This window comes from Salminus brasiliensis, chromosome 3 (genome assembly GCF_030463535.1).
Source record: "Salminus brasiliensis chromosome 3, fSalBra1.hap2, whole genome shotgun sequence".
Taxonomy (NCBI): Eukaryota; Metazoa; Chordata; class Actinopteri; order Characiformes; family Bryconidae; genus Salminus; species Salminus brasiliensis.
The window spans coordinates 48,963,840-49,032,645 of NC_132880.1; the positions used below are offsets into that span (position 1 = coordinate 48,963,840).

Here is a 68,806-nt window from a genome sequence, read left to right on the forward strand (position 1 = left end):
TTCTTTACCACTGTTGGCTTTGGCTGCTCACTGCGGGTCTTAGTTTTTTTCAGTCTTCTTATGTTGTTAATTTCTTGTCTTTTTACTAATTATTGATTGTGTAAAGCTGCTTTGTGACAACACCACTTGTAAAGAGCAATACAAATAAATGTGATTTCATTTGATATTGATGCAGAAATGTGAGCTAAATAAGAATCCCATTAGTATTAATAAACCCTGCAGCATGTTCATCATCCTTAGAATCTTATTTTATTATTTATAATTCTTAATTTTTCAGATATAAACAAAGCTGAACCCTTTTTGAATCCACAGTTGATGAATGGCAGCTGAAATCAGATGAAGGACTGTAGCATTTCAGTAACAAAGACCATTCCTTCTCATCTCCATTTAACTCATCACAGGTGCTGTAATGACACCTAAAAGCACTAAATGTCCTAAAATTAGCTCACAAATATCCACATCTCCAAATTACAGATGATCATGAGTGGACTGTGTTGCATTGTGTTTACACATCAAGATAGTCAAAACAGCATTCAAATGGTTACAGATAGCAACAGTATATCATAGCTGTTTTACAAAAACTTTGTATCTTAAAAACAGCAATATTACAGAAGAAGGAAATACATTCTTAACTTTCAATATAAGTCAAAGTAAAAAGGTTTTACTCCATGTCATTTTGAATAATTTTTATTGGTTCATTCTATGTAAAATCTAAAAAAAAAAGAAAGAGCAACTGCTAGATTTACATTATGTCAAAAAGTAAAATGTGCAAAAATAGAGATACAAGCAATTTATGTGTGACAGTGACAGAATTGAAAAACATACAGCACAGCATTTCATTCTGTAGCCAGAACATTATTTTGTTTTTTAACTGAGGGCTGATATCTACTGCAGTTACATTCTTTAGATAAATCCGAAATTAGACAAAACCTACAGATTTTTTCCAAATCATCGTCTTAATCCTGTTATAAATTTCTTTCAGTTTCAATCCATAAACAATAGGATTGAGCAGAGGACAGATAACCAAATTTTCAACAGACATTATCATGACAACAATATGAGGTACATTTGCTTCTAATCTGTTATTGATAACTTCAAAACAGGAGGTAACAGAGAAACTGATGAAGATGATAAGATGTGGGGAGCAGGTCTGAAGAGCTTTTCTTCTGGACTCCTATGTGTTCTTCAAACAGACGGTGAGAATTCTAACATAGGAGAAGATTACAAAGATCAGTGGTGGAAACACAGCGATGCTAAAGGAAAACATTCCATAGGAGGTCTTTACAGACGTGTCTCCACAGCTTAATTTGACAATTGCAGCAGTATTGCAGTAGATTCTGTTTAACTTGAAGCTACATGGCTTAAGATGGTATTTCAGAATAATCCCTACACAAATTTCACAGGAAGGAACAAACCAACAGCAGAATAAGAGCTTTCTGACAATGGACATTTTAACAAGAGTTGCATATTGTAATGGCTTACATATGGACACATATCGGTCATAGGCCATAGCTGATAACAGTGTGAACTCTGAAGCAGCGTATATGTGAATAAAAGAGGACTGAAATGTACAGGCTTCAAAAGATATAATACGTGTTTCAGACAGTAAATCAATCAGCAGTTTGGGATAAAGAGCAGCCGTTCCACAAAGAGCATTACAGAGTAAAGCAGCAATGAATATGTACATTGGCTCATGAAGACGTTTGTTTACAAATATGACAGAAATGACAACAGCATTGCAACAAATGATCAGCAGATAGACGAGGAGAGTAACTGCAAAATAGACATATCTGTACTTCTCCAGCTCTACATGACCTTCCAGAGATAAATATGTCACATTTGTGAAAAAAGCCATAAATCTCACTAGTGAATGAAGTCTAATTGTGGTCACAAGTATGTCAGTCAGGTGTCTTCAAGATAAGTGAAGAAGGCTGTGAAGTCAGTCTGTGGTGTGGAAAACATCCTGTTCGGTCTCTGTTTATACATTTCCAACTGGTTACTCAATTCTTAGTGATTTACTGATTGACAGATTGCCAAGGCCAGCCCTCCTTTGCTGTGAGATAAAGTTAGCCAGCATGGAAAATTCTGTAATGATGTACAGCCTTATTGTGATCCTTAGAAAATGATTTTCTCATCACAATGTACCAACTGAAATCAAGCCCTTTATATAAACACACATATTTATGCCACTTATGAAGTTGAATTTTTCAGAGCTCAAATTACAGTAAGATAATGATGCACTGTACCTGCTGTCCAGTGTTCTTTAGAGGTCTAGTAAGGTCAGACGTTCAGTTGATGGAAGATATCTGTTCTTATCAAACATATTTTTAAGCTTTAAAGCAGGAGAATGACCCAAAACCCACACCTAAAGACAAGAGCAAAGAATAGACCTGATCTAAATCCTATTGAACATCTGTAAAATGAGCTGAAACATGCAGTCTGGAGAAGACACACTTCAAATTTGAGACAGCAGGTTAAGAGTTACAGAAACCCCTTGATTGCAGTAATTACCTCAAAAAGCTGCTCAACAAATAGTTAGTAAGTTAAGGGTACCATACTTTTTGTCCAGGCCAGTTTCAAATCAAGGATCAGTGGGAATTGTCCAGGCCAGTTTCAAATCAAGGATCAGTGGGAATTTCCCTACTGCAGGACTAATAAAGGACTATCTTATCTTATCTTATCATACACAGATTAGCAATACAAATTTGGCACTCAGTGTACAACAGTAAAGGTTGACAATATGTTGCAAAGGCACATACAAACTGAACAGGTATATATACAAACAGGTGAGATTGGAAACAGGCGAAGATGATCAGTACTCAGGCGAGGGGAAAAGGGAAAAAAGTTCATGATTGGTGTTTTGTGACTTTGTGACCAAGTCAAGTCAAGTCAAATTTATTTTTATAGCACGTTTTATAAATGTTGTTGCCACAAAGCAGCTTTACATAATTAGTAATTAGTAAAAGACAGAAAAAAAGAAATAACGTAAAAAGACATGAAGGATCAAAGAGCCCAGTGAGCAGCCAACGACAGCGACAGTGGCAAGGAAAAACTCCCTCAGAGCTGGAGGAAGAAACCTTGGGAGGAACCAAGACTCACAATGGGGACCCTTCCCATCCTCCTCTGATCAGAACTATTTATTAATTATTGATTATAAAAGTTACCAAACCATTTATACTGTTAAACTCCTCTGATCATAATCATTATATACTGATCATGGTGTATAATGATACCATAATGTAATGGAGATGTGTATTATAGGAGATGTAGTTGAAGGACTTGATGGAGGCAGAGGGAGAACCTAGAAATGTGACAGTACTCTTTCCAAGAGAAAGCCATGAGATGAGGGTGACCAGCCCCCCTCACAACCAGAAACATTGTGGAGCAAATTCCTAATGCTGCCGTGGTGCTACACAGGGTCCTTCTCGTGGGATGACCTTGGCAATGGCTTAAAAATAATCAGCATCCTGTCTCCACACCTAATCATTACAGCAGGGCTGTGGGCTATGGTTTTCTGTTCCCACCCTCTGAAGTCTGTAAACCGAATAGCATTAACCAAATATGCTTAGTGCCTCCTAATGGTGAGGAAAGGGGTGATGGAATGGAATTGCCCTCAATCCTAATTACCTTGTAAATGCTTAATAGAAGTAATTTGGTGAAGATGATGACCTACGGCTACAGGTACTAGGAGTATGGATAAAGATAAGAGTATGATTTGGTGATTTGATTTAATCCTCTATAATCTATACAGGATCTCAAGGCAGCTTTCTCCACTTCCTCAGGCCAATGCAACTTAATAAATAAAATGTAATAAAATAAAATAAAATGGCTTTCTGAAAAATGCCAGTATAACCTTTATTGGTGCACAGATGAGAGTGAATAAAAAAAGAACATTAATGACAAATCTCAAATATTTGAATTTTTTTAAAGAATGATGAAATACAGCACATTACACATTCAATATTAAATACTATTCTATTCTAATATTACTGTTGTAGGGTGTCATTTTCTATGCTTTTAAAAATGTTTTATGTTGCATTGCATACACAGGAAAAAAGTTAAGTCTGTCTAAAAAGATATGTGTGTCTTCTTTTTCCTAAATATCTTCTTAATGCTGTTCAGAATCTCCTGCAGTTTTATTCCATAAACAATAGGATTGAGTAGAGGAGGAATAACCATATTTTCAACTGACAATACCATAGCAACAATGTGGGGTATATGTGTGTCTAATCTGCCATATATAACTTCAAAACATGAGGTACAGGTGAAACTTGTGAAGATGAGAAGGTGTGGGAAGCAGGTCTGAAGAGCTTTTCTTCTGCATTCTGCTGAACTCTTCAAACAGACTACAAGTATTACCATGTATGAGTAGATTACAAACATCACTGGGGGAAATACAGCAATGCTAAAGATCAACATTCCATATGAGGTTTTTATAGACGTGTCTCCACAACTTAATTGAACAATCGCACCATTATTACAGTAGATTCTGTTAATTTTGAATTTACACAAAGTAAGCTGATACATCAGGATCATTCCTACACCAGTTTCACAGGAAGGCACAAACCAACAGCAGAATAAAAACTTTCTGATAGTGGACATTTTAACAAGAGTTGCATATTGTAATGGTTTACAAATGGACACATATCTGTCATATGCCATAGCTGATAATAGTGTGAACTCTGCAGCCCCGTAAGTGTAAATGAAAAAGGCCTGAAAAATACAAGCTTCACGAGATACAGTTTGTGATTCAGAGAGAAAATCATTGAGCAGTTTAGGATAAAGAGCAGCCGTTCCAAAGAGAGAATTACAGAGTAAAGCAGCAATAAATATGTACATGGGTTCATGGAGATGTTTGTTTTTGCTTATGACAAAAATAACAACAGAATTACAACAAATGATTAATAAGTAGACTGCAAGACAAACGATAAAGTAAACGTATCTGTACTTCTCCAGTTCGACATGACCTTCCAGAGACAAATACGTAACATTAGTAAAATAATCCATATTTGTCCCGAGTCCATAAATTTTCAAACACTCATTTGTGATAGGTTAAACCAACTATTTTAAAGTAGAAGTCCTGGCATCTTCAGAACAAATCACAACAGTAAAGATGTGCAGTGACCAAAGTCATTCTGTTGTGGGATGAACAGCCTTAAGTCTATTTATACATTTGCAACTGGAAATATTTTTATCAGTGGTTTGCTGACTACCTGACAGGAGTCCCTCCCTCCTTTGGAACACAATTAGCCAGCAATGACTACAAACTACAAATCTGAATGGCATTAGAATATCTACATCATATATACATACTACTTATGTTGAAATAATAAGTTTATAATTAATCTTATAATTTCTGCAATATGTACTAACTAATTTTCTTACTTGGGAATACAGGAACTGTCAATGACAAATGCATGAAAGTTATTTGCATGGCTTTTGGTCATTGTTCTCTAATGAATAATGATCAGTTCAAGTAAGCGATGTGCAATAACACAATTCAGGCCGTGCAAATAGTATAGAAGTCATGTTGGGTAAAATTGTTGATCATGATTGGTTTAGTCTATATAAATTCTAAAATATAAAAAACCTAGGTATTTAAAGTGTCCAAATAAATAAAAAGACCATATATATATATAAACTATACAAAAAGACACATTTGCATTTTGTCTCACTGTCTGACATGATTTAAAAGTAAACTTTTCTTGTTTTAGGTCAATTATTAATAATTATTATATATCAAAATTATTTGCTAAATGCCAGAATAATGAGTGAGGGATTTTTTTAAGGCAATTTTTATTACTTTCTTCAAAGTCAAAAGTTGTCATTAGTATTTGGTACCATTGCCCTTAAACTGTATGACTTGGGTCAAACATTTTGGATATCCTTTTACAAGCTTCTCACAATAGTTGGCAGGAATCTTGGCCCATTCCTCCTGACAGAACTGGTGTAACTAGGCAATGTTTAAAGGCCACCTTGCTCGCACAGGCCTTTTCAGCATTGCCTATAAATTTCTGGCTGCGATCAGGGCTTTGTGATGGCCACTCCAAAACATTGACTTTGTTCTCAAGTTACTTTGTAACCAGTTTGGCAGTTTGCTTCGGGTCTTTGTCCATTTGGGCCCAAGCTTCCTGGCTGATGTTTTGAGATGTTTCTTCAATATTTCCACATAATGTTCTTTCCCCATGATGCCGTCTATTTTGTGGAGTGCACCAATCCCTCCTGCAGCAAAACAACCCCACAACATGATGCTGCCACCCCGTGTTTCACAGTTGGGCTTGTGTTCTGAGGCTTGCAATCTTCCCCCTTTTTCCTCCAAATGTAACGATGATCATTATAGCCAAACAGTTTTGTCAGACCACAGGACATGTCTCAAAAAATTAAGGTCTTTTACGTTTGCAAACATTAATCTGACTTTTTTCTGTTTCTGTTGGAGTAATGGCTTCTTCCGGGCAGAGCGGCCTTTCAGCCCATGTGGATACAGTCCTCACTTCACTGTGGATAATAAACTCTTACCAGCTTCAGCCAGCATCTTCACCAGGTCTTTAGCTTTTGTTGTCTTACGTTGCCCAGACTGTGTTGTCAAGTTCAGTTTGTTGTTTTCGAGTTATGCCCTTTAGATTGCTGTACTTCTGATTAGGCTGTTCTTGTTACTTTGTTTCCCTGTGTTCTGTTTATCATTAAATTCTGGCATAGTCTAACCCTGCAAGTGTTTCCCTGTTTTCACTGCCACGCCTGACCCAGCATCACAGAATTCATGGCCAAAACCTCCAAAACAGTGGAGATGGACGCCCTGAACCAGACTGTACGAACCCAGCAGCAGCAAACGTGTGTCAGAGACTGTTGGCCACCTGCCACAGCAACAGGCAGGTCAGCAGCATCAGGTCGCCCAACTAATTGTTGGCATACAGGAGCTCACAAAGTACAGGCTTTGTTTGAGCCCCCTAGCATCCCTGTCCCTGTCACCACACCCCTAGGCATTTTCCATCACTTACAGACCCAGTTTCCGTAACACCAAGGCGGACACTCTGTCTCACGTCTACCAGGAGGGGGAGGGTGGAGATACATCACCCGAGCACATTCTGCCCTTGACCATGTCGGTCCATGCCATTAGCTGGGACATAGATGCTGAGATAGACCAAGCCCTAGCCCAGATCCCCGTGCTGGTGCCATGTCCCCCAAACTGTACATTTGTCCCTAAGTTCGTCCGTAAACGTCTTATTGCCTGGGTCTATTTCTCGTTATCTTTATCACAGACCTGCCCAAGTCTGAAGGGCAGACAGTGATAAAGACGATTGTGAATAGGTTCTCTAGGGGCATGCGCTTTCACCCGTTCCCGTCCTTACCCACAGTCATGCAAACCACACAAGCACTGGTTGACCATGTCCTCCGCAATTTCGATATCCCAGAGGACATAGTGTCTGACCAGGGAAGCCAGTTCACCTCAAAGGTCTGGGGGGCCTTCTGCAAGCATCTGGGGGTGAGTGTGAGTCTCACCTCCGGATACCACCCCTCAGACGAACGGCCAGTGTGAGCACACCAACCAGGAGCTGGGGAAGTTCCTCCGCTTGTACTGCAAGTACCCCACCCCTTCAAGTACCCCAGCTACTGTTCCGAGTATCTGGAACTTCCTGAGGTGCGCTACCACTGGTCTCACACCATACCAGGTCTATCTTGGATACCAACCTGCGCTGGCCCCCTGGACCGGGACGGAGACCTTGGTGACGGCCGTAGATGCCTGGATGTGCCGCAGTGAGGAGGTCTGGAGCAACACACATCAGCATATCCAGACCTTCCTACGGCGCAACAAGCAACAGGCAGACGGCGGAGAGGGGAGACCCCCACCTACCAGTCAGGGCACCGTGTGTAGCTTTCCTTTCACTGTCACTGCGTTGTCTGGCTCTCCCCCAGGGTGATCCCCAGACTCTGCCCCCAAGCCCAAATAAGGAACCAAGAATTCCGGGCCACCTTCTTTTTTACCCTTTTATTTAGGCCCTGTTTATTTGTCACTAACTCTAGCTCTCTTGTTTTGATCCGAAGTCTTGCTTCGTAGTTCTTAGTTCTTTGTTTTGTTTTTTGGTCCGAAGCCCTGCTTCGCAGTTTTGGTTCATGAGTTTTGTTTTCTTTGTACTGCCCCTTAGGTCATGGTTGTTCTGTTTATGTGTTCACTGTTCATCAGAGCCTGACAGTCCCAGATGTCTTACGTTGCAGACTGTGTTGTCAAGTTCAGTTTGTTGTTTTTGAGTTGAGCCCTTTAGATTGCTGCACTTCTGATTAGGCTGTTTTTTTTACTTTGTTTGCCTGTGTTCTGTTTATCATTAAATGTTTGCATCGTCCAACCCTGTAGGTGTTTTCACTGCCATGCCTGACCCAGCATGACAGCATGCAAACTTCTGGTTTCAACTGTATCTATTTATTTATTGTACATTCTGCACTTGTTGCTTATTGCAATTCTGGTCAGATGCTAAACTAGATTTTGTTGCTGTAAATCTAATCTCATCTAATTAATCTATTAACCACCACCACTTGAGTTCCAATCTGTGTACCACCATCAACTTAGAGAGCTGTAAGTCCAGATACCTACAGGTCATTTGTGTGTTGGCATTTTCCATGCAGTGGAGCCACTGGAGTGCACCAAACAGAGGCTGAAAGTGTGCTAGCAAGTAATAACAGGGAGTAAAGACTGCCCATTTTATAGCCACCTTGCTTAAATCATCCTTGAAGTTTAAACTAATGTACAGCCCTGGACAGGGGACAAAATGACATTCGGCCCCCTATCCAACATGAAGTAGTGGCTCTAGAGTGTATGGCACCCTGGAAAAAACCCCTCTTCAACAATGACCAAAAAAAGGGACACAGTAACAGAGTCACAGGCAGAACATTGGCAAAGGTAAATTTCACATGCAGTTAACACATAAGGCCAGAAAGCTCACCTTCTCTAGTTTAAGGCAGAATTTAAGGTTAGTCTATATTCCCTGTGGTTGTAAAACTTTTAATGTTTGAACACAATGGGCGGGTTTCTCAAAAACCAAAGCAATTGTTTAGCAAATTATGGAAAGATAGGCCTCAATTTCACCACTTTATCAAGTTATTCACATTTAACGTTAGCCATATTAACACCATTATAAACAGCGGGTCCACATCCAGTCCTGTTATCTACCCCAACACACCTGACTGCAGGGAACACAAAAGACTGCAGGGATTTGCTAACTTATTTTTCATAGCATTTAAATCCAACACTGAAGAAGTCTAATTGTGCATGCAAAATATATGTCTCTCTGTATGTTCTAAATAATATTAAATACATTTAAATGCTATAACACATTGAGGAGATTGCATAATTTCTCCAAAATCCAATTTCAATTAAAAATCTGGATTACATATTTTAAATAAATAAAATAAACGTTTTAAATAAATAAAAAAATGAATAAATTATTCTGTGTCATTTTAGGCACTTGGTTAGATAAAATAAGATAATCCTTTATTAGTCCCGCAGTGGGGGAATTCTCAGAAGGAGAAGCAGAAGATTTATTTTCGGTAGTTGTTCTTTTCTTTGCTGTCCCTGAACCCTGAATTATTATCAGTAATAGTATCAGTAATGGTATTTTGGAGCTTATTGTTATATTGTTTGTTGTAATAATATATGTGTCATATGTAAGTCATATCTGCATTTAGTTGCCAAGTTAAGTTAAATTATTTTAATGCCATTTCTCATTAGAACTTGTTTTCTCTACATTGGAATTAAATTCATTCAATCAGGCCCAACACACATCAGTAGCACATTAAACAGGTCTACATAAATTGGAAAGTGTGCACAAATATGCAAAAAACAAACAATGTGCAAAAAAAAAGTAATGTGATCATCTCAGCATGACATGTTCATTTTGGTTATGTTCCCATGTTTGGAGCATCTATCACACTATTACAACATTACACATGTCAACAATGTAGCATTTTACAAATCTTGTGAAGGGTGCTTTGATTCTGTTGAAGGGGTCTTAGGATGTTATCTATTTTTATTTATCTATTATAAGCAAAGTTACAGTGAATACATTTTTTTTCTTTTAATTCCACAAACTATGACAACAATTAGGAGAATTAAAAGCCTGCAGTAATACAGCAGAAAAAGCAGAAAGACTGCAACAGCATGTTCAACATTTTTTTCCCAAAACAACATGAAACAAATATTTAAACAAATATATAAACAGATATTAATGATCTAAAATACTGTATGATACTACATGCTAAAACCTATGCAAAAAACACTATGTTACTACTAATTTGTTGGAAAGTAACTAAAAAGTACAAGGAATACATTTAGTATGCAATAAAATTTGCATGATAAAATTATACAAATCTAAAATGGCATATGTATCCTCTTTTTCCAGATCATTCTTTTGAGCCTATTGAAAATCTCCTGCATTTTCAGTCCATAAATAACAGGATTGATCAGAGGAGGAATGACCAGATTTTCAACTGACATTATCATAGCAAATAGATGAGGAACATTTCCTTCTAATCTGCTGTTAATCACTTCAAAACAGGAGGTAACAGTGAAACTGATGAAGATGATAAGATGTGGTAAGCAGGTCTGTAGAGCTTTTCTCCTGAAGTCTTTTGAATTCTTTAAGCAGATGGTGAGAATTCTAACATAGGAGAAGGCTATAAAGATTGTAGGTGGAAAAACACAAATGACTAAAACAAACAGTCCATATGAATTTCTCACAGACGTTTCTCCACAACTTAACTTTAAAAGTGCATTATTATTACAGTAGATTCTATTTAATTTAAATTTGCACAGCCTAATCTGATATGTCATTATCATCCCTATACCAATTTCAAATGAAGGCAAAAACCAACAGCAGAATAAGATCTTTCTGACAGTGGACATTTTTATAAGGGTTGCGTATTGAAATGGTTTACATATGGACACATATCTGTCGTAGGCCATAGCTGATAACAGTGTGAACTCTGACGCAGCATAGTTATAAATAAAAAAGGACTGAAATGTACAGGCTTCAAAAGATATAATACGTGTTTCAGTCAGAAAATCAATCAGCAGTTTGGGATAAAGAGCAGCTGTTCCCCAAAGAGCATTACAGAGTAAAGCAGCGATGAATATGTACATCGGCTCATGAAGACGTTTGTTTGCAAATATGACAGAAATGACGACAGCATTGCAGCAAATAATCAGCAGATAGATGAGGAGAGTAACTGTAAAATAGACATATCTGTACTTCTCCAGCTCTACATGACCTTCTAGATATAAATATGTAATGTTAGAGAAAGTAGAATCATTCATGGTTTTCCAAGAAGTATTCCATCAAGTTTACAAGAGCAATAAGAAAGGTGATAAAGCACTGCAGCTGCACAATCCTGCAGTGGAGGGGAAAACAGCATGGTGCTCCTTTATACATTGCCAACATATTCCTTAGTGGTTCGCTGACGAACTGATGGCCCTCCTTATCCCCTTGTTCATCGAATGATTCTTACCAAGTAAAAATAACAGACTGGTGATATACAGAACTAATCCATGTTCAGCATTCTATGGAGGCTACTATTGTGAAATTAGACAAGATTTACAGAGAAATCTCATTCAACCATAATGTGAACTTGACATTCCATACCATATACAGTCTTGGAATATACAGTATACTGTACTTATGTGTGAGTGGACCTGTCACTCCACTGCTGCGTTCTCTTCCCTAGCTTCCTGTAGCTGCTGCCTGCATCAGATTCAAAGCCCTGACGCTGGCCTACAAAGCCAAGACTGGACCAGCCAGCTCCTCAGTACTTGATGGCGATGGTCAAAGGCAGATCCGAACCAAGAGCCCTTCCAGCTTCAAGTACGGCTCGACACGCCATCCTTTAAGATCCACGGAAGATGAGCGTCCATGCCTTTTTCTGTCCTGCACTGAAGTGGTGGAACGAACTTCCCCTGGGTGTCCGAAAAGCAGAGTCCAACGCTCGCTGTCTTCAAACCCAGACTGAAGACCCTCCTCTTCTGAGAGTACTTGGACGAATAGCAGAGTACTATGGTCTCCTTACTGATTTCTGTTTAGTAATGTCTAAAGCTTAAAGCTATCTTTGAACTATTAGTCTATTCAAACTAGCTGAGGTTTTTCTTGGGTAAATAGCAAAGCACTTTGTAAGTCGCTTTGGAGAAGAGCGTCAGCTTAATGCCGAAAATGTAAATGTAAAGGTAAATGTCTTGGTTGAGGGCCCCAGTAATAGCAAGGAGGTAAGTAAGTACATTTTATTTTTATAGAATTCCAACCCCAAGACTGGGAAAAAGCTCCTTCTCATTCTCAACATGCTGGCTTTCAAGATCGCAACAGAAATAAGAGTCCATTGGTGGAATGGCTGAGGTCCTTCCGTATCTTTCTGCCATTGGTCCAGCACTGCCTGCTGTAGATGGTCTGCAGATCTGGGAGCTTAGTCTGGAGGATGCGTACAGCTGATCTCACCACGCTCTGAAGAGACAACCTTTCTTAGCTTTGCGCTTATCCCAAACAGGCACAGGTGGTACACCTGGTACAGGTGTAGAAGTTTCACAAACATTGGAGGGCGGTTTGAAGTCCATGAGGCTTCTAATGTGGTATAGATACTGCCGGACCTTCTTCGCCTGGGTCTTGGTGGGCAAGACCATGACAAGGTATTGGTGAATTGCTATCCCTTTGCTGCAGTGACAATGAGGATTTCCCCACTGTGGGACTAATAAAGAATTATCTTATCTTATCTTATCTTATTTTATTCGATCGTATCTTAACTTTCTTTGAATTTGTTTACTTTGTTGCTCCTCTCCTACTTCTTGCTGCAGTCCACTGTCAGCTCACTATCATCTCAATAAGGAGGTTGTTATAGTGATACCAGTTTTTCTGGTGTTTATTCTTTTTGAAGGTAGGCCCTCTCATCATTTGTTGAAACAACAGCTGGAAGTGGCCCCATGGTCAAATATACAGCAGGGGGCTCGGGACCCAACCCTCAGGACCTAAGTCCCCAGTGCTGAGGGTAAAAGAAGGTGGGTGAGACCTAACCCTTACTGCTTGTGGTCCATCAGAAAGTTGGAGATCCAGTGATACAAGGATTGATAAAGTCCTAGATCTTCCTACTCTGTGGTGAGTTAGGAGGGGATAATAGTGTTAAAAAGAAAATGAACGAGCTGCCCTCTTAAAAACTTTTCATTTCAAAAAAAAAAAAAAACTCTAGCCAACACTGTGGTTAGACAAAACAAGTGCATATCACCCCATAGTGATGTCATCAGCCAATTGCAGGTATGTTTCATCATCCTCAAAAAGAGCATATGAATTCTCAAAAAGAGCATATGAATTCATATGGACTTCACTTTTACACAATAGACAAGAATAATAGAAAAATAGAAAATAAAGTCATAATGATACAATATAATTGAAACACATGAGTCTCATGAGCTGCTGTGGCAAAACCTCAATTGATGCTTGAAAATTTCATGCTTGAAAATCCTACAATGTGAAAATGAAAGATTCTGAATAGTAAAAAAGATACTCTGCAGTAATGTAAAAAAGTGGTAAATGTTATGTCAAAAGTTTGATTGTAGTTGTTACCGCTTTAGGGGGTTAACATTAGGAGGTTGTGCTGGTTTAGGGGGCAATTACTTTTTCCCCCTGCGTGATTTATGTCTTTATCTTCACTAAAATAAATGATCATTTAAAAGCTGCATTGTGTGTTTACTTGTGTTGATGATTTTTGCTACTTCTCATGTTGTTGAAGTGTGTCAGCAGTTCCTGCATGATGAAGGCATTGATACTATGGACTGGCCTGCCTGTTCCCAGACCTGAATCCAATAGAGAAAATCTGGGACATCATGTCTTGTTCCATCCACCAACGTTACAACATAGACTGTCCAGGAGTTGACTGATGCTTTTATCCAGGTCTGGAAGGAGATCCCTCAGGAGAATATCTTCCACCAGCATGCCCAGGCATTGTAGGAAGGTCATACAGGCACGTGGAGGTCACACACACTACTGAGCCTCACTTTAACTTCTCTTGAGGAATTTCCACTGAAGTTGAATCAGCCTGTAATTTGATTTTCCACTTTTATTTTGAGTATTATTCCAAATCCAGACCTACATTGATCATTTTTATGCAATTTTGTTCTCAACGTATTTTATTATGCAATGACTTACAACTGGAACATTTCATTAATTGAGATCTAGGAATGCATTAATTTCCCTAAGGTTTATATACACCCCACCAGTTTGTACATAAGTCCCTATAGTTACTGAATAATACACCTTAGTGTGTAAAAATCCTTTCTGCGTTAGGGGGTTAAGCAGCACCCACTGGTGGCATTGTAAAAATGCAATGACAAGCATTGCCAGAATAATGTAGCTTAGCTCACCATACCCAATGCTAAGCATGGTATAGAGGGGTATAATACTGCTGTCTGGAGTGATAAAAATTCATCCATTACCTTTTGGAAGAATTGTACTGCCACTAACTAACCTACAAACATTATACAAGTAAAAAAAAGTAACATAGAGAGTCTAGTCACTTCTATTTTAATTATATACCATATATTGCCCATGGATACAATTATGAGAAAACATGGCACGAGCTTCCACTGCTTTGCTGAAACCACACAACTGTAGGCATAACAATGAGATAATGATTTTGTAAAGAATTTTAGTTAGGTAGTTAGTTACTAAGTAACTAAGTTTACCTACAGTAATAATGCCATTTCTGCATTAAATTATTAGCAGTATACTAGATGCATGAGTCCTACAGCTCATACTCCATGCCTCTGAGCCTCAGTTTCAGATGCTTATTTTAATGAGCCACTCAGACCCTCAGCGTTTTAGTATCAGTTTTAGTCTTTTTCAAATTCCAATCATACTTCTTGAACATTATTTTTTTTCTGTGCCATGTCTCTTGTTTCATTAGGTATATTTCTGATGTTTTCAGTTTGGTTTCTTATTGTTTGTACAATTATATGATTTTTTTCCAGTAACATATTACGACAATGTAAGGCATATATTTTATTCATATTTTAACATATTAATTTTCCTCCTAAATGGAAAATATCCTAAATTTACATTTGACAAGGTGTCATTGTAACACGTTTTTTTTTTTTTTTTTTTTTTTTGGTGGGATGCAAATACAAATTTCTTCTTTTGGTAAGAAAATAAGGAACAGTATAAAGTAAGAACAGAAAGCTACTACAGGTTTTACAAGATTCTAATGAATAAAACACGCTAGTGAAGTTTTTTTACTCTGAGGGTTATATATTTAGGATACATTTCAGTAAAGCAATGTTCCATTCATAGGAAAGTGTGCATTTTAATACATAAATCATTACAGTTATGGCCTTTGAATCAATCATGGAGAATGATCATAACTAAATAACTAGTTTACAGCAACAATAACTGCCACCTAATATTGCATGCCTCTGATTTACCAGACAATAAATTATTAACAGCACTGGACATTATTATTGTATATAAAGGGACTGATCTAAAATGAAAGATTTCAATATTTTGAGAAGAGAAAAAAGGCATAGATATTGAGAGAACAGCTTGTAGACGATTTGAGAAAAAATACATCTAAAAAGCTGGACCTGTCTTCTGCCTGATCATTTTCTTGATTCTAGTGAAAATCTCCTGCAGCTTCAGTCCATATATAATAGGATTGATTAGAGGAGGAATAACCACATTTTCAACAGACACTATTACAGAAATGATGTGAGGTATATTTTCTTCAAATCTACCACTAATTACTTCGAAACATGCAGTGACAGTAAAAGTTATGAAGATGAAAAGATGTGGGAAGCAGGTCTGTAGAGCTTTCCTTCTGAATTCTTTTGAATTCTTTAAACAGACATAAAGTATTCTAACATAGGAGTAGATTATGAAAATCACTGGTGGAAATACAAGAACACATAACCCAGACAGTCCATAGATGTTGTTAACAGTTGTGTCTCCGCAATTTAATTTAACAATTGAGTAATTATTGCAAAATATTCTGTTTAAACTGAACTTACACAACTTAAGTTGGTATGTTAATATCACTCCCACTCCATTTTCAAGGGAAGGCACAAACCAACAAAAAAATAGCAGAATTTTAACAGTGGATTTTTTTACAACAGTCGTGTACTGCAATGGTTTACATATAGACACATATCTGTCATAGGCCATAGCTGATAACAGTGTAAACTCTGAAGCCCCGTAAGTGTAAATGAAAAAGGCTTGAAACAGACATGCTTCATAAGACGTAGCTGGTCTTTCAGACAGTAAATCACTCAGCAGTTTAGGATAAAGTGCAGTTGCTCCAACCAGAGCATTACAGAGTAAAGCAGCAATGAAGATGTACATGGGCTCATGGAGATATTTATGCACATATATGACAAAAATTACAGCAGTATTACAACAAATAATTAATAAATAAACAGTGAAAGTAATTACAAAATAGAAATATCTGTACTTCTGCAGTTCTACATGCCCCTCCAAAAACAAGTATGTAATGTTAAGGGAATGATCCATGAGCTATTGTTAACAAAAGAATACAATAAAATAAGAGGCCTGGTGCTGATCACAATCTTATTCAGTCAGGCATCCTCTAGTGGGATTTGTAGGTGGGCTGTACAATTCATAAGGGTTATGCAGTCATGCTATGGGGAGGGAACTGGCTTTGTCTGTATTTATATATTCTACTACTTAGAACTAATAGTTCACTGAGCAGTTGACAAATCGTAGTCCAGCCTCCTAGAGGATTCAGTGCAGGCTACCTAATCTGATCAGCCACATTGATACCACCTGCCTGTCATTGCCACCAGAAAGCTCTGCATTAACATAAACTCTACAAGAACTCTGAATGTGTTCTCTGGTATCTGGCATCAATATATCAGTCCTGTAGGTTGAGAGGTGAGGCCTCCACAAGCATCAATGAGTCTTGAGCTCCCATGGCCATTTCACCATTTGTCGATGTAGCACTGTACCAAAGCATACCCAAAATACCCCAACAGATTTTCCATTCAGATATGTTATGACCCAGTTGTTTAGCCATCACACATTTCCCATTAATGCAGAGATATTTTAATGCTAAGAATTATCAATTTGAAGAACTAACTTTATAATTAATGCCTGTATATTCCACCCTTTGACAGGTGCCATTGGAACTGTCAGGCTGAAAAAGCTGACAAAATATCAGAACCAAAAACATTGTCAGGAAAGCAAAAGTCAGAACTGAGGCTTGAGGTTTAATTTGAAGGCCCAATTTTGTTTATATTTTAGCTGTGATTTGTTCTAAGGCTACAATGAGTAACAGTTAAGGATAATGATTAAGGCTGTGATACCTTTTTGCAATGCCAGAAACCTCCATTATTGTTCATGACAAAGAAATCAAAACAGCAATAGTAGAAATTGATAGACATATGTCTCAGGCCTCTTGTATTATATGGTCAATACTTGTATTATATGGCAACACTATACATGCACAGACCTCCATGTAACTTGCAAAGTATGCCCACCGGTGACAGACAATATGAAATCAGTATTGAGCCAAAGGCCCCTGATGCTTTAATCCCTATACTAGTCCCAGATCCAGGCTCCCTGGAGTTTTTTCTAAGCCAACAGTTTCAGCTGCACAAGTCTCTCTCAACTTCAGCCACTCCTGCCATTTAGCCGACTGTCACTGTTCTCCAGTTACCTGCCCCAGTGGCTGCTGCACCTGTTATAAAACCCAGTGTTACAATAATAATAATTATTATAATAATAATCTCAGACCCTCCTAACTCTAAGCTTGTGGTCTTGGTCACGCCTACCCTTGAGACTCTGGGCCCTATGTAAGCAACTCTCACTACCTTAGTGCTTAATGTCTGGTCAGTCTGGTCCTCTATGCCATGGGTCCTATCAGAGTCCATGCCCTAGGTCCTAGCTGGGTCCACACTCTCTGCCATCACACTGGGTCCCTCCTAAGTCTGCACCCTGGGTCCTTTCTGTGCTAGTACCTAGGGTTCTCCTCATGCTTGCTTTGATGAAGACCTGAACTGGCTGCCCTGGCTGTGTACCTTGTCCCAGTTCAGACCTCCCAGTCACCTTCCTCAGTGGTGGCTGCTGGATTGTGAGAACTGTTTAAGGTTCTACTCCCTCCAGTTCAGTGATCAGACTTGTTCCTAATGGCATGCGAATACTTGCATAGTAAATAGAATGGATAAAGAGCTTCCACACATTGTTCCATGGCTTCTAGGGCTTTATTGTTTGCTTTTTACTATACTGTTATTATTACATTTTAGTTTCATGTCTATAGCTCACTACATGCACCGAAAGAAATAATAATAGCAGATATATAAAGGTAAAGCATGTGAGATGATTTACATACACTCATGCAAAAAGTCTTAACCTTAGGTGCACGTATTTGTCACTGTACAGTGTGGAAATGTGTCCTCCGCATTTAACCCATCTGGTAGTGATCACACACACACACACACACATGTGTGTTAGGGGCAGTGAGTACACACTCACACCCCCAGAGCGGTGGGCAGCCAACTCCAGCGCCCGGGGAGCAGTAAAGGGTAAAGGGCCTTGCTCAAGGGCCCAACAGTGGCAGCTTGCCAAGCCCGGGAATCGAACCCACAACCCTGTTATCAATATCCCGGCGCCCTAACCACTGCCCCCACTTAACTAACTTAACTTAAGTAACTTAACTAACTTAAACAATCTGTAATAAATGCACCTATTAAAATGAGGTGTTAATAAAAAAAAATATCAGAAGAAGATTGGGTTGTTCATTAAAGGTCTTTGGCACTGGAATAAGAATACATATTCTATAAGAAAGACAGAATGCCTCCGTGGTAATGTAATCTGTACTTTATTCCAAATCACAGTTTGGAATAAATAATAAAATAGTTCATAACAATATGTTTTTCAGTAAATTGTACAAACATTTCAGACAATTTAATTATTTGAGCTCATACAGCTCATATTGTAGGTATTTAAATTATGTAGGTCTTTAAATTAAGCTCACAAAAGGATGAATGAAATGTAAGACACATAGGAATCTGGTTTTTAGATCAGTTTTACAAGCTTCTCCTGCATTTTCAGTCCACATGTAATTGGACTGGCCTGAAGCATAGTTTAAACACAGTTTTAAGTGGCAATATTGTGCATATAATATGGGGTATGCCCCCTCGTGGTTTACCCCTGTTCAAAACTAAATATGCATGCATTGCAAGGCAGTGTATGCACTTTACAAAAGAAATAAAAGTAGTAATAAATAAATCTGAAATATTCAACTCCTTCAAGTTATTAAAAATAAACAACGGACAATTTACATAAAGTAATGTATACTTCACAGAATATTCAATCTGTTTTTTGTTCACACTTCAACATAGAGTGGCTAGAGTGATTTGTTTTACACATTTTACAGCACATAGCATACAAAAAATGTGAAATTAGAATGATATGTGTGTCCCCCTTCTCCCAATCATTCTCTTGATCCTGATCAAGATCTCCTGCAGTTTTAGTCCATACATAATAGGATTGATTATAGGAGGAATAACCAGATTTTCAACGGACATTATCATAGCAAATAGATGAGGAACATTTGATTCGAATCTGCTGCCGATAACTTCAAAACAGGTGGTTACAGTGAAACTGATGAAGATGATAAGATGTGGCGAGCAGGTCTGTAGAGCTTTTCTTCTGAAATCTTTGGAATTCTTTAAACAGACTGTGAGAATTCTAACATAGGAGAAGATTATAAAGATCAGTGGTGGAAACACCACCACAAATAAAACAAAAAAACCATACAAACTGTTTACAGATATGTTTCCGCAACTTAATTTAACAACCGAGTAATTATTACAGTAGATTCTATTCATTTTGTACTTGCATAGCTGAAGTTGATATGTTAGTAATACTCCAATACCATTTCCAGAAAGAGGAACAAACCAGGAGAAAAATAAGATCTTTCTGACAGTGGACATTTTTATAAGAGTTGCGTATTGAAATGGTTTGCAAATGGATACATATCTGTCATAGGCCATAGCTGATAACAGTGTGAACTCTGAAGACCCATAGGCATAAATTAAAAAGGCTTGAAATAAACAGGCCTGGAGAGAAGTAACCTGCATTTCAGACAGAAAATCAATCAGCAGTTTAGGATAAAGAGCAGCTGTTCCAAGAAGAGTATTGAAAAGCAAGGCAGCAATAAATATGTACATAGGCTCATGGAGCTGTTTGTTTGAATATATTATGAAAATAACAACAGAATTACAACAAATAATCATCAGATAGACTATGAGTGTAACTGCAAAATAAAGATATCTGTACTTTTCCAGCTCTACATGACCTTCCAGAAACAAAAATGTAACATTAGTAAAAAAATCCATCAGTAACAGTTTCATGAAATAGTACCTTATATGATGAATCCATATACATTTACACATGAATTAGTATTCAGTCTGACAGTGATCAGTTGAAATGATAAGGTTGTAGATGTTCTATGACTAAAGACACTGGCTATGATCAGAAAACAGCTCTGTGTATTTATATCTACCCAACTCTTTCCTTAGTGGTTCACTAACAGCCCTGCCCTTCTTCATCACTGCTGCAGAAGTTACACAAACATTTGCAGCCTCCCTGACTAAAAAGGACCCATATGTTTTAGTCATGTGACTGTATTGTATGACTATAATATTGTGCTGGCTGTGCTGACATCCTAATAGCACTCAATCACCTCAAATAAATAAATAAATAAAATAAATAAATAAAAATAAATAAAAAATGACACCCTTGTGGATGTTGGTAAGGACAACCATTACATCAAATGCTGCAGATCAAAATGTGTCAAAGCAAAAGTTCACTCTGTAGAAGAAGAGTCAAAGGAGTCCTTACAAGTGTGCAGTCAGAGTAAACAGGAATGGATTATTATTTCATTAGAAGTCAGTGGCTCAGTTGTGCCATTTAATCTCGGTAAAGAGGCACAAGCCAATCCCATCTCCTACTGTGATTACCAGACGTTCAATAAGAAAAGCAAAATTCTCCTGGTCAGATGCAACCATAGCTTCAGGAGTCCATGCATGTCTTTCTATGCAAGTGCCTTTTGCAGAGGAATTGACAGAGGAATTAACAACCTTAGGTGTACACATACAGGCCAATGTAGATATGGTTGTACTGTTGTACTCTTTCTCTTCAGCGAGATCAGAAAAGATCAGATTAAAAACAAATTCTCACACTATGAAAGCTCATGAAAGTCATAAGTATGGCAGACCCATAAGGCGGACAGTCCAGCTTAACTGAATGACTACTGGATGTGCAGAACTGATCTTATGGTGGTTGATGATATCATCTATAAGGGCAAGAAGTATGTCATACCTGATAGTCTCAGAAAGAAGATGCTCCTTAAAATACATGAAGGTCATCTGGGAGAGGAGAAATATAAACAGCGAGCACGAGTTGTAATGTACTGGCCGAGGATTAGGACATTTTACAGGTCAAGATGTGAATTGTGCTTAAAATACAAGTCAAAGCAGCATGTAGAACCATTGGTTCCACACCAAACCCCCAAACAGACCTTATTAGAAAGTAAGAGCTGTTCTGTTTGATATCCAAGGTAAAAGCCACATTGTAGTGACAGATTACTACTCGAATTACCCCCAAGTGGCCATTTTACAGATGAAGCAGTAGCAAAGCAGTCATAGCCTTCACAAAGTTCTTCAGTTCTCCAGCTTTGAGATCCAACAAGTCTAGTCACATTTACCCCAGATGCAGATACCCCAGGAATGGCTTAGCAGGATGCTCAGTTAAGATTGTAAAAAAAAAGCACCAGGTGTAAGCAGGCAGCCAGTTCCATCAGCCACCAGTAGGGAGCCTGGCCAGCACTGCAGGAAAGCTGGTGGAGCTTGAGCAAAGAATCCAAGCCCCAGCAGGACAGACAGGTCAAAAATCAAATCATAATTCTACCAAAAGCTGGTTGATGGTTTTCAGAAGCGGATGGTCATGTTACAACATTTCACTAAAAGAATCGGTCAGCCACTACCAGAATAACCTTGTTACCTCTGGAGATGGGAAGGTTGCCTGGGCAAGTCTAAGGATTATTTTTTAATAAGCAAACATAACCTGGAAGGAAAGCCGGAGAGTTGCTACTCAACAGCCAATGAGCATTGTCAGAGAAAACCCTGGGTCCTCATTCCCATACCACTCAGGTACAGGTAGATGAACTTAAGAGGGTAATGTCACATTGGCCAGGATTGTGAACAGTTCAACAAGTGCAACATGCTTTTTCAGAACTTGCAGAACCTGTTAATGTATGTGTGCAATCCCATCCAGTCTAGCCGTTATGTGCTGCAGCTCTGCTGGGTCCATGTTAATGGCTTAGTCTTGCTGTAAGGGACTAATGTCCCAGAGGCAGATTTAGACCCTATCTGTGGTGTGCCAGAGGTCTGAACTCTATGTACTCCATCCACAATCATCATATATGCTTTTCTTTTTGTGCTTTTGAAAAGTACTCGGGTCAACATTTACCATTTACATTATAATGTTTAATGAATAACTCCAAATTATACTGGGTGGACATGGCAAAATCCAGGGCGAAATGCTAATACTTAATCAATAAATTAATACATGAATAAATTATATCTACTTTGAGCACATCCATGTACATCCTCTTCCTCCATTTGATTTATTATTAGGCCAATATTTTAATTTCACTTTCATTTCATTTCCATTGATACCTAAATCTAAAGTATGTTATGATATGTTATTAATTGCATTGATTTTAAAGTATAAATGTTATTTTCAACATTTATTTAAAAAAAAAAATTAAAAACTTGGGGACAACACACCATACATTTCATTTGACAAACATGTGGACTCCAGCATTATAGTGTATCATTGCACTGCTGTGGGTGGTTCAAAATTGACCTCTGAGAAGTAAGCATTTAAGGGTTTACACCCAGCTATATATTATCAGTGATTGATATGTAAACAGCTTGTGTTTTTCTTTTAGAAGTTATGTTCCCGCTAAAATATGTCACACCCCATTGGAAATGCAGTTGTGGCAGGTAGAGCACTGGGTTATTGATGACAGAGTTGTGAGTTTGATACAAAGGCTTGGTACACTGCCCCATTAGGCCTTTGAGAAAGGACCTTAACCCTCTTTGCTTCCCGGGTGCAACAATGATAGCTGCCCACCACTCTGAGCACTAGTGTGTATGTGTGTGTTCACTGCACATATGGGTAAAAGGCCAAACTCCATCTGTCCAACACAAAAGGGGAATATGGTTGTCTTAAAACAAGGAAATAGAGGCTTAAATGGAAATATAACAATGGCCAGCAACAAACATGTCTGGGAACAGAGGACCCTCAATGTAAAAATATAATGTGCAATACACCCCGCCCCCACCCACCCACATATGCAATTAAGGGTCAATTTGCAATTATTTGTAAATAATCTGTAAATAATATTGCTGTGACACTGTGAATTTCCTCACTGTGGGACTAATAAATGATTATCTTATCTTATCTTATCTTTTTTTATCTTATTATGACTAAAGTAATTGCTGGATGTACTGCTGAGTGTCTGCAGCCTTTTTACAGAAAGCTCTGTTGATTACCACAAAGAAAAGGTGATATCTGAACATATAAAATAAATGACACAAAATAATGTATGTATAATTATATATAAATCAATTTATACTGCATATATAAATGGGGAAACATTACAAGTAAAAAAATGAATGTATCTGGAAAACCGGAAAGCTCAATCAGAAAAGATATGTGTTTTCCTTTTCCAGATCATTTTCTTGATTGTATTTAAAATCTCCTGCATTTTCAGGCCATACATAATAGGATTAATCAGAGGAGGAATGACCACATTTTCAATTGACAATATCATGGCAAAAATCTGAGGCATATTTGCTTCTAATCTGCTATTGATAACTTCAAAACAGGAGGTAACAGAGAAACTGATGAAGATAAAAAGGTGTGGGAAACAGGTCTGTAGAGCTTTTCTTCTAAATTCTTTTGAATTCTTTAAGCAGACATCAAGTATTCTAACATAGGAGTAGATTACGAAGAATACAGGAGGAAACACACAAACAATTAAAGTAAACAGCCCATATGAATTGTTAACAGTTGTGTCTCCACAGCTTAATTTAACAATTGCATAATTATTACAGTAGATTCTATTTAATTTGAATCTGCACAACTTCAGCTGATATGTTAGTATCATTGTAATACCGTTTTCACAGGCAGGCAAAACCCAACAGATAAATAACATCTTTTTGACAGCAGGCATGTTTACAAGTGTTGCGTATTGTAGTGGTTTACATATGGACAGATATCTGTCATAGGCCATAGCTGATAACAATGTAAACTCTGCAGAAGCATAAGTATAAAGCCAAAAGGCCTGAAATGTACAGGCTTCAAAAGAAATACATGGTTGTTCAGACAGTAAATCAATTAGTAGTTTAGGAAAAAAGGCAGTTGTTCCTGACAGAGCATTACAAAGTAAAGCAGCGATGAATATGTACATAGGCTCGTGGAGACGCTGGTTTGTGTATATGACAAAAATGACAACTACATTGCAACAAATAATCATCAGATAAACAATGAGAGAAAGCAGAAAGTAAACATATCTATATTTCTGCAGCTCTACATGTCCTTCTATAGCCAGAAATGGGTTATTAGTAGAATAATTCATGTTTATTCTAAAAATATTCCATAAAAGAGATCAAGATCTCATGGGTTTGTCAGACTTTACCAAGTAGAAATCATTAGAATGAGGATGTACTGTAAAAGTACAGTAATGCTGTGTTGAGGATTTGGCATGTGTGCATTTATACACTCCCTGAGACATTCCTTAGTGGTTCCCTGACTAATTGTCTAAGTATTTCTATTTCTGTCTGTTTCCCTTCTGGATAGACTTCAGTTAGACTCTCTCATTTGTGACTGGTCTGCTCCAGCTCAGGTTCCACCTGGACACGATCACACACAGCTAGTTCTGGACTGATACTAGTGTATAATAGTGTAATAGCTTTATTTTGTTCATTCTGATTGTTATAAAAGGGCTCAGAACAATTAGAAATCAGCCAATCCACTGTCCACGAAATCATTTACAAGTGCAACTGCCAACAAAGCCAAGTCAGGCTGTCCAAGCAAGTTCAGTCCAACGTCAGACCACCAGATGCATAAAATTTCATCACAGGATCTACAGGACTACAGACTCCAGGACATGGGAGATGCTTTGTGATTCAACAAACAACATTGATGAGTATGTAGACTCGTGCATTCATATGGAAGTGCATAGAGGATGAAGTTTGCATGGCTCTGAGCGTATGTAATGCTGCTTTCAGATCTGGGAATACAAAGGAGTATAAAATAGCCAAAAAAAGGGGAAGCACAGTTCAGCTCCAACAATGAGAAGAATGTGGCAGGGCTTAAACACAATCACAGACTTTAAGGGGAGCTCTTGCTCTGTGGTAAATCGTCGCTTTCAGACGAGCTAAACTGCTTTTATGCTCATTTCTAGGCAAACTTCGCTGTGACCACAGTTGTGGACTACAGTTCCGAATTCAACACCATCATTCCTCCAACATCACATCTTCCTCATTGACCCTCAACACCAGAGCCCCCCCTAAGGATGTGTGCTCAGCCCACTCCTGTACTCCCTTGTACACCCATGACTGCACAGCCAGACACAGCTCCAATGTTATTACTAAATTTGTTGACACAACAATCATGGGGCTGATCTCCAACAATGATGAGCACTGGCACTGGTGCTAGGAAAACAACCTTTCTCTAAACGTCAGCAAGACCAAGAAGCTGGTAGTGGACTTCAGAAAACAATAGAGAGTGCACACCCATATTTCCATCAATGGAAACACTGTGGAAAGGGTCAGCAGCTTCAAGGCCCTGGGTGTTTGTATCCCAGAGGAACTTACATGGACAGTACACTCCACACAGGTGGCAAAAAAGGCACAAGAGCGCCTCTTCTACCTCAGATGGCTGAGGAGGTTTGGTATGAACCTCCACATACTTAGGACGTTCTACACCTGCGCTGTTGTCAGGCTGTATGGGAACAAAGGGTGGTGTGCACAGTCAGGTGCATCATCGGGTTTCAGTTTCCAAACCTTCTAGGTTTCTTATACTAATAAGGCTTTTAGCAGACGCTCTTATCCAGAGCGACTTACAAAAGTGCTTTGCTATTTACCCAAGAAAAACCTCAGCTAGTTAGAATAGACTACAAATTCAAAGATCCTCTAATCTTAGACTCTACTAAACACAAGTCAGTAAGCTGACCACTCTACTCTTCACCCAAGTACTCTCAGAATCAGAATCAGAATCAGAATCTCTTTATTTCACCAAGTATGTTACCCATACAAGGAATTTGTCTTGGTGAGAGCAACACGTATGACAAGTAACAAAGAAACACAGAACACAGTCTTAAACTAAAGGAAAATTACACTAAACAATAAATAGGGTAGGGGATAAATTAAAAAAAAAGTAGAAAGTACTAAAGGTAATAAAGGTAATAAAGAGCTGAAAGATGTATTTACAGAAAAGAAAAGAAGAGGAGGGTCTTCAGTCTGGGTTTGGTGCAGGACAGAAAAAAGTCTGGACGCTCATCTTCCGTGGATCTGAAAGGATGGCGGGTCGAGCCGAGCCGCATTTGAAGCTCGAAGGGCTCTTGGTGCGGATCGCGCGCACCATTGCCATCAAAATATATACATAAGCGACTGTCTGAAGAAGTCAAACAGGATTATTTAGGACTCCACCCACCCAAGCTGCTGCCTATTCTTACAGCTGGCCAGCGGCAGGAGGTACAGAAGCTTGAAGACCAGAATGGTTCAGAGACAGCTTCTGTTTGCAGTGTTCCAGTCCACAGTCCACAAGCTCTCAAGATTGTATCATCACACCTCCACCCCAGACAAACACTCTACACCTGCACTTACTAAAGGAACATCTCTGCTCCAACACACAGCAACCACACAGACTTCTTCTCCCTACTTATACTACACCTAAATTCACACCCACCTAGTGTCTTTATGTAAATAATATAAACATTCAAATTATATAAAAGAAATGTACAATTTAATGTTTTATCATTGTTGCAGTGCCATCCACACATATTTACATCTCTGGTAAACATGAGCAAACGGGGATGTAAACCCTTTTTTTGTTGTTCATCTTTTTGACCATTCATTCAAAAGGCAGCCAAACTTGAGTACAATGCTGTGCCCTTGGACAAAGCACTATCCACCGCTGAGTCCCACCTACCCTAGTCAAAAGCACTAAAGTGGAAAAAGTTAAACAGGCTAATATTTTGCTTCAGCCAGCAAATCACAGACAAATCAAACTTTTAGAGGCTCGTCAACATCTGAAGAGAAACTGTCAGGATTGAGGAGTGTGAGGCAAACAAAATAGTCTTGGAAAGGATCAGTGTTGGCTCTAGCTTTACAAATCCTTCTTGTGTGAAGACACAAAACTGCAATTATGGTATAATCACTCCCTCTGGTGGTGATGTGGGATGTAACAGCTAATCAAATAACTTCTACATTATTCTAAATGTTTATTCCACAAGTTTTCCCTGGCTTTCTCATTTGGAACTTGTTGTAAAGCTGTGTTACGATGATGCTTGAGACCATATGAATGTTTAAGTTATATGATTTTTCACATACTAAAATGACCCACCATCTGAGCTATGTTCCATTGGTGAAACTAGTTTTTTTGTTCTTGTCACTGGTTCATGAAGTCTGAAATTGAATACAGTTCCAAATGAATGTGAAGTAGTACAGCAGTAAAACAGTATACAGTCTGTGGGCAGCTTTCTTGGGTGGATCCACTATGATCTCTGTAACAATAAAAGAGTTCTGTTCTGCACGTCCTGAATTTCCAGTTAATACCTGGCCTGAAAGAGAAATGTTGCTGCTCCCAGACATTCTATATCACATTCCCTCCTTATTGTCATATTTCTTGTCTTCACAGGCTGTAAGTAGTATGTGAGATGGGCCACACCGGTGAGACAAAAAGCAAGAATCTCTCCCCACTTTTTGTCCCAAACATCCAGCATTGTAGAATTTTCCAGCCTGGTATACTGATATATTGTTATGTATGTGATATGTAAGGGTATACTGACATATTGCTATGTATATAATATGTAAAGGTACACATTTGGACAAAAATGTTGGTACCCATCAGTTAATGAATAAAAAAAACCCACAATAGTCACAGAAATAGCTTGAATCTGACAAAAGTAATAATAAATAAATATTCTATGAAAATTAACAAATGAAAATCCAAACTTGATTTTGAACCATTGCTTCAACAGAATTATTTAAAAAAGTAAACTCATTAAATAGGCCTGGACAAAAATAATGGTACCCCTGAAAATAAGGTGACCAAAGGGACATGTTAAATCAAGCTGTGTCCACTAATTAGCATCACAGGTGTCTACAACCTTGTAATCAGTCAGTGGGCCTTTTTATAGGGCTAAAGGTAGTCACTGTGCTGTTTGGTGACATGGTGTGTACCACACTCAACATGGACCAGAGGAAGCGAAGGAAAGAGTTGTCTCAGGAGATTAGAAAGAAAATGATAGACAAGCATGTTAAAGGTAAAGGTTTAAGACCATTTCCAAGCAGTTCCTGTGACTACAGTTGCACATATTATTCAGATATTTAAGATCCATGGGACTGAATCCAACCTCCCTGGACGTGGCTGCAGGAAGAATATTGATGACAAATCAATGATACTGATAATACAAATATATATGTTTACATTATGATCACTTCACTGTCTACTTGTTGATAACTTTATCTAGATTGTTTCTTCTATTAAAACATTAGAGAGGACGTACTCCACATTGTTTGCATTGTTTGTCTGTTGAATATTTATTCATTCCTCTTCTGTCCAATCCTATTATATATAGTTTTAAACTGAAAGAGAAATGTTGTCAATTATACTGATATTTTCACAGATTGTAGTCCACACTGCATGTTGTGCAATTGCTGGCATTGCTGTCTCATTGAATTTCCTGCTATTAGACTATTACTATTATATTATAATATAATAACTTGTTCACTATGTTTATCTTGATCTCCAAAGTCTATATTGTCCAATCTCCAAAATCTTGATTTTTCCAGAAGAAAAAAGAACTTCTTAACTTTGACTGTGTTTATATAAAAGAGCATTTCTAATGGTGAGTTTTAGAACAGTTCTATTCATCCAGGGTTCAACTCAAAATTCTTCTTAACTCATTAATCAGAATTTACCACAACTCTTAGCCATCATGCTCATAGCTGAGGGTCTGTGTTTGTAAATTAACACTAAATGGTGTAAAAATGCAGCACTAATTTCCAGTAATGGCTTACTGCTGCTGGAGTTTACAATTGCCAAAGCCAGACACTTTTATTTACAAAGGGAGTTGACTATGGTTTACATAGCAGCAGTGTATGTAGGTCCTAGTGTTAATGCTAATGAAGATAGTGACGCGCCCCAACTATTCCAACAATGAACTCTACTTTGTTAAAGTCACAAAAGTGCTATCTGGGTTCTTAACTAGGACATTGTTAACGTCTACATGCACACAGCATGTACACATATATATATATAGTGTACATATTACTATATATATATATATATATATATATATATATATATATATATATATATATATATATATATATATATAGTGTACTATATAGTATAATGGCAATGTTATATTTGTATATTTATTTCCATGATTATATTTAAATACCACTACCCCTGTCTCTTTATATATTATTTATGTATTTGTTTATTTATATTTGTATTAATCTTGCCTTTTATCTTATCTGTCTGTGACCAGATAATATAAACCTTTAAATTATTTGACTGGGCAGTATTGTTACACACTACGCTATACCTACTTACAGTAATCACAGTAATCAAGGACATACACTGAGCACACCCACACTACTGTGTAATTCCCCCTTCTATTGTCTATACATTCAGTGGGGATTTGCAATTATCAGAGATTGTTTGTTTTTTAAACAAATGGGATGGGGATCTATCAGTCAGTCAGTGATGCAATATGCAGTGGGCAACTCCGACCACACTTAAAAGCACATAAAGGCGATTTCCTTCACTTACGGTTGCTACTGAATGCCTGATGCCTGACTGGATGTAACACTCAGTGCCTGTGGTCAGCAACAGATAAATCTAATCTATCTTCTCAGGCATTGATGGACTATCGCATAAGGCACTCATGAATTATACAGATGTTTCATACTTGCTTTTGGAAGGTCATGTGGAGCTGGAGAAGTACAGATATGTTTATTTTGTCATTTCTCTCATAGTGTATCTACTGATTATCTGTTGTAATGTTGTTGTCATTTTTATTGTGCTCACAGATAAACGTCTCCATGAGCCTATGTACATATTTATTGTGGCTTTACTTTTTAACTCTTTATTTGGAACCACTGTGATTTATCCTAAACTGCTGAGTGACATTCTGTCCAAGACATCAGTCATTTCTTATGAAGGATGTCTGTTTCAAGCATTTTGTGTGTACACATATGGAGTTTCAGAGTTCACACTGTTGTCAGCTATGGCCTATGACAGATATGTGTCCATATGTAAACCATTACAATATGCAACTCTTGTAAAAATTTCCACTGTCAGAAAAGTGTTATTTGTCTGCTGGTTTGTGCCTTCCTTTGAAATTGGTGTTCTAGTCATTTTAACATACAGACTGCAACTGTGTAAATTTAAGTTAGACAGAATCTACTGTAATAATTATGCAATTGTTAAATTAAGCTGTGGAGACACAACTGCTAATAATTTTTATGGGTTGTTTATTTTAATAATTGCTGTATTTCCACCTGTGATCTTTATCATCTTCTCCTATGCTCAAATCCTTACAGTCTGTTTAAGGAATTCAAAGGATTTCAGAAGAAAGGCTCTACAGACCTGCCTCCCACATCTTATCATTGTCACAAGTTTCTCTGTTACCTCCTGTTTTGAAGTGATCAATAGCAGACTAGAAGGAAATGTGCCTCATATTGTTGCTATGATCATGTCAATTGAAAATCTGGTTGTTCCTCCTCTAATCAATCCACTTATATATGGACTTAAAATGCAGGAGATTTTGAAAAGAATCAAGACACTGTTTTCATGGAAAACAAGGATATCGTTTTAGATTGTAAACAGTTCCTTCCTCTTCTACAAGCAATGTTTTTTTTTCATTCTTTAAACACTGTTCGACTGTAAATCATCAGCATTTAATTGACTGTTAATGGTTCATTTGATTGTAGTGAAGTAAATATAATGAGAAAGATTAAACGGGAATAATCATTCTGGTGTTAACTTTTAAATGAATGATAACTGCAATGTTTACATCACAACAGAAGTGTTTCAGTTTATTTTGAATGCAAATATTACAGCAGGGCTGACAGTCTCATGTCAGCCAATAAACCACTGTGTATCACAAACAGCTTGCTCAATAATCTGTTAGATGTTATAATTTTGCTAAAAAACAGAAACAAAGATGTGACAAAAAGATACAGTACTAATGACCTTATGAATTACAATACATCTTTATGTATAAAGCACAATCTGATGATGACCCAGAGTAGTGAAGAGGCTAAAACAAAAAGTTATGTTTTTGAAAGATTTAAAATCTATGTAAATGAAGAAATAATTTTACATAATGTTGGATATTGTGTTGAAATAAAATCACTGTTATCAGAATGTGTTAAAGTTACATTTGATCTTAAACTGCTCTGAGGCCCTCAGGCCAGCTATTCTATAGATTCCATAATTTGTGACCATCATATCACTAGCATATGAGAGTATAAGGAAGGTAAATCAAGTCATCAAAATGTTTGTATAGCACTCTTTATAGGGCAGGCCCCCAAAACTCCAAGTGAACTAAGAAACTGTTCCAAGACCTCAGATTCTGTTTGAATGTGTATGGAGTATGCCTGACATCAACACATCATGGGTTGGACTGTGATACCAAAGGCTGTAGGCTGTGGAACATGCTTATTTGACTGAATTTAATGAGAACTGTAGCTACTATGTAGAAAACCTCAAATGCAGGTTTGAGCCAGTGTGGTCCACATGTAAAATACCTAGTACCTAGTAAAAATTTATATTATATATATATTTGAAATCAGAGGGTTTGCAGTTAAATTATATATTGGATTACAAATTGTATAGGTAAGACAGTAATTAGGTAAATTCACTGATTTATTCATTGATTTATTAGTTCACTGTGTTTCTGAATAGGAATCTGGGCCTAGACCCCTAATGAGCAGGCCAAGGGCAATAGTGGCAATGGAGGAACCATTGCAAAGCTCAGTAGAGGAATAAAATAAAATAAATGGTATTTGTAAAGTGTTTTTTTTTTTTCACAACTAATGTTAACACTCATGTTTACACTCTCAATAAGGACCCATTCCACTCTGGTCAAAAGCATCTATGAATTATTCATAAAAACACGCTGAGCTGTCTGTATTGGCTCCTGAGCACTGTGCTGGTGAACCAGGAGGCTGTAGATGGTTTATCTACAAATATTATCTACTTCCTCACCAGTAGGGCATGCCTGGGCCACCACAGTGTGGGAGCATCTACCCCATGTGTGTACGCAATCAGCAGAAAGTAGATGGAACCTCAGTGCCCTAGTTTCTGCCTTCAACTATGGCCTCAGTGTAAAGCTTAAGAATGAGCTTACCTACCTTTTGCATCCCTTGATCAGCTCATTGAGTTGGCTCAATGGGTGGATTACCTCGAGGAAAGGCAAAGGGTGTGGAGTGCCAGAGCCTCCCAAATTCCTTGAGGCCCACCCACCTATCGCTTCTTCTTCGAGCCCTCAATGCCCACACTAACATCAGGGTTGTCTATCTACCTGTCTTTTTGGTGTCCAGAGCAGCCGGGACATTTTTGCATGCTGCTGGCCCCCTTGAAGGAGCCCATGCCCATAGTGGCTATAGAAGGCCTGGTGCGGGCATGGCGACGTGGACATGACAGTTTATAGCACAATCTGCATAAATAACCAAATACAAAGACCCAGAGCAGTGAAGAGGCTAAAGCAACTGTTGCAAGTTTTATAAATATAATGTAATATATAAGAGGGTGATAGGTGGAAAATGGCAGTTCCACCGTATTCCAGCGTTACATCAATGAGGTTCTCAGGGTCTTGGACAAGTGGGTGTTTGTCTATTTGAATGACAGCCTCATCTACGGAAGGTCCATACACTAACACCTCTGTGTAGAAGTGGGCGCATCTGAGGTCTGACCTGAAGCCGCACCCCTACGCAATGGATGAATGTGAATTGAAGCTCATGCTAGAGGAGAGGCAGCAAATCACCCTTTCCTGGTCTGGACAGACAAGAATTTAGTCTACATCCAGCAGGCCAAATGTCTTAATCCGCACCAGGCCAGGCCGAAATTCTTTTTTAATCAGTTTGACCTCTCGTCTGACCTCCACCCTCAGTCTAATGGCCATAAAGAGAGTGTCAGAGTGCACCCTCTGCTGTCTGGCTTCCCCTATCCATCTACATGGTCTGACCAACTCATTTGGGCAGAATACATAGTACCCTCTGCCACTCATCCCTAGAAATGTCACACTTTAAGTGACAGTACAGATACACTTCACCCGTGTTACTCAAACAGGAGACGGCAACAGGTTTGGCTTTCAAGCAAGGATCTGCCCTAAGGATTGGCTCCTCATTATGTCTGACCGTTGAAAATCCTCCATCAATCCTATTACCTACCACCATGTCCTTCCCCCTTCAATGCACATTAACCCCACATTTCATTCATTGTCCCGCCTCAAACGTATCTTGTGTTTGGATCTTTTGACTCAGTCTGAGCATTTGTGACATCCAGTATCTCGAGCTGAGGCTGAGTATGTCTCACTCTCTTACATTTATATGTTTTGCTTTGTTTTCCCACTTTCTAACCTCAAAGTTTTCCATCCTCTTTCTTTTGAGCTGTCTGTGTTTATGCTATGTTTGTGTGTGAGCACCCCATTACAATATGTTAGCTAGCCTTTGTCGCCGGAAAGTCATTAAAGCATTTTACTGTTAGTTGTACTGCGTATGACTATTTATGAGACAAATGAACTTTAAATTAAATTAATTAAATTAATTAAATTGAAATAGCCAGGGAGTCAAACCCTAGTCTGCCATAGGACACAGTAGTAATCACAGTAATCAAAGACATACAGTGAACAAACACACTGCAGTGTAATTCCCCCTTCTATTGTCTTCCCTTTATTCAGTGGGGATTTGCAATGAACAATACTTGCTTGTTTAACAAAGGAGGGATGGGCCAGGATCTATCAGTCATTCAGTGATGCAATATGCAGTGTGCAACTGTGATAACATTTAAATACATATAAATACATTTTCTTCACCATAGCATGTCTGTGCAGCCACAGTCCATAAACACTGTGGCATATTTCTACTAAATAAGGCCTAACTGGATGTAAGATACAGTGATTGTGGTCAGCAGCAGACAAATCAAAACTTTTTAGGCATTGATGGAATACTTCATTGGGCACTCATGAATTATACAGATGTTTCATACTTGCTTTTGGAAGGTCATGTAGAGCTGGAGAAGTACAGATATGTTTATTTTGTCATTTCTCTCACAGTCTATCTAATGATTATTTGTTGTAATGCAGTAGTCATTTTTATTGTGCTCACAGATAAACGTCTCCATGAGCCTATGTACATATTTATTGTGGCTTTACTTTTTAACTCTTTGTGTGGAAACACTGTGATTTATCCCAAACTGCTGAATGACTTTCTGTCTGAAACACCAGGCATTTCTTATGAAGCATGTCTGTTTCAAGCTTTTTGCATTTACACAAGTGCAATTTCAGAGTTTACACTGTTATCAGCTATGGCCTATGACAGATATGTGTCCATATGTAAACCATTACAGTACCCAACTCTTATAAACATGCAAACTGTAAAAAAGCTGTTATGTATCTGCTGGGCTGTGCCTTTCTTTGAAATTGGCATTTTAGTTATATTAACATACAGACTGCAACTGTGTAAATTTAAATTAGACAGAATCTACTGCAATAATTATGCAATTGTTAAATTAAGCTGTGGAGACACAACTGCTAATAATTCTTATGGGTTGTTTATTTCAATCATTGCTGTATTTCCACCTGTAATCTTTATCATCTTCTCGTATGTTAGAATTCTCACAGTCTGTTTAAGGAATTCAAAGGAATTCAGAAGAAAGGCTCTACAGACCTGCTTCCCACATCTTTTTATCTTTGTCAGTTTCTCTGTTACCTCCTGTTTTGAAGTTATCAATAGCAGACTAGAAAGAAATGTACCTCATATTGTTGCTATGATAATGTCAATTGAAAATCTGGTTATTCCTCCTCTGATCAATCCTGTTATATATGGGTTGAAAATGCAGGAGATATTAAAAAGGATCAAGACACTGTTTTCATGGAAATCAAGGATATCGTTTTAGATTATGGTCAGCCCCTTCTATGAGCAATGTTCTTTATCTTCATGTAATGGGCTGTTAATGGTTAATTTAATTGAAGTGAGAAACATAATTTCAAAGATTGAAGAATGACTGATGCTAACTGTGGTGAACATTCAAACTGTAATGGTTGCAGCACACCAGATGTGTTTCAGTTAATCAGAAAATAATTACAAATTTTAAATGCAGATGTTCCTGCAGGGCTGACTGTCTCATTTCAGCTATCAACCATTGTGTAACTCAAACTGATTTGTAAATGATCTGTTAGATGTTATAATAAATGTGTGAAAAAAATATGTGGCAAAGTGCTGATTATCTTAAAAGTATAAATTACAGTATGTCTTTATGTGTATATATTACATCTGCATTAAAAAAATAAAAATATAAGATTCACACCCAGAGTAGTGAAGAGGCTAAATGAACTGGTCCAGATTTTGGAAATATAAATATACATATATTACAATAAAGAAATAATTCAACATATTCTTTATATTGAATAATGTGTTGAAATATTACTAACATGCATTTTCTTGAGTAGATCAGTGCACTGTAAAATATGACTTGTATTCTTATTTAAAAATTTATGTACCTGGATACAATAGAACTATTGTGACCATGCCATCAGCATATGATAATATGGGAGGAGAATGTAAGCCAAGTTAAGTCAAGTTTGTTTGTATTGTACTTTTTACAACCTGAGGTCACAAAGCACCTTGTTATGGAAAATATGTAACCCCAGGTGACCACAGAAGACAAAAGAAGCCCATGGTGGCAAGAAAACTGTGAAGGAAAATCCAAGGATCCAAGACACACAAGGCCACTTCATGGCATAAAGTCACCACATAAGTCCTTTGTTATGCTTGGGTGAACAGATATTATCATTAGTATTCATATAAATATTAATTGTAATACAAAATCAAGAGTAAGAAAGGGGGAAAACTCTGAAGACCTGCAATAGAGTGGACGGAGGAAGGAAGGGAAGGGCAGAATGGAGGAAGGGGTTGAGATAATAGGATTTGGGATGAAATAGGGCGAAATGGGGAAAGGACCTAAAAACAGTGAGAATGGACAAAGGGAATGGGAAAATTGGTGAGGAATGGGGGGTAAAAATATGATTTGGGATAAGGGTTGGGTTAAAAGATTGTGTAATGGATGAAAGAAATGGAGAAGGATGAAAGTGAATGGGTTTGGGATGCAAGGGGTGTTTTGAATGACAAAAAAGAGAAGGGATTAACGGGATTGGGGAAGAATGAATATGGAGGGATCAGATAATAGGGATGGGATCATTATGAAATGCATGCTTACTATTTAAAGATAAAACAAAATTGCAGAAGAATGAAGAATGATGGATGTGACTGATTTGATAGATTTGAATATTTTGCCAAGCAAAAGCAAATGACCCTAGAAATGTTAGAACTATTGCTGTGATATGCAGCTAGCACATGGCATATTTAATTTCTCTCCTTATATCGATCACCTTATTGGAATCTTCCACTAGATGTCAGTAGAGCACCTTTTGCATAGTCTGTAAACTGTAACATAAGACACACTCTATTTCCTATTCTGCTTAGTTAAAAGGTAAAAGGTTACAAAATACAAATATGACTCAACCAGGTTTATTACAGTTACAGCTGAATAATTGCCATTGCATGCGTCATGGCTGGTTAGGCCAGACACAGAAGGACGAACACTCGCAGAGATGGATCCCATGTAAGTACTTTTATTAACAAAAAAGGGGTACAACACACAGGATAAACAAAGCAAACAATGCAGCAACTAAAGGGACTACATAGTAAAACAGTCATGAGTCAGCAGAGTGAACTGCAGTGGGCTGAGCACACAGCCTTGGGGGACATCAGTGCTCAGCAAGGTGGAGATGCTGCTAGCAATCTTGACTGATGGACTTTGGTCTCTCAGTCAGGAAATCCAGGACCTTGGTTCAGAGGGACATAAGGTGGTGCTGGTTAAGTACTTTATAATGATGTGTGCAAGTGCAATGGGACGGTAGTTGTTGAGACAGGACACTGGGGACTTCTTTGGCACAAGGATAATGGTGGTGGTCTTGAAGCATGTAGAGAGGACTGCAGTGCTCAGAGATATGTTGAAGATGTCAATGAGAACATCTATCAGCTGTTCTGTACATTCTTTTAACACTTTACTGGGTTTGCTATCTGATTCTGGATCTTTTTGTGGGTTGACTCTGTGTAGAGTTCTCTGCACTTCAGCTGTGGACCTGGTACCTGGTCATTTGGAAGACGAATGGTCTTCCTTGTCATCATGTTCTGTTTTTCAAACCATACATAGAAGTTGTTCCATGCATCTGGGAAGAAGGCATGGCTATCACAAGCAGGTGGAGGTGACTTGTAGTTGTTGATGGCCTGGATGCCCAGCCACATGCACCCTGCACCCTGTCAGCGGTGTCCATAGATGATCTTTGTGTATGCATGCATGCACACCTCATTCACCCATTGCTTTTGATTGGGGTGTATTGTGATGTGAGAAAGTAACATCATCAGTGCACTTGCTGATGTAGCCAGTTACTAATTCTGTATACTCTCCCAAGTTGACTGAGTCACCTGAAGTCATCGCCTCCCTGAACATGTCCCAGTAAGTGTTCTTAAAACAGTCCTAAAGAGCAGAGATAGCTCCTGGGGGCCAGGTTTTCACTTGATTCTTTGTCTCCCAATTGGTCGTGACACGTAAACACCAATTCAGCAGTCTTTGATCACACACTGGGTAGCTAGCTGGATTTGGAGATAGTCCAGTTTGTTCCCCTGGTGAGCAGACGTTTGAAAGCAGGATGGAGAGTTCTGCTGGACGACTGGCTTTCTGGCTTTTGGGGCTAAAAGCTTGCTTGCTGCACTTTATCTTTCTGAAGTACAACCTCAGCCACAGTAAATTCATGTTGTACGTTCACACTGCACTGTATCTAATTAGACAAGTGTCAAATTTGAAGCTGCTGAAAATTCATATTAAAGCACAAATGCAGGACTGTGTTGTAAAACTTCAAATTCTCTCAGACCTCATGTTACTTACTTTCAAAGACAGCTTTTCTACTCTGCAAACGAGTTTTAAAGATATGACGTAGACTGAGAAGATGCAGTGAAGAAAAACCTGACTAGTTGAACAAAATTCTTTACTTTCAATGAAACCTTTGTTTTTGTGCTTTAAACACACTAAAACACGTTTCTTCACAAGGAAACCGATATAAACTGCTTTAGTGTAGCGTTAAACTGCACACAGCTATTTTCTAATGACTTGAAGCCATTCCCCCATTCAGCAACATTTTAAACTTAAATAAATGCTTATAAATAAAATGTATTTGAAGAAAAAAGGAACCCTCTTTCTTTCATAATGCCAACATGTTGTTTAATGTAATTATTTAAGCTATTATCCAAGACACATAGCAATAAATATAACCTCTAAGATAATACAAAATATTAATGTATGACTAAAATTAGACCAAATATTTTAGTCATTTAACTGACTAAACTAGACTAAAACTAACAATAACTAAATTACTAAAATGTGAGTAAAATTAATATACATGATCTACTGATGCTCCAGTGTGTCTTAAACCTCCTCTTGAAGGATCTGCATGATCAGAAAGAAATCCATATCTAACCATGTGTGTTGCGTGCATTTACACTCATATTACCATCAGCCAACTGACCAGTGAGTCCAAAGTAAATGTAGAATTTATTTATTTCATGATGGTTAAATGCAACATTTAGACCCTTAACATTTTTTATCTTAACTCAGGAATAGGTAAACATGTAACGATCATTGAATATCACCCCTTTTTTGTATTTATGTGCAAACAAAATAAAAAATCTATACATTTTTGATTTGTTAGATCACAATATTAACTTTTTAAAGATAAAAAATAAACAGAAGAGTAATTTAAACATTTGAATGGGTAAAAACTGATGCAAAATGCAACACTGTACAATATTAAACATTGACTATATCACAGCTTCTTTCAGTGATAAATTGATTTAGAAGATAAATTAGACCCTTACATTTCCAGTTCCATGAATGTAGCCATGACATATCTGTGCATTTTATCATAATTTTCATTGAAATCATAATAACTATGGTTTATAGACCTGAATCTAAAGAAACTGTCAATTCATTAATTAATTCATTAATTAATTCATTCATTCATACTAATATTTACAGAGAACATTTCCAGTAACCAGTGAATGATCTGACCTATATATACCAAAAGTTATACTGGATTATTGTGTTAAGTACTTTAAGTCTGATACCTACTAAATGAACAGGAGTTACAGAGAATAGTAAGAACACACAGTATCTTTTAAAATAAAAGTTTTATCACAGTTTTAACTCCTAAACAAGTCAGTGTGTGCTGATGAAATGGTGAACATTTTAATACATTTATTTAGACAGCTCTGTTGTCTGATCTTGAGCCTAATTATACATTCAGTATTTTCCAAAAAGGATTGGGTTAAAATGAAATTACAAGCTAATGTGCAACATACAGTCAAACCTGTTTAACATAAACAAATTAAATTGGAAAGCTCTTATTACATATATTATAAAAAAGACTAAAACTTCAGTCTGTAAAGACGTGTGTCTTCGTTTTCTGAATCATTTTCTTAATTCTATTGAAAATCTCCTGCAGTTTCAGTCCATAAATAACAGGATTGATTAAAGGGGGAATAACCAGATTTTCAACAGACATAACCATAGCAGCAATATGAGGCACATTTCCTTCTAATCTACTATTGATAACTTCAAAACAGGAGGTAACAGTGAAACTGATGAAGATGATAAGATGTGGTAAGCAGGTATGCAGAGCTTTTCTACTGGAATCTTGTGAATTCTTTAAACAGACATCAAGAATTCTAACATATGAGTAGATTATGAAGATCACTGGTGGAAATACAAGAACAATTAAACTAAACAGTCCATAAAAATTATGTACAGTTGTGTCTCCACAACTTAATTTAACAATTGCATAATTATTACAGTAGATTCTCTTCATTTTAAATTTACACAGTTGAAGTCTGTATGTTAAAAATACTAAGATACCAACTTCACAGGAAGGCCAAAACCAGCAAATAAATAACAGCTTTCTGACAGTGGACATTTTTACAAGAGTTGAGTACTGTAATGGTTTACATATGGATACATATCTGTCATAAGCCATGGCTGATAATAATGTGAACTCTGACACAGCAAAAGTGTAAAGCCAAAAGGCCTGAAAAATGCAGGCTTCATGAGATATAACTGGTCTTTCAGACAGAAAATCAATCAGCAGTTTGGGATAAAAGGCAGTCGTTCCCAACAGATCACTGCCGAGTAAAGCAGCGATGAAAATGTACATAGGCTCATGGAGCTGTTTGTTTGTGTATATAATAGAAATGATAACAGTATTGCAACAAATTATCAACAGATAGACTGCAAAAGTAAATGTAAAATAAACATATCTGTACTTCTCCAGCTCTATATGACCTTCCAGAGTTAAATACGTAACATTAGTAGAATAATCCATGAAATTCCATGAAGTAATCCTTAAAAGTCTAAAAATGAATTATTCAGTGTAATTATTGAATGTATAATTAACCTGCTACTGTTCACACTACCTGTCACACTATTCATGCATCAGTAACTACATTCAAAACAGTAAAGATACCATATACAGTGATGGTACTCACTGTACAGTCAGACTGTGGTGAGGTTGGTGTGTTTTTATAAATTCTCTACTGGACAGATACATATTCCTTAGTGGTTAATTAATGGCTTTGGAAGACTAAGTGTCTTTTGCTGTTAAGAGTTAATCATGAACTATAAATATATATAAGAAAAGATGAAGAAATCAACAATAAATAACTGGTAAAATGTTTCTTTGAGGATTTAAACAAGAAACATTTGACCAGTTATTAATTATTGCACTCTTCTTATTTTCTTATATAGATTTTGTATATTATTGCTCCTGAGGGCATACTATGTACTGTAGATCTGTATATCCTCCTAATATTTATCCACCTTCAATGTAAACTGAAAGTCCTAATCCTGCCTAATGCTTGTGTAAGCAGTACCCTTTGTTTTAGTGAACAGCAGTTGATAAAGTTCACACATTTACTCCATATTTGTTAAGTTAACATATTGCAGGACAACTCTTTTCAGAGATGACCTGTGGAGGCTGCCCTTACCACATACAGTTGTAAGAACTTTGGTAAGTCGCGCTGGATAAAAGCACATGCTAAATGCCTTAAATGTAAATGTAAATTATCATGCTCTAAGAGGAAGTAATGACCAGTTTGCAGATTGCAAAGGTGAGATGGGGTAAAAAGTGGTAAAAAAGGAAATGACTTGGATCAGTTCCAGCACTACTAGAAGCAGGTGGATGGCTGAGAAGACCAAAATTCACAAATGGGCTGGTTTCAAAAGAGCTTCTTTAGAATTCTTTTAATCCCCTGCACACTGTATGACAGGTCAAATAACAACTTAAGGCCATGGTCCAAGAACAAGTCAAAAGCATCCAGGACTTTGCTTTTGACTACCAAGCCCTGTGCTTGAAGAACAATTTACCAGATGTGGAATCAGTCAGAAGAACTCTGAACAACCATTCAATCAGGCTGATGAAAAGGTTCACACACCTGAGGAGAAAGTTCTGTTCAGAACTGGTCATCAAAAAGTTCTGCTCAAAAAAGTTAAGAAGGAGCAATAAGATCAAGCAACACATTCTGGCCAATGGGGAATGACAGATGGGATAAAGGATTTCTTATGCAGGCATATCAGAACCCTTAGATTCCTCCTGGGCTTCTTCAGAATGAATGGTGCCCAAACCAGATGGAAGTTTCCCTGTGCATTATCGGCAGCTAAAGGCCAAGACTCTTGTGTACTCCACGCCCCTTGTGCATAACATCCTAGAGTCTTCACATGGAGTCATATCTTTTAGCACTTTATCTTAAATTATGGTATTTGTGAAAATGACTTCTTTTATCAGTTCTTGTGGTACCTTTCTGTTCGCATATTGGTATAAAAAATGTTAGGTGAGAATGCTGGAAGAATCAAGGGAATCCATGCTTTGTCTATAAAGACGATATCATTGTCTGCTCCCACACAACAATCTGAGAGGCTTGGAGACCATAAACGCAGCTAAACTTCTTACTTGTTACTGGAGAAGGAGTAATAGTAGACGTAATAGTGAAGTGGCTGCATATCCTGTGTGAGTAGACCCAGTGAAGTGGCCTTCCTATCCTCTATGATCTACCCTCCATAAACTGATTTTTCTGCCTTGTTGGTTTGTATCACAAATTCATCACACAGCTCCCCTGAACCTTATATATCTCATATATAATGGAGTTGCATAGGTGTGGACCAAAGCCTGTCAGCAAAGTATGGACAAACTGAAGACAGCTCTTCAACAAGCCCCAGTGCTGGGTACACCCAGTCTTCTTCATCTCTTTCAGATGCATACACATGCTAGCAAGGTGTGGCTCAGAGATATTCTGAAATAGGTGGTTGATGGAGAGGAACTGGTAATTGCATATGCCTGCACAAGCCTGAGAGGTGCTAAAAACAATTACTCCACCTCAAACAGAATGCCTCACCATTGTCTGGGTTGTGAAGAAATGCCTAGATGGATGTCCATTTGTTATCTACTGATCATGCCACGCTTTTCATTCCCTACATTCCACAACCAGGCTGACCAGGTGGACCTTAACACCTTAGTGCTTTTACTTCCAAGTCAAATACTAAAAGTAATGTATAAACCTGGTGTAGAATGCTCTATAGTGATCTGGTGGATTATGTACTTTTGGCTACCTCTGGGACCAAGGGTTCCCTGCCATGTTGCCAAGGACTCTTGCTAACACCATGTGACAGAGGAGGGGTCAAATATCACATAGTAGTGCCCAAGTTCCCTTTTTTCAAGTACTTCCATGATTATCCACAGGGAGCGCATCTGGGGAAGCTGAAGACACTTGCCCTGAATGCCCTGTCCATCAATATCTCTAATACCAAACTATCTGGGTACATTCAGAGCACTGAAATCAGAGAGTCAGGTTATTTGCTTGGTCAAAATCTTCCAAAAGACATTTCCTAAAAATGTAAGAAGGGAAATATATACTGAAATATATGGATTATTTCACTGAATGGATTGAATTATATCCCCTGCAAATCCTGTAAACTGGAATTTCCCAAGTATCGAGGAGCTGGATACAAAACAGATGCTGTTTCCCTCAAAGAAAAATAAACACAAGTTGTAGCTGCTATGTCCAAACAGGAAATGCTAGTGAGCCTTACATCTGTGCTGTCACATAGAGCCATGGACTGGTGGCTGAGAGGAAGAGCTTAAAATCCTTTAGTGCATTCAAGACTAACTAAGGACCATGCTAAAGGCAGCTTGCTAAGCCCAGTTATCAAACCCACAACTGTGTCATCATTAGCACATTGTGTTAACCACTGAGCCAGTGCTCACCACTTTAGTAGAGAGAGACTTGATGAAAGCAAATAGAGTCTTGCCCGTGAACTCTTATTGGTGCAGCACAGCATAGTCTCCCAGACCAGGAATCGAACCCCAGCCTCCCATTTGGTGTAGTAGCTCACTGGCAGGTAGTGGTGTTATCTGTTGTGCCACACCAACCACAGGACTATAAGACTATAAAACTATATCAGGATGGACTAAATATATTACCTTTAAAAAGGGCTGGGCCATTAGTTTGGAGTGAATTATCACAAGATGATTAAAAAAAAACTAATTGGAATGCATATCCCATTCTTCATGTACAAGAAAATCTAAAGTCGTTGCGTGGAGGTGCAATCTTCTGAACCATGGATTTTAAGGGTGGATACTGGCAAGCTTGTCAAGAACCCTGACCACATTGCTAAAACTGCTTTCACCACATACCAAGGACTATTTGAATATACATTTAGGCCATTTAAAAAGAAAATATAAGCTTTGTGTGAACACTAAACCTGAAGAAATGTAATGTTCTGCAAAGACCTTTTTTGGGCCATGTGATCTGTGGAGAAGCCCAATAAGGTGGAAGCAGTGCAAACCTCTCCTGAACCTCATTCAGTCAAGGACATACAGCAGTTTCATGGCAGGTGGGTATTACCATTTTATCCCATGCTGCTCTGAGAAGGCTCCATTGCCCTCACCAAACAACAGTCTTTAATAATAAAAGTCTTAAGGATGAGGCCATTAACTGAATCCTTGAGAAAACATAATCTACTTGTTTTTAAAAATGAAATGCTATTCAAAATTGTATCAAACCAGCTACAGTATACTAAGACGTCTTTCTGCAGTGTGCACTTGACAATACGTTAACTGGACATCTGGGGCAAATGAAGACTCACTTACCTTACACCTTCTAAATGCAGTATATTAGCCATCAGTCTGGAGTAACATATATGCTTACTGCAAAGAATGTAAGACCTGCCAGAAACACAAACCACACATCTCCAAGCTGTCAAGCCTGTTTCAGTCTACTCCTGTGGTAGAACTGTGGTAGCTTAATTAATGGTTATGTAAGACTGTAATTGTATTTTGCTGTTGTAACAGTTACTCACAAACTATACATTTTATGCTTGGGTTTTGGGGTGATCTGGAAAAATTGTGTTCATCACCTGCTGTTTCATTTTTATAGTAATTTCTTTACACACATTAGTAGAAAAACATGTTCAGATCTTTTATCCCTCAGGCTACTAATGTAAACTCTAGAGTGTGGGTCACTTAATGATCATGCAGCATTTTTAATCGGTTGTAACCTACTGATCACTCGCATAACCATTTACCATCTGCCTCCTCCAATCTTATCTGGCTACTGAGATCACTGACCCTGTGATTTAAAAGAGATCATGAGATCATTTCCAGTGCCATGAATGTTGCAATGACACCTTTCTGTATTTAATCATAATGTCAATTTAAATTATCGCCATATAAATACAGAATATAAAACATAGTTTATAATTTGAAGGCTATAATCAATCATTCTTATGTTTCAAAACAGTTGCAATGACCAATTACTGTGATTTAACAGAGATTTATACTAGATTATTTTAACTGATAACTTGAGGGTCTGATACTTACATAATAATACAATAGTAGAAACACACAGTATTTCATAAAATAAAACATGTTAATAAAATTAATATTTTAATTCAAATATTAAACTCATACAGACATCAATGTGTGCTGTTGAGAGCTGATGAATAGTGAACATTTTCTGTTAATGCTGAGCCTGATTATACATTAGGTATAGTATGAAAAATGTGTATATTTAACAAGCATGTGCAAATATTTGAAAATAAATTAAACAATGTGCTCAAAAAACATGACTAAAGTTTCATTCTGTAAAGACGTGTGTCTTCCTTTTCTGAATCATTTTCTTAATCCTATTGAAAATCTCCTGCATTTTCAGTCCATAAATAACAGGATTGATCAGAGGAGGAATGACCAGATTTTCAACAGACATTATCATAGCAAATAGATGAGGAACATTTCCTTCTAATCTGCTGTTAATCACTTCAAAACAGGAGGTAACAGTGAAACTGATGAAGATGATAAGATGTGGGAAGCAGGTCTGTAGAGCTTTTCTTCTGAAGTCTTTTGAATTCTTTAAGCAGACATCAAGTATTCTAACATATGAAAAGATCACGAAAATCACTGGTGGAAACACCATAACAGTTAAATTAAACAGTCCAAAAGAATTATTTATAGTTGTATCTCCACAACTTAATTTTACAATTGCGTAATTATTACAATAAATTCTCATTAATTTAAATTTACACAGTTGTAGTTGGTATGTCAATATTATTGTTATGCTATTTTGACAGGAAGGCCAAAACCAGCAGATAAATAAGATCTTTCTGACAGTGGACATTTTTACAAGAGTTGCGTACTGTAATGGTTTACATATGGATACATATCTGTCATAGGCCATAGCTGATAACAGTGTAAACTCTGAAGCTGCATATGTGTAAAGCCAAAAAGCCTGGAAAATACAGGCTGCATGGGAGATAGCTGGTATTTCAGACAGAAAATCAATCAGTAGTTTGGGATAAAAGGCAGTGGTTCCACAAAGAGCATTACAGAGTAAAGCAGCGATGAATATGTACATAGGCTCATGGAGCTGTTTGTTTGTGTATATGACAGAAATTACAACAGTGTTACAACCAATAATCAACAGATAGACTGTGAGAGTAATTATAAAATAAACATATCTGTACTTCCCCAGCTCTACATGACCTTCCAGAGTTAAATATGTAACATTAGTAGAATAATCCATGAAATTTCATTAAGAAATCCTCAAAGCTCTAAAATATATTTTTTAGCATAAATAATCAGTGTTCATACCAGCGGTATAAATAACTCAGCCAGGCATCATTAAAAACATTCATACATTCAATATTCATTGAGAAAATACAAAGCACATTAATAAGATACACTACTTAACTCACTGTTTAGTCAGACTGTGGTGAAGAAAGCAGCTTGGTGTGTATTTATAAATTCTCTACTGGACAGATACATATTCCTTAGTGGTTAATTAATGGTTTTGGAAGTCAGGTCTGTCTTTTGCTGTAACATAGCAAACTCTAAATTCCTTTTTCATATATATAGTTTTATCTAAGATTCTTGTGGACACATAGTATACTGTACATATAAAAGTGTGTCCTGTGAATTACTTTCCAATGACTGAAAACTGGCTTGCAGTAATGTTTGGGAGAAAGATTTATAATTTTGATTTGAATGAATCAGATGCAATTAAAGTACACCTTTCAGACTTTAATTTAAGCACATTTGCATACAGTTAAGTTTGACCACAATGTTTTGAACATTTGACATCACAAGTGTTTATAATTAAAAAAAAAATTATATATATATATATATATATATATATATATATATATATATATATATATATAATTAGCTGCTCAATTGCTTTAGTAGTGCATGATACTTAGGCTTGCTTCTAAGCTTTCAAATACCTTTGGAGTCTGTAGTCGTGATTGTTCTACATGAGGACAAGAACTTCACCAGTAAGAGGCTATTTTGAGGCCAAAAAACAAGAACAATACATTTTGATGACCAAAATCAACTGTGTGGAAATTAATCACAAAGGGACTGGTGGGCCAAGGAAGACACTACATTTTCTGACGGACCCTTTACATTTACATTTATGGCATTTAGCAGTAGCTCTTATCCAGAGCAACTTACATGGTTACTCGTATTACACAGGTGGGCCGATGTAGTATTAAGAGTCTGGGCCAAGCACTCTTATTGGTGTAGTGCAGCTCATATTACACAGGTGGACCAGTGTAGTGTTAGGAGTCTGGCCCAATGACTCTTATTGATATAGTGCAGCATAGTCACCCAGGTCAGGAATTGAACCCCAGTCTCCCACATGGTGTGGTAGCTCAGTGCCAGGCAGTTGTGTTATCTGTTGCACCACACCAACAAATAACAGATCAGAAACAGCCTTCAGAAGGACAACTTATTGCAAGACAACCCCTTTGAGATTTGACCTGTGAAAGACTGTTTACCCTGACCACATATAAAAACAAGGCTTGCAGGGGCCAACTTTAGCATGGCGTGATGTACATTTTACAAAGTTTTGTAAAGACTAGAGAAACATATCTACTGACACTCTTTCAAACTGGCATCTTCTGTGTGTCTTAAACCTCCTTCTGAAGTGATTAGACAGAAATGCACCTCTAACAGAATCTTGGTTCCACTGACCATCATTTACAGTGCCTATAAATAGGAAAGAATGTTGAATCCCCTTGAATGTTGTCCTCTATAATGTGGCTTTTTGACAAGAATTTACCAAAAAAACTCTTTAATATTAAAGTGAAAACAGATTTCTATAAAATAATGTCAAATAAATAAAAATATAGAATAAAAAGCTATAAGTCATTGCATAAATGTTCATCCCAATTCAACAGAGGTCAAGCAGGTAGTTGGTGTTTGTAGTCTGACAGTTGGTGAAATGGAGAATGTGTTTCAAGTTATTGTGGTATAAATCTGAAGCTCCTAAACACCTGAAGCTCCAGTTACTGGTTAATCAATATTTCTGGCTACAAGTACACCATGAAGACAAAAGAACACTCTACTCAACTTAAAGCTTTTAGAAAACTATAAGTTAGGATGGACACAAAAAATGCAAGTTTATTCTCTGGAGTTTGGCAGATAAATTTACTTAGAGCAGCAGCCGGCCTCACAAACTAAGAGAGCATACAAAAGGAAACACCTATTTATCCAAGAACCAGTTTTTGTTATTTATTATCATTTCTACCAGAAAGGTCTGAAGAAATGAGGCAGTAAATCATGAATTTATTCTTGACAATTAATGTGATGGAACAATTGTTAAGAAGTTAGAGCTGTTAATTTTTTTCATCAGCCCAGGCCTTGCACCATCGGGACTCTCACAGATCTTGCCGAACTTTGAGGCAGGGGGCAGAGCCTACCCCAAAGACAGAAGTGTAAAATAACAGTTACCCACCACTGAGGCCTTTTACCAGATTTGGATTCTCTAAGGAAGAAAGACAAAACTTTAATATATATAGTGCGTGACTAAAGTGACCATGATGACCCTATGAGTTCTTAAGTCGAATTGAGCATTAGTGTTTACAACATAGACCAGGAGTTTTGAGTATGCATGCATGACTTTCAGGGGAGCTCCCTTACTCACAGAGTAAAGTGAGCTAAGAATAGTCAGCTAAATCTGAGACTTATCTTCAGGATGCTTCAGCAATCACTCCGCAGTGATCCAGCTGAGATGATCCGGCAACCAATGCAACAATCAGTGTGTACTCACTCCCCTTAACACACAGGTGTGTGTATGTGTGTTTGTGTGTGTGTTCACTACCAGATGGGTTAAATGCGGAGGACACATTTCGCTGTACAGTGACAAATACGTGCACCTTTACCTTTACCCTTACCTTTACCAAAGACTTTCCCACCCGGTTTCACGGTTGCGGAAGGTGCAGGTCCAGAGGGCACCCCAGCACATCCGGAGTTGGAGGGCTACCCAGAGCTTTAGACGCCAGGAGCCACAGATTCTCGAGAAACCACCGGAACACCACAAGCAACTAAAAGCTACAAGATCTGATTCACCGTCCATGCAGACCAAGGCAGGGCCTGTGCAAGCAGACAAGAACCGCCAGCTGGACAGGGCATGAGAAGTGGGAGCAAAATCGTCACCAGAGTCAGAGAAAAAAACAAGCCGAGACATGACAACTGCGCACACAGAGAGATTTGATGTCACTTCTGAAAGCAATGAAAAAACTGTAATTAGAGGACTTAACACAGGTGGCGGCTGGTTATTGGCTGAAGAATGGTGATACTGCATTAGAGTCTCCTGGTAGAACTTTCGCTAGAGCTTTTATTAATTGTACAGCACTAACCAATCTGATAACTTGAACCTGGTTTTATAATATGAAAATAAGTTTTTTTGTTACTTCCCTGACACCAGGGAAGTCAAGGTCCTTTATCTATCCTTAATTACATATTTAGGTTGGTGGAAGGATTCAAGGTCAAAGTCAAATGAACTTTGACTGGCCCCTGGCACCTAAAACCCCCAGAAGCTCCCAGCAATTCCAACCTAACAGCCAATGTTGCAGACATGGCAAATGTAAAACTGGATGGAAAATATACAGGCAATGTGTTGTGAATTGGAATACTTATAACTGCCGTTACTTGTGTGACATCCGTGATATCAAAAGTACAAAAAAAGACAGACCAACCACACCTTTAGGTTGTCTTTAATTAACCAAGTGCTGGAACTCACAACAACACTGTTCTCTGGGCAGCTACCAGCTTCCACTGGTTTCTTCTTCTAAGACACTCACAGTAGCTCTACTCTAGTGCCCCCTACTGGTTCTCAAAAACATAACCATTTTACACATTCACATTACTACATATTTCCCTCCTCTTAAAGAGTTCACTTAATGAAAAAACGAACAAAAAAAACATTTATAATACTGTTTCACAAAATGAATCTTTCGTTTTCCGTTTGCATTCAGTACAAAGTAGGTAGTCTTTTTTTTTTTTTTTTTTTAAACAACTATCACCTAAATCAGTAAAGCAAACAAACAGCAATCTATTAACATTAACATAACAATTGCATTCTCTCTTGTTTTTTCATTTTCAGTTTTCTCTGTTTCTTTCTTTCTTTTTTTTTTTTTTTTCTGTTCGTAGTCCTGTAAGTGAGTAGGCTTCCTTACAGTCCTTTGTGAGCGACGCAATGTTGTTCCACAACTCTGAGAATTGTCAGTACTGACACTGACACTCACGGATTGTCCCTGCGGATTTGGAATCTCAGAGTCCTTGACAAAGTCCTTTGTCTGTTCCTTTTCTGAGATTTTGATGGTTTCAGCTATGTCTGTTTCTAGCAACAGTGGATTTGAAAGTCTGTCTGACACATTCATCTCTGAGATCTGACTGTTCTCAGCTCCAGCCAAAATCTGATCCACATGTCTTCGTACAATCTTGCCATCACCCAGTCTGACCTTGTAGGATACTGGACCCGTCACTTCTTCAATGAATCCCCGAATCCATTTAGGACCATGGCTGAAATTCCTTGTCATTACCACAACTCCTTGTTCAAATTCTCGACCCTGGCGTTGCTTGTCGTGACTCTTCTTCTGTTTGCCCTGTTTCTCAATCACCCTCCTCTTTAAGTCTGGATGCACCAGGTCTAAGGTTGACCTAAGTTTTCTACCTTGTAACATCTCTGCAGGTGACTTCCCTGTTGTAGACTGCGGTGTAATCCTGTAACTGAACAACACTCGAGCCACTTTTGTAGAGATGCTGCCTTCTCCAGCTTTTTTTATCATGGTCTTGAACGTCTGAACTGCTCTTTCCGCAAGACCATTTGAGGAGGCATGGAAGGGAGCAGAAGTCACGTGTGTAATTCCATTCTTTGTCATGAATTCTTTAAGCTCTGCACTCATAAAGCAAGCACCATTATCTGAAACTATCATTTCTGGTAGTCCTTGGATGCTAAAACTTTTGCGCAGACACTCAATGGTAACAGAAGAGGTAGCTGCATGTACAGGATAGACATCTAACCATTTGGAATGAGCATCAATGACTATGAGAAACATTTGTCCCACAAAATGGTCCTGCATAGTCGATGTGCAATCGTCTCCATGGTTTGTCCGGCCACTCCCATGGGTGAAGTGGGGCTACAGCTGGACATTTTTGCATTTCCTGACACTTTGAACATCTTTTCACTGTAGCTTCAATATCCTGGTCAAGCTTTGGCCACCAGAAATAACTTCTGGCTAGGGCCTTCATTCGGGTAACTCCAGGATGGCATTGGTGTAGTTGGTTCAGGAGATCTTGGCGTCCCCTATTTGGCACCACCACACGTGCACCCCACAAGATGCAACCATCTTGGACACTCAGTTCATCTTTTCTCACAGCAAATGGCATAAACTGAGGATCCATCACCTGCTCTGGCCAGCCTCTCATTATGTATTCTCTGACCCTGGACAAAACAGTATCTTTGGTTGTCCACTTGCGCACATCACCATCAGACACCAGTGCTATTTCCTCCATCATTAGCACTCTGTCTTCCTGTTCCTTTACCACTTCTGAACATGGAAGTGGCAATCTGCTTAGAGCGTCAGCATTGCCATGGTCTTTGCCTGGCTTGTAGATAATGACATACTCATAAGCTCGCAAGGCTACTGACCACCGTTGTACTCTTGGCGATACCATCTGAGGAACAGCTTTCATTTCATTGAAAAGGGACAGAAGGGGCTTGTGATCAGTGCAAATGGTAAACTTTCTACCATACAAGTACTTGTGAAAGCGTTGCACTCCAAACATCACAGCAAGTCCTTCCTTGTCCAATTGCGAATAATTGCGCTCCGCTGGTGTTAGTGTTCGCGACATGAAACTAATGGGCCTTTCTTCCCCATTGGACATTCAATGTGACAACACAGCCCCAACCCCGTAGGGTGATGCATCACATGAGAGAATGAGATCCTTCTGACTGTCATAATGCACTAACACGTCCGATGACTGCATGAGCTTTTTAGATTTCTCAAAAGCAGCTTCTTGCTCTTTTCCCCAGTGCCAGTTGGTATCTTTTCTCAGTAGCTGATGTAGAGGAGCTAACAAAGTTGACAGATTTGGTAGAAATCTGTTGTAATAGTTTAACAATCCCAGATACGCCTTGAGCTCTGTCACATTTGTTGGTGAAGGTGCTTCCTGAATGGCCCTGACCTTATTCTGCAGTGGGTGCAGTCCTGTAGAATCCACTTTATATCCCAGGAACTCTGCTTCTTTGCCCATGAACGAGCATTTGCTCCGTTTTAGCCGCAAGCCTGCTTCTTCTAACCTTGTTAGAACTTCACTTAGGGCTTTGAGGTGTTCCTGGTCATTCTTGCCCGTCAGTAGAATGTCATCAAGATACACTGCTACATTGGGGATTCCCTGCAGTAATCCCTCCATGATTCGTTGGAAGATTGCAGGACTGGAGGAAACTCCAAAAGGAAGTCGATTCACTGCAAACAGACCCTTGTGCATACTAATAGTGACATAAGGTTTGGATTCCTCATCTAGAGTCACTTGTTGATTGGCATGACTTAAGTCTAACTTGGTGAACTTCTCACCACCTGCCAACTTCTCAAAGAGATCCTCAACTCTTGGAATCGGATACTGCTCTAACTTGGATACTCGGTTGACCGTTAATTTGTAATCACCACAAATTCTCACTGACTTGTCCGGTTTTAAAACTGGAACAATAGGCGCTGCCCATTCTGAGAATTTCACAGGTTCTAGAATGTTTTCCTCTACTAGCCTATCTATCTCTGCCTCTACTTTCTGCTTCATTGCATAGGGAACGGGTCTTGGTTTGAAAAACCTTGGAACAGCTTCTTTGTCAACATGGATTTTTGCGGGAGGACCCTTCCATGTCCCCAATCCTTCCTTGAACACCATGTCATGCTGTGCCAGTACGTCCTGCACTGTCTGCGTAGTCGCAGTAAGTTGGTTTAAAGAACACCAGTCTACAGCCAGTTCTCTGATCCACCCACGCCCTAATAAATTTGGACCCTTACCTGCCACTACTACTACAGGTAGCTGTTTGACAATGTCCTTGTACACTACACTGACCTTTGCTACACCTAAGGTTTCTACTCTTTCTCCTGTGTACGTTTTGAGATTCACAGAACACTTGCCTAGTTCCGAAATGTTTTCCTTGCTTTCTAGTTTTGCATACTCTGCCTGCGTCAAAATTGTAACGCTACACCCAGTGTCTACTTCAAAGTTGACATTCAAGTCATTAACTTTGAGCTGAAGCTTGATTGGCTCTACTTTAGGAATGTTTGTCTCTTTTAAATTGTGCATTGTGAATATCTCTTCTGCTTCATTTTCTGAGTTGGAATTTTCACTGATGTGATTGGCTGACTGCTTGTTTTCCCTTTTTTCATACCTTTTCTTTCCTCCCCCTGTAGGCCTGGAGTGATCGACAGGTAACTTTGCTCTGCACATTTTTTTAATGTGTCCCACTTTTTTACATTTGTGGCATTTTTCTTTTGCAAACCGGCACTCTGGCGCCATGTGTTCACCTCCACATCGGTAGCAAACAGTACGTGAGCGATTTCCATCTCGTGCTTTTGGTCCTGCAAAGAACTTGCACACCATCTCCCGCTTGTCTGCCACGACACTGTGAAACTTACTCTGTCCTTGAAGATCCTGAATATCTTTAGAAGCAGTCTCTATTGCTTGAGCAAGCTTCAGGGCTTTGTCATATGTTAGCTCAGGCTCCGCTAACAATCTACGCTGCATGCGATCATCTTCAATACCGCAAACAAGCCTGTCCCTCAACATTTCTGTCAGCTTGTCTCCATAATTGCAGTGTTGAGCCAGTTCACGAAGTACAGCCACATATTCAGAAACACTCTCCTTTGGTTTCCTATTCCTTGAATTAAACTTGAAACGCTGTACTATCTCACTTGGCTTGGGGTTGTAATGCGCTTTCAGCAGTTCCACCAGCTCATCATAGGTTTTCTCCCCTGGTTTGGTAGGACTTAACAAGTTTCTCATGAGACTGTAGGTTTGACTTCCCACCGAGCTAAGAAGAATTGCACGTTTCTTAGCAGCATCTGTAATCTCATTTGCCTCGAAGAAATGTGATAACACCTCACAATACTCCTCCCAGGACTGATTTCCATTATCAAAAGGAGTGAGAGTTCCTACCATAGCTGCCATGCTCTGGATGTCTTGCAAAAAAAAACCTTGCACAGTCCTCTTTTAAAAAAAAAAAAGGTCCAAAGAGCTGAATTATTGTCCACTGTTTCCTCGTCGCCAGATGTGATATCCGTGATATCAAAAGTACAAAAAAAGACAGACCAACCACACCTTTAGGTTGTCTTTAATTAACCAAGTGCTGGAACTCACAACAACACTGTTCTCTGGGCAGCTACCAGCTTCCACTGGTTTCTTCTTCTAAGACACTCACAGTAGCTCTACTCTAGTGCCCCCTACTGGTTCTCAAAAACATAACCATTTTACACATTCACATTACTACACTTGTACTCCAATAGCTTCCACAGCACACTCTCTTGCTTATAATGTAATGTTTCCCTTGTTATGGCCTACACATTTTAGTAGTCCTGGTGCCTAAAAAGAATGGGGCATTAGTTTGGTGTGGACTATCACAGGATGAATTCCAAAACTCATTTGGATGCTAAAATGCTAAAAAAAGGGCTTCACACAGCTCACTCATTGCATCGAGTCTTGTATTTTGCCCTCAGAAACCAGACATTGCAGATAACCTCTCCTTGAATAAATTCTCTTACTGCCTTCCTTTTCACCCAGTATCTTTGGGATCCTTTGACTCCCTCTTTCTTTCTCAAAAAACTTTAGAAGAAAGAAAGGATCTTCACCTTCTGTAAGTTCTTTGCATCTTTGCAGAGGTTTCCATTTGAGTTCTGACAAGACTACCTAAAGGCACACAGCCTCTACACCTTTGTGTACTTGGACGATATTCTCATCTTCAGTAAGACCTAAAGGGAGCATATTGTCCATGTACGTAGGGTCCTGCAGCTGCTCCTAGAGAACTGCCTTTTCTTAAAACTGGAGAAATACCTGTTCCACATACCCACAGTTCATTTCCTGGGGTTTGTGGTTTCTAGGGGTAAGTTGGCTATGGATCCAGCTAAGTTCTAGCAGCCCCATCCCACCTTTGCTCCCCTAGTTCAATGCTCTCTGAGCTTTGCAAACTTCTACTGGCTTTGGTTACTTCTAGGGGTTTTGGTTCAGTGGCAGCTCCTCTGATGACCCTTATCCACAAACTACTGGTAAAAAAAAGCCACATCCCCATGCCTACGTCTTCCTTCAACTGATGTCTACTGAGCGGAATTATGATGTGGGCAATCGAGAGCTCCTTGCAGTCAAAATGGCTCTTGAGGAATGGAGGCACTGGCTGTAGGTGGCCAAGCATCCATTATTGGTCTGAACAGACCACAAAAACCTTGCCTACATCCAGGGAGCCAAACAGCTAAACCCTCGTCAGGCTCACTGGCCCTTATTTTTCATCCGCTTCAATTTTACCCTCTTATACCGTCCAGACATAAAGAATGCCAAATCATATGCCCTTGACAGGCAATGGGAAGAGCCTCCACCTGCCACATCCATTCTCCCCCTAAACGCATTATTGCACCTCTGCTTTGGGACATTGAGGAAGTAGTCAGGAAGGCCCTTCTGACTGAATGTCTTTTGGATCAATTCAAGAGTGCAGGTAGATCTGGGTATATCCCTCAATATCCCAGGATAAAAATATGATCCCCTTGGATCTATGGCATCAAACATTACTAAACATTACTAAAGCTTAGACTCTCAGCTTTCAAACAACAAGCAAATCAAGTCTGTAGACCAATTTGGTACCAAGTTATGATGATGTGCAACCAATTAGGCGGGCGGTACACAGCTTTCCTCAGGAATATACATTCTGCTGCTGATTGTGGAAACTTTCACCGCGAAAAAATGGCACTGATTTATTTGGCAACAATAATCAATACAAATGGCTTCAAAACAAACTCAGAAATCAAAGAGGAAAGTATTTTATGGAGTTGAAGAGGTTTTGGCAGAGTTGGGACTGGAAAGTGAAACCGAGAGTTTGCTGAAGTCGGACAGCAGTGAGAGCTGTGAAAGATAGAATAACAAAACCTGACTAAATAAAACAAACAAAGGTGAAACTAGACCCTCCTGCCTCTTTGCTCTTATTTACTAGTAAATGAAAAGTAAAATCAGAATCAAACTTGTGGATGACATAAGTTTAAAAAAGGTAAAGAAATACAATATCATGTTAATACCCAATCACATTTCTGCAGTAAAATTAGCTATTTTCATGATGGAGAGGTTGGGGACTTTGAAGACTCCAAAAGGAAACTTGGAGAAGCTGCCTGTTCACTTGCTAGCTAGAATAACTTCAAAGCAGTAGGAAAAATCAACTCCAAATTTTGCCCGATGAAAGTAGACCCAAGGTGACAAGATTGAAAAGCAAAAAGATTTGGGGGATATGAAGGCTTCAGTTTATAGTCTCTAAAATCTAGATTTTAAAATAAAATTCAACATTTTTTGTGGTTTTCTACATATTTTGACAACTGCAGATCAATTTCAATATCTCAAAATGTTTTCTATAAAGGCTTTTCAGTAACATAACCTAATGAAATCACCTCTAGTTTCTATAAGGCTTGGGCAGAAAGCCTCAAGATTTGGGTGTGTAATTTCAGGCAGAAAATGAAAAAAATGGCTGGAGTGTTAGGAGTATATTGGGATCCTTGTTAGATGTCACAGTCACAAGCACACCACTTTCCTCATACCCTTGTGGGTAGAACACTGCTCTCCCAAGCCAACGACCGCAGTTCAAACACCATCAGCTAATAGTGTCCTGAGCTATAGTCAACAAACAGCATTTTAATAAAGTTACTCCTCCTAGAGTCTACGTGAGCCAGTGTAGCGTGGAGGAGGTGAGTGATTGCATCCTTTGTAGAGTGGTTGGGGCAGTAAGCAAACTGTGACCACCTTTTCAAAGCACTTCATCACAACTGATTTAAGGCTAAAAGGCGATAGTCACTGAGGCAGGCGGGCAGGGGTTCTTTGGGACATGAATGAATATGGACTGTTTAAAGCATTATTTTTAGAAACTGACCAAATATTGATCTGTTAATATTCTGTCTACACATCTGTCAATAAAATTCTCCTCAAATGCAGTTTGTCTGTAGGGTTTATTAAAATATATAAATATTTTAATATTTATATAATTATAAAAGTGTCTTCATGAGTCATCATAGTTCTCCTCTGGTGTGAAGCCCAGAGTGTGGGTCACCAATCAATACAGGCTCTCTTTCTGGCCTTGCTGAGAGCACATGGAGTATTTTATCAGGTGTAACCTATTGATTTTTTGCAAAACCGCAATTCATGATCTGCCTCTTTATCCACTCTGACTACTGAGATCACTGGTGCTGTGAGCTTGATCCAAAAGAAAAAAAAAAAAAAAAAACACGGCTTGCAGGGGTCAATTTTTGCATGCCACACACAGTACACTGAACAGCTCCGCTCCCATATTGTGACACATAGAAATATTATGGATGCCTCACCAGAAATCCCGTTTCTGGGGATCCCATTTCAGAAACCATTATTTACATTCAGTGTCTTGGTTTCAAAGCTGTTTCAAAGATTGACAGAGATAAATCAAAGATTGTCTTGGCTGCATTTACACTCTTCCTACACCATCAGACTGCTGTCCAGTTATCCCAGCTCTGTGACAACTTAACATTTAGAACCTTTGGCCTTAGTTCTTGAACTTATGCAGAAGAAACTTTTTTTGTTGTTCTAAAATTGTATTTTGTGCTACAAAAAGTTGTAGTTTTTTTTAAAGAAAATTATGTAAAATATTTCAAAACAGATACAAAACAGCTATAAGAAATCAGATTGCAAAAGTAGATGAATAAATGAAACAGAACAGGTTAAAGGGTTAAAGCTAATGTAATACTGTACCATATTAAACAATGACTGCATCACAGCTTATTTCAATGATAAATAAATATAGAGAATTAATGAGACACTTTCCGTTTCCAGTGCCATGAATGTAGCAATAACATTTGGGTATTATTCCTAAATTTTGAAATGATAACCACAACCATATATAATATAATAACTATTTTATTTGAAGGCTTTAATTAATACATCATAAATGTAAAACAAATAGTTGCAATAATCAGTTGCTGTGATTTCACCTGAACAGAGAACAATTTATACTGGATTATTGTAACTGTAAGTCTAATACCTACATAATATGCAAGAGTAATGCACAGTATAACAGGAACACACAGTATCTTATACAATTAATGGATTAAGACAGTATTTCTGAACCCTGTTCCTGGAGGCACCCTGTCCTGCACATTTAAGTGCTTTCCCCATTCAAACACATCTGATTCAACTAATCAGCTTATTAGCAACACCATTAACAAGAGTTACAGGTGCTGTGTTAAAGCAGGGCAGGCTGCCTCCAGGAACAGGGTTCAGAAACACTGGATTAAGAATGAACATTTTTCTGCGAATGTTGAGCATAATTATACAGTAGGCATTTTCCAACAAGGGTTTAAGCTGTGAATTCTGAAAATGTGCGCCTACAGTCAAATCTGTTTAACATAAACAAATAAAACAAGGAAGCTATAATAAAAAAATCATAAAGATTACAGATTTCAGTCTGTAAAGACGTGTGTCTTCCTTTTTTGAATTATCTTCGTGATCCTATTGAAAATCTCCTGCATTTTCAGTCCATAAATAACAGGATTGATCAGAGGAGGAATGACCAGATTTTCAACAGACATTATCATAGCAAATAGATGAGGAACATTTCCTTCTAATCTGCTGTTAATCACTTCAAAGCAGGAGGTAACAGTGAAACTGATGAAGATGATAAGATGTGGGAAGCAGGTCTGTAAAGCTTTTCTTCTGAAATCTTTGGAATTCTTTAAACAGACATCAAGTATTCTAACATATGAAAAGATCACGAAAATCACTGGTGGAAACACCATAACAATCAAACTAAATATCCCAAAAAAATTATGTACAGTTGTGTCTCCACAACTTAATTTAACAACTGCGTAATTATTGCAGTAAATTCTCTTTAATTTAAATTTACACAGTTGTAGTTGGTATGTCAGTATTATTGATATACTATTTTGACAGGAAGGCCAAAACCAGCAGATAAATAAGATCTTTCTGACAGTGGACATTTTTACAAGAGTTGCGTACTGTAATGGTTTACATATGGACACATATCTGTCATAGGCCATAGCTGATAACAGTGTGAACTCTGAAGCTGCATAAGTGTAAATTACAAAGGCCTGAAAAATACAGGCTTCAAGGGAGATAGCTGGTATTTCAGACAGTAAGTCGTTCAGAAGTTTGGGATAAAAGGCAATGGTTCCACAAAGAGCATTACAAAGTAAAGCAGCGATGAATATGTACATAGGCTCATGGAGCTGTTTGTTTGTGTATATGACAGAAATTACAACAGTGTTACAACAAATAATCAACAGATAGACTGTGAACGAAATGATCAAATAAATATATCTGTATTTGTCCAGTTCTACATGACCTTCCAGAGTTAAATATGTAACATTAGTAAAGTAATCCATAAAGTAATTCTTAAATCTTAAACCTTAATAACCTTAATAATATCCATTATAAAAAACAAACACTAAACATAGAAAACACATCATTAAGGTACACTATATAAGGCACTCGCTGTATAGTGAGGCTGTGGTGAGGAAAACAGATCTGTGTGGATTTATGAATTCTCCACTGGACAGATATATATTCCTTAGTGGTTAATTAATGCATTTCTAAGACTGTCTTAAAATAACTGCTGTAACACTTATTAATAAACTACACATCTTTACAGATTTAAATGAGAAAAGCATTTTAAGATAAGATAGTCCTTTATTAGTCCCGCAGTGGGGAAATTCACAATTTTACCAGTTATTTATTATTGTTAATTATTTATAATTATTCTTATTTATCTATTCTTATAGTCTTAATACTTATTAATATTGCTTTTGTGGGCACATGTACAAAGTATGTCCTGTGACCTATTAAAATTATTATATTTAGCGCTTTTCACAATACATGTTGTTGCAAAAAAAGCTTTACAGCGATCCAGCTCTGAGCCTCTTTTGAGCAAGCCAAAGACAACAGTGGCAAGGTAAAAAAGGCTCAGACCTGGATCGCTGTAAAGCTTTTTTGTGACAACATGGGATTAAGACTCACTAGGGGGGGGCATCCTCTGGTCAAATAACTTTCCAATGACCAGTAACTGACCATCATCTCTATATGTTCTGTCATATTTCATCACTTCAGATATAAACTGAATGGTCATAATTTTGAAAGATGCTTATGTTAAGCAATACTCTAGCTAGCTGTTGATGGAGTGCACATACCGACTTTGCTCTAAGGGGATGCACTGACTAGTTTGCAGAGGTCTTGAGTTATTCCAGAATGCTTCAAAAAAATCACTATCATTTTTCTGTTGATTTAGTCACCTGTGTTCTGCCTCATTGACTACAAACATGTAGCACTCAGTCCAGTCATCATGGAGGGCTTCAAGCAGTCAGTCATAAACTCATAAAGATCAACCTTCCTTTCACATTGACCCATTTCCATTTGTGTATTACCCTAACCAGTCCAACCAGACCAATCATCTGCCATTTTTACAGCATTTTATTCAGTTGTAGCCTATTGATTGAAAACCAGACAGAAGAGTCATCCAGAGTAATCCACCAATCACTGCCTCCCTTTTCATTTAATCTGGCTACTGGGATCACTGATGCCCAGTGCCTTTGAGCTAGGGTTTTAGCCAGGCTGGTTCTCATTGTGTGGATCAAGCAGGAGTCTGCAAGACAGCTGGGTGATAGCTGGGCTGCTCCTCTGCAATGGGGCAGAGCTAGGGTTGTGTAACCAGTAACCAGTGTATTTTTCATATATTCAGAATATGTTCCCATGGGCTGAGGAACTGATGAAATGGTTGGTGTGGCACAACAGATAACACCACTACCTGCTAGTGAGGTACCACACCATGTGGGAGACTGGGGTTCGATTCCTGGTCTGGGTGACTGTGCTGCGCTACACCAATAAGAGCCTTTGGGCAAGGCTCCTAACACTACACTGGCCCTCCTAACCTTGTAAGTTGCTCTGGATAAGAGCATCAGCTAAATGCCATAAATGAAATGTCTACCTGTTTGCATGTTGCGGCATTGGTTATTTTAATAGTATTGCTCAGCAGCTGTTTAGTAGAGGTCTGCTGATTGTTGGGACAGTCAGATTATTTCTAAAGCTTTGAAATCTGTATCATCTGACCTTCCCTAATACTTCATCTACTCACTACATTTCAAATCAGGTTCATTACTCAATGTATATATTGAGTACACATGTTACTCAACAAATAATCAAGCACTCAATTTCAAATCCTGTGAAACCTTTGGATAAATAAAAATAGAAATTATTTTATGGGGACTTAATTCACCCATTACTCAAGCTCTACTGATCTGGAAATGAGTCAGCCATTCTGTTCATGCAAATCTGAGTTTCATATGAAAACTCCCCTCTCAACTCCCCTGACTTAGACAGCTGTGCAAAAGAAGGGGGGGGATTTCCATCACTGCAAACAGGATGGCTGTCAGGTTTCATCATTAGCCCTGCTTCATAATTCAATACAAGGCAGAGCAGAATTTATAAAATATATTATCATATACTATGTAAATAAATTATGTATCCACATTTAGACCTGTGTCATCCAGTGGAAAACTCAAAAATTAAAAAAAAATCCAATCTTTGAAAACAACATGTTATGTTTGGTTTATTTTTATATACCAGCATAAAGACACTCAAATCGAATGATTATCCATGTTTGTAGACACTAAACCTGGCTCTATAATGTTGGATTGAGGAATACTTGAAACTGCTGTGTGGTGGGTCACCAGAACAGGATGAAGAAACAATTATCTAGTCTACACAATTAATTTATTTTGTGTGATCCTATCTTTCCTCTTCCTTGTTCTACATTGATCCTATCAGATTTTACATAATGTTCTACACAATTTTGAAGGCCAATTACCAAATTCCTATTCATGTGAACTCCCCTATCACTAGTAATGATCCCAACATGAGGAGGGTCAACAACACATGCCTCTTTTTGAAGTGCCGCTGATGTAGCATCGCTATTTAGCCAGCATGCTCGAAGGAAAGCGCGGCTCCATCAGCTGATCAACATCACATTAGGCATGATGGAGAAAGTGCCATCAACCCACCCCTAAGCAAGCAAGGTCAATTTTGCTGTATTTGACTTCAGCTGCTGATGGCAAACAGCATGACCTGGGATTCAAACCAGCAAGATCATAGTGGCAGTGCCTAAGTCCACTGGAGCCTAGAAGAGTGTGGTGTCACCTTTTGAGTCTTGGTTTCTTCCATTGGTTCTTCCTTATGCTCTTAAATCAATTGAAAAAAGTTAATGGAGACTGTTCACTAGACAAATGGCTTTTGTTCATATTAGTAGTATATTTTATGTACTTTATAAATGCCAGTGGTGAACTGTGATTTTTGAAGTTATTTTGCGAAGCAGAATGAAACACAATTCCACTTAATACAATTTCTGTGAAAACATTGTTCCCATAAATGCCCAAAGACTTTTGCTAGAGTTGCAAATAATAATCTTCTGCAGGAAGGGCTTCAATTTTACCATATTTGTAAAATGTTCTACTGCAGGTTTGCAGTACTAAAAATAATACTAATACTAAAAATAAATAGATTAGACAAATAGAAATTAAAATAATAATAATAATAATAATAATAATAATAATAAATAGTTAAAATGTTTTTGTTTGCATGTATATCAGCTGCAGCATTGCACTTTCTCTGTGGTCTGACTGAAGGAAGGTTTTTGTACAGCACATTTTCACAGTGTAAACACACCACTATAATGACCCGCACAGTAATAATGTGCAGCGTCTTCATTCTGGACTTTACTGATGGTCATAGTAAAGGTGTATCCAGAGTTTGTACCACTGAATCACTCAGGAACTCCAGAATTTCTATAACTTGATCGGTAAATCAGCAGTTTAGGAGCAGATCCAGCTTTCAGTTGGTACCAACTCATGTCATAGCCAATTCCACCACTAGCAACACAGCTGAGAGTAACGCTCTGTCCTGCTTCAACAGAAACTCGCTCAGGAGTCTGGACCTCTTGGTAGGACACTGAAGGGACAAAGGAGTCAAATAAGAGAATGAAAATAACCTCAGAATTTCTACAACAAAATTGTTTGGATGGAAACGGCAGTGCGATCAGACTCAGCACTTCAGAAGACTAGGAATAAATAAAGTCTCACCTTGAGGAAAGAAGCCCAGTGTGGTCAGCAGCAGAATCAGTGGGGTCATCATTGTGCTGAAAGGAATGAAGTCTCCTGTGCTGAACACACGCCACTGCTCTTAAAGAGTGAAGAGCTGTGAGCATGCAAAACCTCTGTACTACCATCTGCACCTCCTGTCCTTCATGTGCAGAAGATCCACTACACCCACAAAGATTTCCATCCTATGATCCTACAGCTTTATTTGACCTTCGTTTGTTTTAATTTCTGCTGAAACCAAAACTGTAGTACTAAAACTAAAATAACTGACCATATCAGTCCAGTTCTATCAGCATTTCATTGAATCCCAGTTATTATTATCCATATTGACTATAAAATTCTTCTATTAACACACAAAGCCCTACATGGCCTCGCTCCTGAGTACCTGCAGGATCTTATTACTGATTATGAACCATCAAGATTACTTAGATCTCAGGGTGCTGCTTCTTAGTAGTTCCAAAAATTCAGAAAACCTCAGCAGGGGAAAAAGACTTTCCTCTAAAGCCCCCAAATCTGGAATAACCTTCCAGATAATGTTCGGGACTCACACACAGTCTCAATCTTTAAATCTAAGCTGAAAACTCATATGTTTAGTTTTGCTGGCTGTGTAAACTGCTATAATCATCAGTAAGAAGAGTGTGTGTGTGTGTGTGTGTGTGTGTGATCTGAACAGTAACACAGCAGCTTCAGTGCAGGAGGTTTTTGTACGGGTGTTCAGCAGGTTTGTATCACTGTGGTGTGTTTTTGGTGGAGGAACGAAACTCTCTGTTGGACGTAAGTAATTCTCTCTTCATTACGATGTAGAATTTGATCAGAATCAAAAATGAAACACACAGAAATATGAAAATTTAATATATAATATTATATAATATAAAACTTAATATTTATATATAATATTTATTAGTAATTAATCATTTTAAAAAGAACATTATGAACATTCATCTTAAATACACTCAGAAAATGTCCAGAAATTACAAAGTAGACAGCATATCTTGTTTATTTTATTTATTAAAATAATTTGGATTCTCATTTTTTTCTATCTAATAATTTAAAAGATATAATTTGACTTGTGTTTGATATGTTTTTAATTAATATTTTTTCAAGATAGTTTTGAAGTTGAATGCTGAGATCTGTCTCATGATGTCACAATTCTTCATTGAAATCTTAAAGATTATTAAATGATTAGAGTCATACTCTAATAGCATCCAAGCACACTTTTATTTTTAGGTTTTTTTTTTACATTTCATACAATTTATATATATATATATATATATATATATATATATATATATATATATATATTTTTTTTTTTTTTTTTTTTTTTTTTTTAATTTATTTATATTTTTAAAAAATCATGATTCATTTCTTTCTATGTTTTATTTATTATTTGTATATTACATGTGCCATTTAGGTATTATAAAAAACATTTGTAAGGTCTGCGATTTTGTTTATTGGAAAGGTTTCACTGATTGGTTGAGTTTAGAGTTTCACTTGTTATTAATGTTGATGTTCTGCTGAACTCGTTTCTGCTTTATGAACATAAAGTCTGTTAAAGGGAAGTGAAAGAGCCTCAGAGCGACTGATAGAACTCAGTTTGGAGCAGCACGCTGACCCTCACCGAGGACCAGTGGAGGAAGACGAGGGCAGTGAGCTGTGAGGCCAGCCACGCCTCACACACACCAGTGAAGAAGAGTCTGAACACACAGCTGTGTAGAGAGGAGTGACACGGTGTGTTTTCTACACACTCTCTCTCTGTCAGTCTGCAGTGTGGGAGTGTTTCTGCTGACCTGAGCTCATACACACGTTTACAGCTCAGTTTCAGACGCGGCCATTAATCCTGACCTTCATCTCTATTCAGTGCTTTAATGAGGAGCTTTACCGTCTGTCTGCTCAATAAAATCTTCTTCAGTCTCAGTTGCAGTGTTTGGATTTAGTTTGGTACTGTTTGAATAATGGACAGGGCCATCAGTATGAGTCAGCAATAAGGGTCATCAGTAAGGATAATTAATCAGGGTCATTAATAACAGTCATTAACGACGGTCATTATCTTGGTACATCACCTCGGACAGAATTAAGTGACGTCCTAAACTACAGAAAGTTTAAGTACTTAACTTTAATATCTTCATGTTCGTTAATTAATTAGATGAATCATTGAAAATGATCTGCTTTTCATAATTGATTATTTAATAATTGATTAATAAACAAACAAGAAACGTGTAGAAAAGATTGAAAAGACCACACAGTGGTTGCACAGCTTAAATGGTTCCCAGTTCAAGGCAGTGACTAGGCTGTTGCTGCATCATTAGTTGCTATATATTCTTCCTCTCTGTGAAATCTTACATCACCACGGGACTATCTTAACAAACCATTGCAGACAACGCTCAGATTTACTTATATAACTTTGGTCACTAAGTGGATGGGTCACAACTTTCAGCCATTGAAAAAGGAAAAGCTGCCCATCGGGATTCAAGAGCCCTAAAATCTAAAGAACTAGTGCCTAACCTTGGTGTAGTAATGGACTGACTAGCTTAGCAGTCATGTACATCCCCTTCACAAATCAGCCTTCTATCTTCTTCTGACTAACCAGACCTGGAGAAACTCGTCCACGCCTTTATTTCAAGCAGGACTGATTACTTAACTGTCTCCAGACTAGACTCCCTAAACAGACAAACAGCTTCATTTGATTGAAAATTCAGCTGTTCTCAATAGGACTAAAAGAAGGGACCATATCACCCCCATTCCTAAATTACATTTACATGTAGCTGACGCTCTTATCCAAAGCGACTTACAGGGTTCTGGTATTACAGAGGTGGGCCAATGTAGTGTTAGGAGTCTTGCCAAGGACTCTTATTAGTGTAGCACAGCACCCAGTCACCCAGACCGGGAGAATTGAACCCCAGTCTCCCACATGGGGTGGTAATTTACTGGCAGGTAGTGGTGTTATCTGTTGCGCCACACCAACCACCTACCACGTAAACCCTTACCCTGGATACCAGTCTGTTACAAAATAGACTTTAAGCTGCAATTAATGTTCTACAAATGTCTTAATGGTGTAGGATACAAATACAATTATGGCTGCTATTCATAATGTCTTTTGCTTATCTCTCAAATTTTGGTTGCTGGGAATGACATTAAACAGTAACGTTCAGTTACTGCTGCTTTCCAGCAGGTGAAAGCTGTAATGCTGTTGCTCTTCGTCACTCAGCGTGCTGAAAATGACTTGAGTACATCTAGATGCTCTAAGTTTCATCAACTCCTCAACAGCTCAGAGGCTGATCTCACAATCTTTTCAAGTTAAATTCTGTTCAGTTGCAGCTGCTGTTCAGTGGGAAAGAGGTGGATGTTGTTGTTGTTGTTGTTGTTGTTGTTTTTGTTGTTATTATTATTAATTTATTGTATTTCTGTTTATGTGAAGCACTTTGAGATGTCACTGTGATTGAAAGTGGCTTTACAAATAAACTTGCCTTGCCATTAGTATGGTGATGCTAGGGGGGTTGCTATGATGTGAGCTTGGAGTTGCTAAGTGGTTTCTAGATGCCTGCAATTGACTTGTTTAGTGTTTGAGATGTGGTTGATATGGTGTTGCTAGATGGTTGCTAGGAGTTGCAAACTTTTGCATCCCATTTAGGTACACATAAAATCCATAAAAAATCTGTTGCTACACGGAAACCAAACACCCAGTCAAAAAGCTGTATACACGTTCAAATCACACAGTCAGACCATCTTGAATGATGTTAATATCTCAAACTGTGGGTGGAGTTATTACAAAAACCTAACAGAAAAAAATACAAATAAAACAAAAAAAGAAGGGATAATAAAACAACTTTGCAATAAACAACTATAATAAACAACATCCACATTATTCATGGTCAGGGCTGGAAGGGTGCAGTGCGGTCAGGGATGTTGCCATGTGTTGTGAAACTGAGATTGGACACACATCCAAAATGTAAGATCCCAGAAGAGCAGCAGTTAGCCTGCTGTCAGTGAAGGATCAACATGAGATAAACCTCATAGCAGCAAAACAACGACCAGACCGTATCACCAGATGGTGCTAGACTTGTGAATAAACACTGAAATTCCACATGTAGTCACACCTGGATTGTTCTGCTTTGTAGGTTTTGTATTTGTTTGTTTTCTGTTGATGCAAATCTGAGTTTCATCTCGAGCTCATTTAATCCCCTGAGACTGAGACAGCTGTGTGACTTTGGGGGCTTCTGTCACTGTAAATACGACTGTTGTCAGACCTGACCCTGAAGCCTGGAGAGACCTTCAACACATTCTCCAGATCTGAACCAGGAGGTGATCACTAAAGCTTCATGAGTGGTAATGAATGACCAAGCAAAGCTTCATGTGAGACCATGGGTACCGCTGTCTCCACCACTGCAGCTTTCACTCTGCAAAAACACCAAAAAACACACAGACATAATAAACCTCCCACAAGTCAGAGAGAGATTTAGGGCAGCTTTGTAAATCTGTACATCTCCCACTGTATCAACCTTAATGACAGTGAATACTGCACATATGGCACTTGCACAACACCACAGTCATTATTAACAATACCAGCCTACCTCCTTACTTCTGTCTATAGTCTTTAACATGTAGTTTTACTCATGTTCGAGTAGCTGTGTGTGAGTGCATTACTGTTTACTGGGCAGATAAAAAATATTCAGAATTTTAAATCTAAAGATGATCAGGCAAGATAAGAGTAGCACGAATCACACTGTATGTCCAAATATTTGTGGACACCCCTTCTAAGGAATGCATTCATTTCTAAAATCTAGTAGAAAGCCTTCCCTGAATAGTAGAGACTGTTACTCCAACAAAAGCAGGATAAAGAATTTTTTAATACATTTGATTTCAGAAGAGAAAACAAATGGTGTCCCAATACTTTTGTCCATATGGCATAGATGTAATTTCCCATCTGTTAA

At 38.1% G+C, this 68,806-nt stretch overlaps 10 protein-coding genes and 1 pseudogene across 10 annotated transcripts; 2 read left to right on the plus strand and 9 right to left on the minus strand.

Moving 5' to 3' along the window:
- Positions 1 to 919: 919 nt before the first annotated feature.
- LOC140551105 (olfactory receptor 6N2-like) lies at positions 920 to 1,876 on the minus strand (annotated as a pseudogene).
- Positions 1,877 to 4,068: 2,192 nt separating this feature from the next.
- LOC140551511 (olfactory receptor 10J4-like) lies at positions 4,069 to 5,028 on the minus strand. The gene has a single exon (XM_072674961.1). It carries the CDS (start codon positions 5,005 to 5,007, stop codon positions 4,069 to 4,071), a length of 939 nt encoding a protein of 312 aa, XP_072531062.1. The 5' UTR covers positions 5,008 to 5,028.
- Positions 5,029 to 10,357: 5,329 nt separating this feature from the next.
- Positions 10,358 to 11,302, minus strand: LOC140551512 (olfactory receptor 6N2-like). Its single transcript, XM_072674963.1, has one exon. It carries the CDS (start codon positions 11,300 to 11,302, stop codon positions 10,358 to 10,360), a length of 945 nt encoding a protein of 314 aa, XP_072531064.1.
- Positions 11,303 to 15,581: 4,279 nt separating this feature from the next.
- Positions 15,582 to 17,355, minus strand: LOC140551513 (olfactory receptor 52E8-like). Its single transcript, XM_072674964.1, has 2 exons — positions 17,338 to 17,355; positions 15,582 to 16,520 (listed from the first exon to the last, which is right to left on the minus strand). Exons 1-2 carry the CDS (start codon positions 17,353 to 17,355, stop codon positions 15,582 to 15,584), a joined length of 957 nt encoding a protein of 318 aa, XP_072531065.1.
- Positions 17,356 to 19,426: 2,071 nt separating this feature from the next.
- LOC140551514 (olfactory receptor 10J4-like) lies at positions 19,427 to 20,422 on the minus strand. Its single transcript, XM_072674965.1, has one exon. The coding sequence runs from the start codon at positions 20,420 to 20,422 to the stop codon at positions 19,427 to 19,429; it is 996 nt and encodes a 331-aa protein (XP_072531066.1).
- Positions 20,423 to 23,736: 3,314 nt separating this feature from the next.
- Positions 23,737 to 24,678, minus strand: LOC140551515 (olfactory receptor 2F1-like). The gene has a single exon (XM_072674966.1). The coding sequence runs from the start codon at positions 24,676 to 24,678 to the stop codon at positions 23,737 to 23,739; it is 942 nt and encodes a 313-aa protein (XP_072531067.1).
- A 5,544-nt stretch (positions 24,679 to 30,222) lies between these two features.
- On the plus strand, positions 30,223 to 31,155 carry LOC140551516 (olfactory receptor 6N2-like). The gene has a single exon (XM_072674967.1). It carries the CDS (start codon positions 30,223 to 30,225, stop codon positions 31,153 to 31,155), a length of 933 nt encoding a protein of 310 aa, XP_072531068.1.
- A 3,371-nt stretch (positions 31,156 to 34,526) lies between these two features.
- LOC140551518 (olfactory receptor 6N2-like) lies at positions 34,527 to 35,459 on the plus strand. Its single transcript, XM_072674969.1, has one exon. The coding sequence runs from the start codon at positions 34,527 to 34,529 to the stop codon at positions 35,457 to 35,459; it is 933 nt and encodes a 310-aa protein (XP_072531070.1).
- A 4,594-nt stretch (positions 35,460 to 40,053) lies between these two features.
- On the minus strand, positions 40,054 to 40,995 carry LOC140551517 (olfactory receptor 52K1-like). Its single transcript, XM_072674968.1, has one exon. The coding sequence runs from the start codon at positions 40,993 to 40,995 to the stop codon at positions 40,054 to 40,056; it is 942 nt and encodes a 313-aa protein (XP_072531069.1).
- Positions 40,996 to 45,799: 4,804 nt separating this feature from the next.
- LOC140551520 (olfactory receptor 52E8-like) lies at positions 45,800 to 46,741 on the minus strand. The gene has a single exon (XM_072674970.1). The coding sequence runs from the start codon at positions 46,739 to 46,741 to the stop codon at positions 45,800 to 45,802; it is 942 nt and encodes a 313-aa protein (XP_072531071.1).
- Positions 46,742 to 58,619: 11,878 nt separating this feature from the next.
- Positions 58,620 to 60,687, minus strand: LOC140551521 (olfactory receptor 10J4-like). Its single transcript, XM_072674971.1, has one exon. The coding sequence runs from the start codon at positions 60,117 to 60,119 to the stop codon at positions 59,178 to 59,180; it is 942 nt and encodes a 313-aa protein (XP_072531072.1). The 5' UTR covers positions 60,120 to 60,687; the 3' UTR covers positions 58,620 to 59,177.
- Between the last annotated feature and the right edge of the window lie 8,119 nt (positions 60,688 to 68,806).

Coding starts and splice junctions, on each gene's coding strand:
- LOC140551511 (XM_072674961.1), bottom strand. CDS start 5,007: ATGGATTATTTTACTAATGTTACGTATTTGTCTCTGGAAGGTCATGTC.
- LOC140551512 (XM_072674963.1), bottom strand. CDS start 11,302: ATGAATGATTCTACTTTCTCTAACATTACATATTTATATCTAGAAGGT.
- LOC140551514 (XM_072674965.1), bottom strand. CDS start 20,422: ATGTGTAAATGTATATGGATTCATCATATAAGGTACTATTTCATGAAA.
- LOC140551515 (XM_072674966.1), bottom strand. CDS start 24,678: ATGAATTATTCTACTAATAACCCATTTCTGGCTATAGAAGGACATGTA.
- LOC140551516 (XM_072674967.1), top strand. CDS start 30,223: ATGAATTATACAGATGTTTCATACTTGCTTTTGGAAGGTCATGTGGAG.
- LOC140551518 (XM_072674969.1), top strand. CDS start 34,527: ATGAATTATACAGATGTTTCATACTTGCTTTTGGAAGGTCATGTAGAG.
- LOC140551517 (XM_072674968.1), bottom strand. CDS start 40,995: ATGGATTATTCTACTAATGTTACGTATTTAACTCTGGAAGGTCATATA.
- LOC140551520 (XM_072674970.1), bottom strand. CDS start 46,741: ATGGATTATTCTACTAATGTTACATATTTAACTCTGGAAGGTCATGTA.
- LOC140551521 (XM_072674971.1), bottom strand. CDS start 60,119: ATGGATTACTTTACTAATGTTACATATTTAACTCTGGAAGGTCATGTA.